The 59,381-nt window shown below is 32.7% G+C and overlaps 2 protein-coding genes across 2 annotated transcripts; one reads left to right on the forward strand and one right to left on the reverse strand.

Moving 5' to 3' along the window:
* Nucleotides 1–2,187: 2,187 nt before the first annotated feature.
* Nucleotides 2,188–32,021, reverse strand: LOC139521934 (alpha-aminoadipic semialdehyde dehydrogenase-like). Its single transcript, XM_071315695.1, has 19 exons — nt 31,800–32,021; nt 27,955–28,008; nt 27,186–27,251; nt 26,512–26,592; nt 23,914–24,037; nt 23,501–23,633; nt 21,666–21,710; nt 20,670–20,747; nt 19,881–19,938; nt 18,543–18,582; nt 17,921–17,962; nt 17,281–17,375; nt 15,318–15,402; nt 13,665–13,771; nt 7,283–7,399; nt 5,928–6,025; nt 5,360–5,433; nt 3,413–3,488; nt 2,188–2,747 (listed from the first exon to the last, which is right to left on the reverse strand). Exons 1-19 carry the CDS (start codon nt 31,986–31,988, stop codon nt 2,693–2,695), a joined length of 1,617 nt encoding a protein of 538 aa, XP_071171796.1. The 5' UTR covers nt 31,989–32,021; the 3' UTR covers nt 2,188–2,692.
* A 2,095-nt stretch (nt 32,022–34,116) lies between these two features.
* LOC139520122 (uncharacterized) lies at nt 34,117–37,912 on the forward strand. Its single transcript, XM_071312586.1, has 2 exons — nt 34,117–34,362; nt 35,221–37,912. Exon 2 carries the CDS (start codon nt 35,223–35,225, stop codon nt 36,810–36,812), a length of 1,590 nt encoding a protein of 529 aa, XP_071168687.1. The 5' UTR covers nt 34,117–34,362; nt 35,221–35,222; the 3' UTR covers nt 36,813–37,912.
* The last annotated feature ends 21,469 nt before the right edge of the window (nt 37,913–59,381 follow it).

Here is a 59,381-nt window from a genome sequence, read left to right on the forward strand (position 1 = left end):
GTTCAACTTCCCTGTATTGATTAAATATTTGACAATACTAAAAAATCTTTCAATACATGATTTCAATTATATAGCAAGTAAGAAGGAAATGTAAGTCCAAATACCAGTTTTTGTGAATCTAATATCCCGGTATCCCCCTTTACTGACTTGTAGTACAAAAACTCCGTAAGTGTTCCACAGAACCTGGTGTCTTGCCTACTTTTGCTGTTAATCACAGGCTCAACAAAAATGAGGAAAAAAATCAATAAAAATATTCCTCTCGATACTATCTTTTGATTTTAAGAAGATTCTGTCCAAGTTTGTTAAAAAGCCAGGATAGTTAATGAATCCAATAAATGTTTTAAAAACTTTAACTGCAGACTATATGTAATGTTAACTCGATTAAAAACTTAACCCATTTATAAGTAAACAAGAATGTGTCCATAGTACACGAATGCCCCACTCGCATCATTTTACATGTTTAGTGGACCGAGAAATTGGGGTCAATACTTTAATTTGGCATTAAAGTTAGAAAGATCATATCATAGGGAACATCTTCCTATATCTATGTGTACTAAGTTTCAAGTTGATTGGACTTCAACTTCATCAAAAACTACCTTGACCAAAAACTTTAACCTGATGCGTGACGAACGGACGCACAGACGAACGAACAAACAGACGGACAGACCAGAAAACATAATGCCCCTCTACTATCGTAGGTGGGGCATAAAGACAGATAAACAGGTACAAAATTTGAACAAAATTTCCTTCTAGATACTAGCTTTTTATCATAAACAGGCTTCTGTCCAAGTTTGGTACAAATCCATTATAGTATAAGAAAGTTATTAAAATTTTAATAACTTTAACCTCAGAGTGAATGTATTGTTTCCCAGCAGAGAAACTAAGTCCATTTATAAGTAAAATACAGAAAAAATGGAATTTTATTTTTACAATATCTTCTCTTTTTTTCTTATCCCAGGCATAGATTACCTTAGATGTATTTGGCACAACTTTTTGGAATTTTGAATCCTCAATGCTCTTCAACTTTGTACTTGTTTGGCTTTATAAATATTTTAATATGAGCGTCACTGATGAGTCTTCTGTAGATGAAACGCGCATCTGGCGTACTAAATTATAATCCTGGTACCTTTGATAACTATATACTTCTGGATACTATCTTATGATCATAAACAAGCTTCTGTCCCAGTTCGGTACAAATCCAGGATAGTTTTAAGAAAGTTATTAAAATTTAAAAAACTTTTACCACGGAATGAATATTTGTGGATGCTGCCGTTGCCACCGACTGAATGTAGAAAACCTATGTCTCGCTTTTTTCAACTAAAGTCGAAGGCTCAACAAAAATGATAAGTCCAAATACCTGGTATTTTTGGAATATTTCAAAAATTTCAAATTCCTGACATACATTTCTTGTATGTGTGCAAACAACCCACTTAATACAAAAGCTGTAGTTTAAAAACTGTTGGTGAATATAGCTGGATAAACCATGATCTCATTATGCAGCTGGTACCAACAACTTACTATGTCCAAATATCTGGCATTTTAAGAATATTTTGAAAAAGAAGTAAAATCCTGTGCCCATTCATACCTTTATGATGTGTAGAAACGTCTTACAAAATAATAAAGCTGTAGCTCAAAATTTGTAGAAGGAGATATAATAGCCAGACATATCATGCAACTACATGTATATCCAGACAGACGAACAGATAGACTGACAGGGGTAAATCAATATGCCCTTCAAGATTTTGTCATGGGGGCATAATCAATGTTTAAAAGTGTTACTCTACATAATAACAAACAACTAAGGAAATCAGTTTTTTTAAATAATTTAACAAACCTATAAAATTGAGAATGGAAATTGGGAATGTGTAAAAGAGACAACCCGACAATAGAACAGACAACAACAGAAGGTCACCAATAGGTCTTCAATGCAGCAGGATATTGGCTCACCTGGAGGCTTTCTTCAGCTGGCCCCTAAACAAATATATATACTAGTTCAGTGATAATGGATATCATACTAAACTCCAAATTATACACAAGAAACTAAAATTAAAAATAATACAAGAAACTAAAATTAAAAATTAAACACTAACAAAGGCCAGAGGCTCCTGGCTTGGGACAAGTGCAAAAATGTGGCGGGTTTAAACATGTTTATGAGATATACCTTCGTTGTAGCAAGACAAGTAGACAATATTTTGATTCGTTTTATTTCAAAATACTCCAAATATTTTTTGGCTGTCTTTACAATGTTGTATAATTATTTAGCAAAGACACATGAAAAAAACATGAAAATTCAGCATCAATAAGTCAACTGCAGTGGAGATTATTCAAAATATTATGCATTAAATATTTAAATATTTCAGAAAAACGTTGATAACTTATCAAAAGCTATACAAATTATAATATACAGATATCAAAACTTTTATATTTAAGAACAGATCAGTCCTTTATTCAGTACATGTATCAAATCACATGTGTATATGTCGTACTAATGAGAACAAAATGAGTACAAATGTTGATATTTTTCATACTTAGTGTGATTACTAGAACAATATATTTTCCCCTGCTATCACCAGCACCATTAACATTCTCTTAAATAACCTTTCATTTCTCTCTAACAATTTATAACAAACATAGAGTTCTTCACACGTTATATATATATATATCTGTTGTCAAATATCTGGCAAAGCTAACTTCACTCAAACTTGATACCCTGAGCTAATGGCAATTCTTTACTGTAGTTTATTGTGCTGTAAATATAAACATGTAAACATTACAACAACAGACTAACCAAATTTATAAATTTTACATTTGGAATAATTTAATTAATTACAAAATAAAATACTTTTCAAACTTTCTACTTTATAAAGAAAATGTTTTTTTTTTTTTTTAATTTTTGTTGTAGACCCATTGGTGACCTTCAGCTGTTTTCTGCTCTTTAGTAGGGTTGTTGTCTCTTTGACACATTCCCCATTTCCATTCTCAATGTTATTCTTCTATGATTATCAACTTTTTCGGATTTTCTTGTTATCCTGATAATTTGAGTTTTGTTCCCAAAACATTCACATAAGTGTACCAAATACTGTGCACTTAAACAATGACATATGTATGAATACTCAACATGGTTGGTAAGCACTGAACAATTTATTTTACAGGAAACATGCTTTCTTCATGTTCTTAAAGACATAATAATGTGAATATAATTGTTGAAAGCTGTACTGTAAATACCTAAATTTGCTATCCTTCAACATCATTTGGTGTTTGGTGGAGAGTTATCCCGCTGGCAACCATAATATGTCTTATTTTCATATGATCCACAGTACAAATTATGAAATCCTATTCAAACTTTATCAAAAATTTCAATCAAAATATAACTTCAAATTAATGTATCTTCTTCTCTACATTAGATACATACCATGTAGACCTTCTCATATACTGTTTCCAAGCATCACTGCCAGATTCCCTGCCCCCTCCTGTATGTTTTTCTCCACCTATAAAAAAAAAGGTAATTTATCATGTGTATTATTTTGATTTATTACATTGGTTGCAATGAAATACATTGATTTCCCAGTTAAAAAAAAACACGATAATTTCACATCACTCTCTGATGTCATACACTAATAGGGGTTGTGTCATACAACAATTGGGGTTGTTAAGACGTCATTAACGGCTGATCAAAACAAATTGTGAAACGAAGAAAAAAGATACAGTTTCTTACATGTTTTACATTAATTTCTTTAAAAAAAGCCATTTGCCAATGTAATAAAAAGAATACATAATTAAAGAATTCAAATATCGAAAAAATATTCAACTTGTGACCAAACAACACTGATAATTAACTCATGTTACACACATTCGTGAATTAATGTATTGTTCTGTCACTTGTTAAATATTTTTCTCTATTTGAATTCTTTGATTAGTTATTCTATTTTAAAATTAAACATTGTTTGCTAAGGTATTTATTCTGCAACAATGTTTTCAATATCCTGTAATGAACTACAAAAGGAGTTCAATTTGTCCAATAAAAGAAATTATTTTCAATGGACACAATCACAGAGTTTCAAGTTGAAATTTTCCCAGAAAGTCCTTGCATATAAAGCATGTGATAAGAAACTCTTTTTCTGAAGTTTCAAGGATAAAAAGGGGTGCAACTATGCAGTGGTGCGTTAAATACATACCAAGAGACGGTAAGCAGTGTTTTATTTACTGTTTATGGAAATAAAGATATAGGTAATCAATGATCATTTGTGACAATCAACTTTTCTGGTAACCTCTATTATACCAATTGACCAAACAGATGATGACTTTTTCATCTACATCTGCATATTGCGTCAGGATCAGGGTTTAAAAAAAAAGAAACAATCTACCAAATATTCATCAATCCTATTTCAATCTCCTTAAAGGAGAAGGGGCTATAAGGGGCAAAATTGGCCCCACTTCAGATCCTATTGATATTTCTTTCAATTGATAGTTATGATATTGAGCTTATAAAACACCAACAATTTTATAGTTATCTCTTGCCGTTTTCTTGATTTGACGTCATAAAAATGGGATGCCGACTAAGCTAAAATATCAGCTTTTTACATAGATTGTTGATATGCAAGTAGGATCAATGCAAAATATTTATGTTTAAAGGTGATTAATTGTATTTGAACACATTGTCTATCAACTGACAATGAATCATCTGAAGTGTGTGGAATGTCAGAATACATAAGTCTTTGATATACTTCTTATGAATGCAATTAAGCATTGATTTGAAGTTGATCATAGTTCGTTTTTCTTAAATCAAATGTTGATTTTTAAGAAATAAAAGTTTAAACAAAGATAGATTTAAGAACATTCTGTGTAGAAGTGTGTATATATTTAACAAATGAAACTGTGAGCTACTCCTCACTGATGATTCCAGCACAAGTGTTTGATAAACAGGAACTTGTTGATTGATTAATCTGAAAACGCTTCACACAGTATAGCTGACTTATATAAAACCCGAAACCTAATTTCTGAAATCCTTGTATTGTAGTTCTTGAGAAAAATGTGAAAAAATTTTCAACTTGGCTATCATGTGTAAATTGATACAAGTGTTTTGTAAATAGGAAGTTTTTGAATGATGAATTTGAAAAAGCATCACTCAGTATAGATGACTCGTATAAACCCTGAAACTAAAATTTTAGAAATCCTTGCAATGTAATTCCTGAGAAAGAAGTGAAGAAAATATTCATGGGACGTAAGAAGGGACTGAAGGACTAACGGACAGACAGAGGTAAAACAGTACACCTCCACTTTTTTAAAGCAGGGGTAAAATTAAAGCAGGGTATAATAAAAAAAAAAATCTATATCTGTTTTCTTGAAGAGCAATACTTACCAAATGCCCCACCTATCTCTGCTCCACTGGTAGGAATGTTCACATTAACAATACCACAGTCTGAACCTTTAGGACTGAAAAATAACAAGTAACTGATGAAAGACTGAACACTTAATACATGACATTAAATACTCAGGTTAATTGAACAGTTGACTGGAATTAGTTTGACTGACATGCAGAAATGTAACATTTATACCTATTTTTTTTATCCAAAACACTTCACAGTAAAAAATAAAACATTAAAATTAAGATTGTTATGTTTCCAAATGTTTTTTGTAATAAGTAATCCTGACTCATCACAAGATAACATTTAAATAACCTTTGATTGATATATCATTGTCTTCCTGAAACTTTTTTCCTAATACTGAACCCACCCAAAGTTTTGTTACCAATAACAGAACAGGCCAAGAACATAACACTGTCTCCAAATTTGTTATGTGAGGTATAATAAAATACTTTCTATTGTGGAAAATACTGCTTTTCTTCTCTTTTGTTTTGTGGGAAAATGTTGTAAGTACATTTTCACCTTAAATTTTTTCAATACATAAAATATGTAAAAGTTTCTTACCCAATCCATTTAAATATATTACTGATATCTTTTGTAAATAGACTGCTGGTCAAACCTTGTTTCACTTCGTTGTTAAATTTAATTGCCTCATCCACATTCTGAAAAAAAATATTTTAGAAATTGAAGCAAAGCATTTTTTTATCCTTTTTTTGCTTTCACAATCAGCAAAACGTGTTGTTTACTTTTTAAAGAAGGGTTAAGAATATACTTTATCAATCAAAACAAATTCACAACTTTCATTTACCATGAAAATCTACAGCTTAATACATTGCATAGGTACATGTATCATTATAACTTTAAAGACTGTAGATACCCCTCAACATATTTTGGTTACTTTTGTCTTGTCATTTCTATCTCATAGACATATACCTCTTATTTCCTTTTATTAATAGGGTTTATTCAAATAGTTTATATTGCAGAACAATGTAATCATGTTGAATCTATGATTAAGATTTGAACTGATTTTCTTTTTAATTCTGTTTATTTTGTGGTAGGTTTTTTTAACATAACAATTGTCGCTGGGCTTTAAAAATGTTGTATATGACTTGTTTGTCGAAAATAACTTTTTCACATAAATCATCTTGGCAGAAGGCAAAATAGCATACAGTTAGACCAATCAAAACATTTGAAATAAGATATGTGACAAAATTGCCAATCTTAATTGCTTGTAAAGTTTTTGTATGTAAACTTGAAAAGTGTTGAATGATGGCTTTGGGAATCAAATACATGTACATATCTTTTATTGTCTTTGTTTCTGTTGAAATACGTTTAGTTTTTATGTAATCCACAAACGCCATAGTTTTTATTTCAATGCATCATACAAAAATGTTCAAATTCACGTACAACATTTTGGAAGCATGCTTTTCAACCAAATTTTCAAAGCCTGTTAGTGAGATTTTTTTAACTAAAATTTTGTTATTTATATGTGTTTTACTCATTGTTGAATGCAGTATAGTGAACTATAGTTGTTACTTTAACTTCTATGTTATATGGCTCATTTGCTATTATAAAATCATCGTAAATTGATGAGACTGTCATTAAAGTGAGAGGGTTAGCGCTGTAGAACCAGGTTTAATCCACCATTTTCTACATTTGAAAATGCCTGTACCAAGTCAGGAATATGACAGTTTTTGTCCATTCGTTTTTGATGCGTTTTGTTATTTGATTTTGCCATGTGATTATGGACTTTCCCAATTGATCTTCCTCTAAGTTCAGTATTTTTGTGATTTTACTTTTTGCTATCATACAATATCTTATTTCTATAAAGTGTGAGACAGACTTTGATTTCCAAATGACAGTACAGATAGTACCCAGAATAACTCATTAAACTAGTGTGAAGAATGGATACTACTTACTTTACATTTAATTGCATAAACAATTGGAGCAAATGTTTCTTTCAGAACTACTGGTGCATCATGGGCTAGGCCAGTTACTATTGTTGGTTCAACAAAATGTCCCTCTCTTTCAATTTTCTGCAATAAAATAGTGTATGTATTTAGTGAATGCATTCAAACAATACAATAGTATGTAAGAAAAAAAGATTGAAATAACATTTCCAGTTACACATATATCAATATGCAATAGAAGTCTTTGTTTTGTCTTTAGCACCTTACAGAGACTACCTGGATAATAGTTATACTGATTGCTGCTAATTATAAAAGTAGAGGGTTTCACTGAGCTGCTTTTAAAAAAAAAAACCTCCTGTAAGATTTTAAACTTGAATACCAAGATTTTTTGGAAAATATGCTACAAAAGTATGACCTGTCTTAGAATCAAATGAAATAAATAACTAAGATATATGTGTTCAATTGTACATGTATTACCCTGTCTGTGGAGTGACAGAGAGAAATATAATATTCTGAAAAATGAATGTTAACCAAAATGAAACACAGGATCCATTTGAAAATTATATAAACTAATAACTAGCTGATTATCGAAGGCATAACAAAATATACAACTTCTGTGGTCTTGGGGTAGCTTGTTAACTTCAAGCGGGGAGGTCATGGGTTCTAGTTACCTTCGCCAAGTCAAACCAAAGAGTTTAAAATCAGTATTAAGGAGCAAGAGCTAAGATTGTTCAGCTTAGAGTCAGAATAATAAGTCTGGGTAGGCTAACATTTCTTCTCGCAGACTGTTACGCTTTTAACTAACATACTAAAAATCTGGATGTTTTTTGTTTTTTGAATCTATCAGATTTATTTATCTTCTATATGAAATTAAAAATCATAAAAATAACCACTAATGGTAACCATATGTTCAATTTTTAGCTGGGGTAATCATGTTTCATGATTGGAAGGGACAAAAAGATAAACTTAAATAATGTTAAATACTTTAAGGATTATTTAGGCCAAGTTTTATTGAAATTGATTCAGTGGTTTCATAGACAAAGTTTACAACCATACAAACGATTGTAAGTAATTGTTCATTTTATCCATAGTGCTGGTTGAGCATTATAATGCTTTATTCAAATAATTTCATGAAAATCATCCCGTTTTAACTAACTTAAAGACTTTGTAAAAAACAGTCATTTTGTAAATATACCATCCAATGGATTAGGATGGATTATTCCCCTTTGAATCAGTCAATACATATTTATGCAATTTTGCAAAAAACCAGATAGTTTATTTGGAAATAATTCAACTTACTAAAACAAAATGCATTAATAAACTGAATGTATGATTGTCCAAATAAAATCAACTGCTTTCAGCAATTGACAGCTATCATTTTGTTATATTTGAACCAGTTGTAAACAAAACTATTAAAGTTATTCTAAATTATTCTTCCCCTCCCTCTCACACGTAAGAGTTATCTCTTCACTTCGTAACAGTAAGAGATAAGTTTTTGTAGATCCAGCTTCTTGACTATGGCTAGCTATTATCATCTAGCTGGAATAATTTTAAAATAATTAAAAAGTAAAACACAATCAATATGGTATATTCTGCTTTCCTGTATCTGACAGTTACATAGCTTTTATTATTTAAATACAAAATGCTGAAGAAAATGACACACCAAGATTTATAAAAGAATGGCCCCAAATGATAGCAAGTTATTTTACAATGTTCTAATAGATTGCAAAAAGATATTAGAACTTTCTTGAAACATTCATAATCAGTTTGTTGGCTCTAGCAAGCAGGTGTCAATTTCCAATAAGAACTAAAAACCCATATCAAAGTTTCTAGGAACTTTTCCTACTAAGATTGGTTCTACTGGTGTCAAAGAGACAACAATCTGACCAAGTAGCAGAGAGGAGCCCAAGGGCACCAATGGGTCCTCAATGCATCAAGCTAATCCAGTACCCAGAGGTGGTGTTCAGCTGGCACCTTAACAATAATATGTTTTTTCAGCAAAGTGCACACCACACTAAACTCAGAAACATACAAACGAACCAAAATTTAAAAAATCATTAAGACTTATAAAGGCTACAGGTTCCTGACTTAGGACCACTGCCAAAAAATCGACAAGTTAATATTAAAAAGAAGATGTGGTATGATTGCCAATGAGACAACTCTCCCCAAGAGACCAAAATGACACAGAAATTAACAACTATAGGTCACTATATGGCCTTCAACAATGAGCAAAGCCAATACCACATAGTAAAACATGTTTTGTGAGATCTCATCTATGCATCTATCCAATGTGGAATAAACAAACATATAGCAAAACACACAGTACATTAACATACAATAAAATGTGCTGTTACAACTGCTATATGTATCCAAATCATATTTTTTTTAACAAAAATTTAGGTATTTAAGATTTGCCTTTTGATGATTTTCAGACAAAGTCAAGATGGTTTTTCACTGGTTCTATGTGCTTTCTTTACAAATGTTTCCCTATTTTGTAAGAATTCAATTAGAAATATGTCAGAAATTAAGAGTGAAATGTACTTATTTCTTTGATTTTCAGTTGTTTCAATCAGACTAAAAAAGTTGTATGCAAAATTTTACCAAAATCTGTGGCAATAGCCCATTTTCTGTTCCATGACCTTAGCATCAATCAGAATGGAAAGGAACAATAAAATGCTGAACAGAAATTTACTCCTTACAATAAAGGGCTACAATGGGCAATACATGTAGATTGTGGTAAATATTTTAAAGATTATACTGCATCAATTGTTTCATTTGTCTCTGGTTGAACAGATGTAATTGTTAAATTATTTTCAATTATTTGAATGAACATTTTTTGTTATTGTGTTCACCGAATTTGCAAGTTTGCATCCATAAATGCTGTTTTCCTCGAAAGGAAGGGTTTCTTAACCACTAATGGTTATGCCTTAAAAGTGCTGGTGGCCTTAAGGGCATACAATAGAGTTACAGGGGAGGTAATGACGTTGCTAACGTAAAATGTTATTTTCGCGACGTCAAACTGTGACATACCGGGAAAAGATGCATTTTTCGACTGATTTTTATCATTCAAACTGATTCAATTTTGAAACGAGTGCATGGACCCCTATTTTTGAAAAAACAACATTTTGTTTCATTTTGCAGGGAGATTATGTGAACCAAATCTTATAAAACTGTAAATAGTGCATTTTTTTTAATGTTGATAAGTATACAGCAAAAAATTACGTTTTTTTCATAATTCATGACCATTTGATAAATATGAGTTATTTCTGAATAAAAAATACATATTAAAGTTTTTAGGATACTTATAAAATACAGAAATTACAAATTATTTAATAAAAAAACAATTTGTGGTTATCTTTTAAAACAAAAAAGTTATGGATTTCTTTCGAAAGAGAAAATACGGCCACAAATCCGAATTTTGAGCAAATATACAAAATTTCGACCTCATTTAACTTAAAAAGTAGCACATGAAGGTACATTTTTTATAACATATTTGATTTTATCAGGCAAAAAATAGCCTATATGGATATTTTCATCAAAATGTAAATACGAGATCAAAACTGTATCGTATGCCCTTAAGCAGCACCAAAACCTCCTTTAATAACTAGTGCCAACATTTGCATTTTATACCTAGCTGAGCCCTAGGGAATAATGGCAATAAGCTCATATTGTATCTTGGACGGAAAGAGTAAAAAGTGATGAATTCAAGTTATTCTTAGAAATTACTATCATTATACTTAATTTGGTTAGAGTCTATGTAATTAGGGAATAAATAACTAAGAAAACAGTCAATTATAAAATTATAAACCAACAATTTTAAACAAATAAAAAATAATGGATTATCTACCTTAAAATGATGACATACATTTATCTTTAATTTTGCTAAAAATTAAAAGCACATCTAAAAACGATTTTATCAATATCAACAAAATCCATTAGTCAACTTAACAGCTGATTATTTGTACAAAAGCAACTGCTTTAAAAAACTAACAGGTATTATTTTGTTTAAATTGTACCCATAAAATATAAATCTGTATAAGATGATATAAATTATTGCATACCCCAAGCTTGACATTTAAAGCCTATCTTTCTCTAATGAAAAAGATAAATAGTTTATGAAAATTGCAGCTAGAACACTTTAGTTGTATATAAATTTGAATAATATCACCTTCACAAATACATTTACTTAGTTATACAACCTGTTCTAAAGGATGAATAGGTGTTAAGATTTATTTCTTTACATGTAATAAACAGATGGAGGTGAAATTGATAACCAGATGCTCCGCAGGGCGTAGCTTTATACGACCGCAGAGGTTGAACCCTGAACGGTTAGGGCAAGTATGGACACAACATTCAAGCTGGATTCAGCTCTAAATTTGGATTGTGATTAAATAGTTGACACAGCATAGGTTTCTGACACAGAATGAATGTGTTCTAATGAACTTAAAATTTTTGTTTCTCTTAGAGCAATTCACTATGCTGTTGAATATTAATCCTCTCAAAAAAATGTTTGAAGAAATTTTCTTTTTTATTTATGAAATTTCAAATGAGAAAAATTGAACCCATTTTTTTTAATCACATCCCCCTTTCCCTTATTCCAAAACTAATCTCAATTAAAATTTCTAATGGAGTTTGCAACAATAACTACTCATTTAAATACATCATAAAATATTAAGATGTAAAAAAACTGCTTGTTATCACTGAATGGTAAAGATTATTTTAATTTATCAGTTGGTAGTAAAAAGTGAATATACATTGTATATTGTATATAACAAAGATTTAAGTTGATTCTGGACAAAGAAAGATAACTCCAATTAAAAAAAAATCTTGCTATTGCACAATATTTTGCAATTAGATATTTCTTGCTTACTATTCTGGACAAAGAAAGATAACTCTAATTAAAAAAAAATTTGATATTTCACAATATTGTGCAATTAGATATTTCTTGCCATTGCGCAATACTGTGCAATTGAAAAGACATGCTATTGCACAATACTTAATATAATAATTTTAGATCCTGATTTGGACCAACTTGAAAACTGGGCCCATAATAAAAAATCTAAGTACATTTTTGGATTCAGCATATCAAAGAACTTCAAGATTTCAATTTTTGTTAAAATCAGACTAAGTTTAATTTTGGACCCTTTGGACTTTAGTGTAGACCAATTTGAAAACAGGACCAAAAATGAAGAATCTACATACACAGTTAGATTTGGTATATCAAAGAACCCCATTTATTCAATTTTTGATGAAATCAAACAAAGTTTAATTTTGGACCCCGATTTGGACCAACTTGAAAACTGGGCCAATAATCAAGAATCTAAGTACATTTTTAGATTCAGCATATCAAAGAACCTAACTGATTCATTTTTTGTCAAAATCAAACTAAGTTTAATTTTGGACCCTTTGGACCTTAATGTAGACCAATTTGAAAACTGGACCAAAAGTTAAGAATCTACATACACAGTCATGACAGTTAGATTCAGCATATCAAAGAACCCCAATTATTCAATTTTGATGAAATCAAACAAAAGTTTAATTTTGGACCCTTTGGGCCCCTTATTATGTTGGGACCAAAACTCCCAAAATCAAACCCAACCTTTCTTTTATGGTCATAAACCTTGTGTTTAAATTTCATAGATTTCTATTTACTTATACTAACGTTATGGTGCGAAAACCAAGAAAAATGCTTATTTGGGTCCCTTTTTGGCCCCTAATTCCTAAACTGTTGGGACCTAAACTCCCAAAATCAATACCAACCTTCCTTTTGTAGTCATTAACATTGTGTTTAAATTTCATTGATTTCTATTCACTTAAACTAATGTTATTGTGCGAAAACCAAGAATAATGCTTATTTGGGCCCTTTTTTGGCCCCTAATTCCTAAACTGTTGAGACCAAAACTCCCAAAATCAATCCCAACCGTTCTTTTGTGGTCATAAACCTTGTGTCAAAATTTCATAGATTTCTATTAACTTAAACTAAAGTTATAGTGCGAAAACCAAGAAAATGCTTATTTGGGCCCTTTTTGGCCCCTAATTCCTAAAATGTTGGGACCAAAACTCCCAAAATCAATACCAACCTTCCTTTTGCGGTCATAAACCTTGTGTTAAAATTTCATAGATTTCCATTCACTTTTACTAAAGTTAGAGTGCGAAAACTAAAAGTATTCGGACGCCGGACGACGACGACGACGCCGACGCCAACGTGATAGCAATATACGACGAAAATTTTTTCAAAATTTGCGGTCGTATAAAAATCATATGTTCTTGATTCTTAATATTTTAGCAACCGACATTCTCTATTTTTTATATGTTTTTTTGTATTCACAGAATCATAAAATAAAGGATCATGGAAGCAGCATGTACCACAGAATTAAAAAGACATTGTTACCTTGCCTCCACATTCAATCTTTCCACCTTGTGCTTTAGCTTCCTCTACTGACTGGAGAAACAGATCTACACCTTGTTGACTATGCATTGGACCATAAAGAGTACCAGCTGAAAATTACATAAAAACCTTTATATAATTATCATTATCAAAGAAAAGCAACAATAAAGTTAATATTCTTTTATGAATTGCAAAAAATTCATTTGCAATGTCAAAGCCTAACCTAAGTAATTCTGGGAAGTGTACTAATATACAATCTGGCAATAAATTAAGAACTTACAGAAAATTTAAAATTATTTTTATGTTTGAACCATATTTAAAAATGAATTAAAAAAAAGACAGGCAAATAATTAGAAGACTTAGAACTGGCTGTCATGATCTTGAAATCGGAAGAGTGGGGTATATTGGAATTAAAGCTGAAGACAGAAAGTGTAAGCTATGTAAGAAGGCAGTTGAAGAAGAACTACATTTTCTTTTAAAATGTCCTGTTCTAAAAGATACTAGATCTCAATATATGTCGCTACATTGAAGACCTGTTGGTGACCCTCTGCTGTTGTTTTTTATTTGGTCGGGTTGTTGTTTCTTTGACACATTCCCCATTTCCATTCTCAATTTTATCTAATTTAAATTATAAATTCAAAAAATTTTCAAGATTATCCGATGAAATGAAATTTGTTTGGATTCTTTCATCTGAAGATTTGTTTGTTACTTCAAACTTATCTAATTTATTGCATTCCCTTTTTCAAAATGAAAATCATAGAAAATATCATTGTTGTTTGAAAAAAAAAATAGAAGAAGAAAAATATATATAGATCTATAGGTAATAAAATCCATCAGGAGTTGTCTCCCATAGACCTAGAACTATAAAGATTATGTAATTTCTCCAGGTCACAGTGGCACCCATAATAACTATGTTTTGTCAATAACTTGGTTTATAATCAGGTTAATTAGAGTGAATGTGTATTCATGTTTATATTTTTAGTCTAAATGTACTTTAATTATTCTAATCATTTTATTCATTTTCTGTGTTTTATTTTGTAATTCATTTGATTGTATAGCTCAAATTTTGGGCATGATTGGTTAATAAAATAACTTATCGTATCTAAATACTGTGTAATCAATTGATTTTTCTTCAATAATTCATCTAAAAGAATCCTCATTTCTATAATTCTTAGAAGATTTCTACTTTTGACTTGTTGATTTTTCATAATCTCAGTTCGTCACTGATCAAAATTCAATTATGATGTTAAATGTTCTTTATACTGTTCTCTAAAATCCTATTGTGAAGTCTTGAAAAAGTCCACCATGTTTGATGATGTCACATATAAAGAACACATCTTCTTGCAGACTGTTATAACAGTTTTTCTATTTATTGTTTAAAATCATTAGTGAAACAGGTTCTGACACCGAACCTTTTCAATACAATATCTCACAACTCTTCAGAGTTAAATTATTATTTTCAAAAAAGCTTGGCAAATTAGATTTTATTGAGATGCATTCTAAGTAATTCACTTAGTTAATGCTATCATAATGTATGGAGACAAAGCAGAATTATTAGATTTTACTCATAGATTATCGACAGATTTTCTTTTGTGAAACAAAGTTGTTTGATGTTGATTATACTTGCACTTGTCTTTGCCGATAGTCTTTACTTACGCTCTAAAGGATCACCAATTTTAATCTGAGCATATGCTTTCTTCAGTCTCTCTACAACCTCATCATGGACTTTCTCGTGGAGGATCTAGCAACAAATATGTAAACCAACTTAAAAGGTGAAATTAAATTTGTAATCCTCACAATAACACAATATGGTGTATTTGCATTTATGAGATTTATATCTTTGTTACTTTTTTGTAAAAAGTCAATACAAAAACAAACATATGTATAATTAGGTCTTTCCACTTTTCCGTGGAAAGACCTATTGGATTTCTTCTGATTATTATTATTATTATTTTTTTTTTTCTTCCGCCAACTTTTTGTTCCTTCGCAATTTTTTTGTTTACCAAGATGTCGCTTAGACATATGGTATATGATATCGAACAGTTATTACGCTTTTGTAACTGACACCGCGTAACCAAAATCTTTTCAATGTAAGAGTTATCTCCCCGAACACTGTTTTTCTTGTGATCGCTTAATATTCGCAACCGTATACGAAACCGACAAATTTATTTTACCAAATTGCTCGTTACATCCTCAGGATAATTTGATTTATTTTGATTGAAGCTATCCGGAGACTCCATATGAGAGTTATTTCCCCTTTTATATTTGATATAAGTGATATGCATTTTGAACTGGAAAACCATAAGTCTTAGAGGCCTAAGGTCTTTTGATTTGAGGTCCTTGGTCCAAAAAAATGAAAATGAGGTCAAGGTCAAAGGTCAAGGTCATGATTAAATTATTGATTTTGGCTTGTGATCTCTTATTTTCAGAAATCTTATAAGATATCGACAAAATATTTTCACATAATTGATAGTCGCGACATGTAGTTACACATAAATTTTAGTCGAAAGGGTACGTAAACATTTGCTGCGAGTTTTTCCCCCTTTTATATCTAATATCAGTCGTATGGTAATATAACTCATTAACAATATAGAGTAAAGACCTAGAGTCTTTTGATTTGAGGTCCTTGGTTCATGACCTTGAAATTGAGCTCAAGGTCATATGTTAATTTAACGTTCTAGATTTTGACCTTTGCTTTTACCTCATATGTATTCATGTTAAAGCTATTAGACTTTTTGCATTAGGTTGCAAGAAGTATGACGTTGAAAAAGCTAACCGGAAGTGACCTTTTGTAAACCGGAAGTAGCTAATTTTTGTAATAAATTATTGTAAAACTATGTAAAACCATATATTTTTGGAATCAGCGTCAAGTAAACTATAAGACAGTACCGAAAGTAACATATTTTGAACCGGAAGTAAAAAATTATCTCCCTTATTTATATCTTATTGTAAAGAAACCTTATATTTTTGGAATCAGCGTACAAAAAGTTGTCATTTGACGCCGAAATTGACATTTAAATCCAAATTTTAATATTTTCATATAAAAAAAATCATTACTAGTGGAAAGACCATCAATGGTTCTCTGAACAATTGGTTTTTAATTATGAATTGTAGTTATTCCCCTTTGCCCATATGTTATATGTACCGTCTTGTCATGTGAATATTTATCATTTGTTATTATATGTTCATGATGTTGTAGGGTCTAAATATTGTGTATTAAAAGAAAAGAACCCTAGATCTTCAATTGCATTGTATTTGCCAGAAAATACCCTGTTACAAATTTTTTATAAAGCTTTGTCAACAATGATGTTTAACCAAGCCCATCTTTAAAACTACTTGCTGCAAATTGCTGGTCAAATTTTTAATTTCAGCATTTGCAGTGAACATCTGATTACATGCAGTGGGGTGGATTCAAAGCTGTTGTATGCCATTGCTTAGTAAATTTTTGAACCAGTGCAAATTTTTCATATCATGAGAATTTTTACTTACTTCCACCAATATATTATCAACTCTGAATCACGTGAAAATCACTTGCAGAATAGAAGTAAAATTCAAAGATGTTGCAAACTTTCCAGACATTACATTAGAATCAAGTCGTCAATATAGACTAGTATCTTACCAAACGTCTAGTTGTGGTACATCTCTGTCCAGCTGTGCCAGCGCAAGCAAATACTGCAGCTCTCACAAGCATGTCTATATCAGCATCATCATTTACTGAAATAGAAGATAAACGTTATTTCTTGTGCACAAACACTACCTGCCTTAGCATACTGAAATATAATTTGCTTACCGTGCAAGCTCAGTTAGCTGTGATATTGAATATTTGATACCTGGTCTGTTTTTTATTTTATTTTTTTCAATGGCTCAATACTTTTTTAAGTTTAGAAGTTAGATCTCCAACCTAAGGCAATTTATTGTTATGCTCTCCATATTTAGGGTGCAATTTGAACCCACAACTTAACTTTGTAATTTAAATCAAGGCAAAAATGGCAATTTTGGAGGAGTGAGCCCCCTTTCAACTGTCTGGCCCAATCACAAAGGGTCTAGTTCTTTCGAAAACTCAATAATAATATAATATTTAAAGTAACTAATAAATATGTTAATCATCTAAGTATGCTTTGGCGACATAAACTTCTGGTTACAAAATACTTTTAGATGTCTATTTATACAATCTGTGTTCTTAAGTAGCGGTTTCATAGACGATTACTCAACAATATCGTGTACTTTATCTACATCACAGGTAGTGAACAATTTCTTACCTATTAAAGCATTATTTCCTCCAAGTTCTAACAAAAATTTACCTAAAAAGTAAATAGTATAAGATAAATCAAACATAGTAAAATATTTAATTAACATTATTTCCATACCATGTACTAGAGAAGGATTGTATATATCAAAGACTTAAATATTTCAAATTAAATGATCAAGTATTTATAAAAAATCTATCTGCAATAACCTAAAATGAAGTGTTATTGAGGACACAGACATCCTAACTTTTCTATATTTTCTTCAGGTACAGGTAATCAAAATTTAAAATAACCAAAGGTTCATTATGGTGGAACAGTTGTGTAAACAGTATTTCATTTATAAACAAATAAATAAATATGCACATCAATACAAAACATTGATTGGAAAACAAGTAACAAGTCAGTTATACAAATTCCTCTCCTATTTTTTGTTGAACAGTATATGTCAGAATATCATCCATGATATTTGCTTTTGAAAGATTGGATGCGAGTATGAAAACTAATGACCGACTGAAAATAAATAATATTAAGGAATGAGTAGTACTTCATCATCAAAATAAAAAAGTTTGACCAAAGACTAAAGAACTGATTTTTTTTTTTTTTAGCTGAGTACAAAAATTAGCAAATCAATTACCAAATCTTTCTTGAACCATCATGGAAACTTTATGTCCAACCTGAAAAAAATAAATAGTAAAAACTAATTAACTTTTCATATTTATGTTGTGTTGTATTTTTAACTTATACATTCAGAATAATCAGATATTGTCTTATATATGAATATCATGAACAAAGAAATTATATGAATTTTTAAGTTAGACACTAATGACATAATATATGCAATATCTGTATGTTTTCTGGAGTACAAATTTAAGAATGTATAATTCTTTTGAAATTGAAAGGATCTGATATTCTTCAGGATAAAAACAAGATGTATTGTAAATGTATGCTCAGATCAGATACCCCTACTATATAAATTCAGTAAACAGGAAAGAAAAAGAATACATATTAAATGTGTAAGCTGATATCAAATTTTCTATTACCAAAAAAAAGTAAAAGCAACTTGATGTTCTTGCAGACATAAAGTTCAGTTTGAGTATAACTCAAGAGAGCCGTGGTGTAGTGGTTAGTGCATCAGACTTCTAACACCAAGGTTCCTGGTTCGATTCCCGTTTGGGATGAAAATTTCAGGAACTCAATTTTCGGCTCTCCCTTGACACCATCTGCGAGTATGGTCTTGAGGAAACGATGATAGTCCGTCGGAAGGGGACGATAAATGGCTGACCCGTGTTAAGAGAGAGCCATATCTCTTGCACGTTAAAGACACCCTTGTAGATTTCGAAAAAGAGTAGGCTAATGCCGCTACAAGGCAGCAATCGCACCCGCAAAGTGGAAAGGGATTAATATAAGTTGCAAAACTTGTTTCCCAATCCACTATAAATAAATATGTTTAAACTATAAAACTACTTACAGACCCAGCTAGAAACAATAGACTTTTTTTATAGGTCCTGGTAATCAATAAAAGTTAGGTTATTTTCAATCTTTCAAGAACGATAACTCCTGAACGGTGAAAGGGAAAATAGTCAATATCAATTCTGACCTCCATTTTGTCATCAGTAACAACATATTAAAATTCGAAGAGCTTTGGTGGAACTGTTTATGAGTTAAAGCACAGACACCACTAGAAATACATTTTTCAAAAATGATTACTTTGAACAGTCAAAGTGAAAATAGTCAATATTGGACTTGACCTCCATTTTGTCATCAGAAACAACATATCAAAATTTGAAAAGTTTTTGTTTTAGATCCTTGTAATCAAAGACACTGTTTGGCAGCCTCTAGCCCACTCTACATCCCCAAATCAATAATTGAATTTTCCTTCAAATCAGGTTTAAAAGCATAAATTCACAAAAATACATTGAATTAGAAGTTTGAAGTCAACAAATAAAAACTGAGTTTTAATGAACAAACTTACAGGTGTACTGCCAGTAAATGATAGAAGATTTACTCTTTCATCTTTGGCCATCAATGTTCTAAAAATATATGTTACAATCAATATTAGGTGATCAATCATTAGATTAAAGCATAAAGCATAAAATAGCATGGAAACTATCACTTTTGTGTGTGTTTTACTTTACATCTCCCCCCCCCCCTTAAAAAAAATCAAATATTATTCAGAATATGGTATTCACAATTTCACATCATCAGTGTAATATATATTAGCTATATATTTTATATTATATTTCTAAAATATTTTAGAATATCTTATTTGCATACTGTTTATAATATCCTGTGCATTTTTTTTCAATTTACTGGTGAAAAAATTTTTGAAACATTCATAAGCCATATTGTCTCATTACATCTTATTTATACACTTGTTAAGAATTAAAAAATATCTTCTTCATACATTGGTTATAACATTTTACTTCAACTTTGATATTCATCTAATTGTGTTTACAATGTTAAATAGTATTTTCCATAACTTCTATTTTCATCAAATTTTCAGTTTCTGTGTGTTTAGTTACCAGTTAATAAATGTCAAACTAAGAGCTTATCTTATACAGTGAAACCTGACTAAACTGAATCCTGCATAAACCGAAAACCTGTATAAACCAAACATGTTCTTAAGCACCTTCATATCAAATTGTATGCATTGTGAACCTGATAATACCGAACATCAGCCAAAGCCGAACACAATCTTAAGTCCTGAATAGGTTCAGTTTAAACAGGTATAACTGTATAATAAATATTAAATCATTTTTACCCAATATCAGCACCTCCTTGAACCAATGAACAGATGGCACCTGGAAGATTGTTTGCTTTCAAGACAGCTTCTAAAATTCTGAAAAGAAATAGATGAGGTATAAAAATAAAAGACATAAACGATTTACACAATGCTAACTTAAGAGTAAATAACGATTTAATGTTTGATCCCTCCATTAATAATTATTTGAGATCACTGCTTATTCATTCTTTTCTTGCTTTTGGAAAAATAAGCTTCAAACTCCTTACTACTATTAAAAAACAAAAAACAGTTTTCTGATGATGGGGGGTAAAGAACGCTGAAACGTGTTGATCCTTTGAAGTGTCAGTGTCATTACTACTTTTTATCTAATACTTTATAGAGGCTGCATTGACTTATCAAACAAACATTGAATCAAACAGCAACAAATACTTCAAAATGTTATTTTTAGTTGAGGGCGATTTATTTTTGTGATTTTCTACTTTTCTTGATGTATTTATATTAGGGAAGATTAATTTTACATACCATAATTGCGACAAATTATGTTCCCTTTTTTTCTCTTAAAAGTCATTCCAATTGATACTTAATAGTGTCTTTGTATGTTGTGATGTTACTCTATTGTTTCAGATAAGGAAGAAGGTTTGGTACCATTAAAACTTTTAATTTTTGCACCTGTCCTATGTCAGGAATCTGATGTTCAATAGTTATATTTGTTGATGTCGTTCATAAGTGTTTCTCGTTTCTTGTGTTTAATATAGATAAGACCATTGATTTCCCCGTTTTAATGGTTTTACACTAGTATTTTTTGGGCCCTTTATAGCTGGCTGTTCGGTATGAGACAAGGCTCCGTGTTGAAGACCGTACCTTTACATATATTGGTTTACTTTTATAATTTGTGACTTGGATGGAGAGTTCTCTCATTGGCACTCATACCACATCCACCTATATCTATAAAAAAATAATTGTTTGCAGGATTAGTTGGTTAACAGTTGAATGGCTTTTATATTTTTGACTTACTTTGTAATTGCAACACTGACAAGTGGGGTTGTGGGTGCTCCTTTCCTGAAATATATAAAATGATTATAGAAAACTTTAATTAAATTATAACTATACTACTTGAAAATATGTCACCATTGGGATAGCTTTTAAAAAAAAAAGCAAAAGCTAACCCTAACACGATGAGTATCCTAATAGAATTTTTTAATGAATTCAAAATGTAGTGAAATGAACTCTGATAGCATAAAAAACGTTGTTATGTCTCAAAATAGCATCAAAACTTTAAACTTAGGCCACAATTAAAAATATTTCAGTTTGCCCAAACCCGACCCATGATGACTGGGTGTGGGTAGGTAGGTAGGCAAATTCTTTTTTTTTTTTTTTTTTTATCAGAATTTGCATGAAAATATTGAAAGATTTTAAAACAGTATATCTTTTTTTTCTCTGTCAAACCTTTGTAGAGACAGCCAAAAGCCATGAATTTAAAACCTTTATAAATAAATTAGTTTACTATATGATTTGTATCCTGAGATGTTTATAACCCTGACAGTTGCTAACTGTGTGAAAGGGCTGTTGGATTTGTGAAGTGATTTTCAACAGTTCCATCAACACGATGTTTGTGTAAAAAAAATATCAGCTGATTATGTAATGATTAAATTTGTTTGCAGTTTTTAAATCCTATTTCTATTAAAATAGATTAAATGTCCTAAAATATTTATATGAATTATTATCTACCATCCTTAGTTTGTATCTTTTTTATGCTTTGAAAAAAAATTATATTTTACATTATCACACAATTAAACTAATTTGGCTATAAATAGATCAAACATGTTCTGTAGAATCTCCAAACTAAAAATGTATTTGTTATAATTTTATTTCTTTAAATAATCAAGTTTAAATTTTTGAAAATAATCATTATTGATCAAATATAATTGCATAAAGTTAACGTTTTCTGAAGACTTTATTTTTAGGTCATGGTTCTAGAGGCTTCCTCACAAATTGTATAAAAATCCAATATGGCGTCCATAACAATGTTTTTACTTTTGCACATGTGAAAAAATATTTCTGACAAAAGTCAGATTTCTCTTGTCAAAAGGAATTTATATTTATATTGCAATAAATTATTCAGAAGGAGTTACATTCAGTTTAGATTATATTTCTGATTCTGTGAGCAATTATAGTTTTATCAAATTCTCCCAAACTGCAACGTACTGACTGTCTAATGAGACTTGTAAATTTGAACTATTTGAATAAAAGGGCATCTAATTTACATGATAAAGGAAGATTATAATTAAAGACAACAATTTATCAAGAAATAATTCCTTTTTATTCAGTAAAAACAAAATCTTCTTGCAAGATTGTAAATTCGCAACTTCCAGATCCATTTCCTGTCAGAATAACATTAAAAATATTCGATTGCACATGGTTTCGAACAAATCTACCTGAATATTCTTATCAGATATTCGATAACACGATGAAATTAACATTAAGCATATAGCTAAGGGTTTGGTAGTACAAACAACTACAGCGTAAAAAAACTGTGCCACTTCACATGTTTTACTTCTTTACGTTCGTTAAATCAGAAGATAAAAACAGAGAACATCGAATATCGATTAACTGCGTCTTTTATACGCTTTCTTTTAATCTTATTCACAGTTACTTTCAAACGCAAAGACGACAAACATTAAGTTTTGTACGATGACGGAGCGGACCCAATATAAATCCGAAAAAAAAAATTCTTCCAAAAAACGTCAAAAAAAGAATTTGAGTCGGCGGGTTTATTTTGGGTCGGTCGTGTTTGGGCAAACATACAATCTTTTTATTTTGGCCTTAAATATTTCAAATAATTGGGTTACCATAAACAACAATTTCCACAGATCAATGATATTGATGAATTCCACCCATACACTGCTACAGGGAAGTTAAAAGCTGTTATAATACCCACAATTCCCAGCGGATTCCACTGTTCTATCAGCATATGTCCAGGTCCTAAAATGAGACAGAAAAATTGTAAACAATATTTTATTGAATAAAAGACTAAATATGATTGAGCAGATAATTATTTCCAACAACACAATGGACAATGAAAACTGCTATAAAATCATGTACACAAATGTAAATTGTTTCCGTTATTTTTACTGACACTTGGTTTAGGCAAGATTTTATCTCTTTTTTTTATCATTGGTGTATTTGTTTCTTGGAATTAAGTTTTGGAATTATCTTTTGTTCATGTATGAAATTGCAGAATAATATATTATAAAATACTAACGCTCTGATGGAAAGACATTTCCTGAAAACATTCTGGACAGTCCTACAGCATAGTCAGCAATATCAATATACTCTTGTACTTCACCCTCGCCCTCAGCTAAAATTTTACCCATTTCTAAAGACTCCTACAAGAAAAGCAAATTTGAAGTACCAGTTCAATAGTATATCATGGCATGATGACACCTGCAATGGAGACATTCTACCTGACTCTTAATTAAAATTCTACCAAATTTTGGCACTCCTACCAAATTTTTTACTAAAAAAATAATAATTATTTTAGAAGTTAAATATATCATCCCAATTTACTCTCCATCAATACTCATAATACTTGATTTTTAACTATGGAAAGTGAGTTATGTAATACTAAGAACAATGATAATAGTTATTGTTATGTGTTTACTTTTCTACATTGGCTAGAGGTATAGGGGGAGGGTTGAGATCTCATAAACATCTTTAACCCTGCCGCAATTTTGCACCTGTCCCAAGTCAGGAGCCTCTGGCCTTTGTTAGTCTTGAGATTTTTAATTTTAGTTTCTTGAGTATAATTCGGAGTTTAGTATGACGTCCATTGTCACTGTACTAGTATACATATTTTTTAAGGGGCCAGCTGAAGGACGCCTACGGGTGCGGGAGTTTCTCGCTACATTGAAGACCCATTGGTGGCCTTCAGCTGTTGTCTGCTCTATGGTCGGGTTGTTGTCGCTTTGACACATTCCCCATTTCCTTTCTCAATTTTATCAAAGGTACCATGATTATAATTAAAAACGCCAGACGCGCGTTTCGTCTATATAAGACTCATCAGTGACGATCAGATCAAAATAGTTTAAAACCCAAACAAGTACAAAGTTGCAGAGCATTGAGGACCCAAAATTCCAAAAAAGTTGTGCCAAATACGGCTAAGGTAATCTTTTGTTGGTATAAGAAAATCCTTAATTTTTTAGAAAAAGTTTTGTAACAGGAAATTTATAATAATGACCATATAATTGATATACATGTCAACACTGAAGTGATGACTACTGGGCTGGTGATACCATGGGGGATATACAACCAACAGCATTGGCATCGACCCAGTGATGTATCAATACCTCTTCATAACTGTTCAACTTAATACTATTTTGTTTTGTATTTTATTTAAATCAATTTTACGAATAATCTAGATTTGAGTATTGAGGTAAGAAATTGTGGTTGTAGTTGCTTCTTGGTTTGAGTTCTTTTCCCTTGTGTTTGTGCGTTTAGAAATGTCTTGCTTATTTATTAACTTCAATCTTCTGTGTTGAATTCAGCCTTAAACATGAAAAAGACTCAGGGTCCTCTCTATGTATTTCTTGCCTCATGATGTGAGATAGATAGATATCTTTATTTTAAAATACAACTTGGTACATATACATGAAATACAATATATTACAATTTTAAACATAAGCATTCAATTAACATGTATATTTATACCAACCAGCCTTTAGAGCCTTATGATGCACTGTCATTTATGTACGAAAAACTATATGAATAAATTTCAAATCCATTAATCCTTATTATATCAGAGGCTTAATTCTTATTAGATACAATGTAGTTTCAATATATCAGTTGTGTTTAATAATAAAATGAGAAAATAAGGATGAAAGCAACTTAATAATTTTTGGTTTGATAATGTAAGGGTTGTACATGGAAAATTTTGAAGATAAGAGTTGTCTCTCTTTGTACGTATCCACATTATGTTAAGGAAAAAAAATAGAAATTGAAATAAAAGGTAATAGAGAATTTATCACCTAGAATTGACTAAATTCTGACAGATGATCTTTATAATAGTAATTTATCCCATTTGCTGTGAAAGCAAAATAGTATGTAAACACTATGGCTAATATTTGAAAATGTAAACAGGTACATGTAAATGCATATAAGTAAAAAAATATCACAATAAGTACATATTAAACAAGCATGTTTAACAATGAACTAACCAGACCCTACTTAGTACAATGCAGCTCTTATTAAAATATATATTTAATGACTCGAGTTTGTATAAATGTGTAGTTTGTCTTTTCATCTTGGTGTTACTTTGGGTTATCTCCTTTTATCAAAATTGAAAATTTGACATTTACTTCTTATTTGGATGTATTTTGTTTGCTTTTTCTTATTTTTTAAAGGAAGCTTTATTAGCGTATCAAGTGGTTCTATTGGGTTAAAGTGAATTTGTATCATTGTGTATATCATCGTCTCATGTATGCCTGTTCCAGTGATTATACATGTATATTCCACAAAGTGAGTATTTGTAAGATTATTTTGTCCATCATAAGATTTAGACTATTTGTATTATTTTGATGTTTATTTCAATGTACATGCCTTTTTGTTGAATTTCTGTTGCATTTCTTTTTAACCCAAATCTCCTTTAATTCATATATGTTCTTGTATATCTATATACAAAACAGGTCATTGATGCTTTTTAAATAACAAGGAACAGAAGTATCAGCATAAGAATTGTCAAGGTGATTTAAAAAATCTTTCTTTTCATTTCACCTTTCTACACCAAACATTATGACTTTTTAAAATATTCCTGAATCTCAAGTTGATTTGTTCATTCTGACAAACATAATTAAGAATGACTTACCAATTTTCCCAAGATGGTCTTCTTTTCCCTCAATGCCTCGCCCATTTGTCTAACAATTTCTCCTCTTTGTGGAGCTGGCACCTATCAAAATAAAGTGACTTATGTAACTATGTCCTCTAAACCAAACCAAATTAATGTTTAATACCAAAACCTACTATAACTATAAAGGTAAACATAGTGTCATACAATTTCTACCCAGCTTTTCAAACCAGATTGATGCATTAAAACTACATATCATATCTGGCATTTTGGTGATCAAAATATCGAGCAGGATTAATTTACTCAGACTCAGAAAACAATCAATCATGATATTGGATTTGGTATTTTGATCTCAAACTTTGTACATGGAGTATATACTCATGACAGCCAAGATTTTATTTTTTCATTTATATTTGAAAATATGAAGAAGAATATTTTTTTTAAATTATTTTGATAAAATAATACTCTTAGACTTATACCTACTTCAATTGGAAAGCGACAGTTTTGGTCTCAAAATCTATACATTTTTTTCTATCATACAATTAAACTATTTCATTGTCAAGTCCTGTAATTTCTGTCAAATATAGCGCACTAGTTACACTAGTTACAGTTCCGTAAAATTCTAAAGTTGTACAAGTTAAATACTAACCAGTACAGACATTTATATATAAACATGATAAAAACCTATACTGTACCTCTGCCCAGACTTCCCATGCTTCCTTTGTTGCTGCAATGGCTTTCTCATAGTCAGCTGGACTGCCCTGAAATGCAATTACAATACTGGTAATTAGGAATTCAATCAATTAAAAAAGTCTAATTATCAAAATATTAAATGATGGAACTCTAAAATATTAAATGATATTAATTAAAAAAACATGTTAACCCCTTTTTTTGTTTTTGAGCAATACACTATGCTGTTGCCTATTGACCCCCCCCTAAAAAAAAATCATTGTACCCCCCTTCCCCCACCCCTTTTTTTTTGGCAAAAAGCCCAAACCCTGACATTTCTTTTTACATATTTGACAAGTAGTGTAAGTGAGGTAAATCAAAACATAGACAACATTGTTTTTCAAATGTAATTGAATTACCTCTCTTACACTGCTTTTAAATTGTCTTTATTGTTCATTAACCAGAAAAAAAATAGTTTTTCCCCCTTTTTTTGCCCAGAATTTCTAATTTGTTTGAGCCATAACCCTTTAAGTCAATCCTTTTGTGGTGTGAAAACTTGTATAATTTCAGAGAGATTCATACACTTAAACACAAGTTATTGTCAGGAAAATGCAAAATAAATTTTGGAAAAAAATTAACGTGATTCATCTAAATCAGTCGATGTTTTTATCATCTAAAAGAAAGTGTATATCTTATCGTCATACACCAAAAACTACTGTTAACATCATTTGGCAAGAATTTTTACCATTATTCGTCATGAAGGTACCCTCATTACAACCCTCATTAATATCTTACCTGTACAACTGTAGCTATTGGCTTTTTGTTTGTAGGGCAATAAGATGTGGCTATCTGAAAAAAAATTGAAATAATTAGGTAATCAACAAGAATATGTTAAGAAGCTAGGACTGGTTCCCTATTAGGAGTTTTACAAACACATGATATTCATTTCCACCTTATTACTAAATCTTTACCCTTGACACATTGGTTGGGAATTTTCATGTTTTTTCTTGTTGCCAGGGGTTAAAAAATCCACTAGCCCGACGCCCGGGACTAGATCATTTGCGCCTCGGGCAATCAAAACGTTAACCCAATATGCCCAACGGACTAGTAACAAAACATTATTGGCGTTTCCAAAATAGATAGTGGAAAATCCCTTCATCCCTATCCTATCTTAGCCAATCAGTTTTAATTACGTCATCCGGGATTCAAAGCATTTGAACTGGTTTGTACAGGTCTAGGGTTGCGTTCAATTTCGTAGCTGCTACTAAGCTTAAGGACTAAGATTTATGACTATTGAACGTGTAGCTAGCCTAGCTGCTACATAGATATTGATAGCAGCTAGGCTAGCTATTTGTTCAGTAGACAAAAAATCTATGTAGCACTACGTAGCCGCTACGATATTGAACGCAACCCTGTTGTACAGTTACATGTTTTAAAAATAAAACAAATAACTGAGGGTAGCCAGGTATCATCTACTGATCGCAATATCTCACACTTTCTAAATCGATTTCTCAAAACAGGGGGTATTGTACATTGCTTCTGTCGAGATTTTCAAGTAACGGTACCGGTTATTGTGTATTGGTCTTGTCGGACAACTATTGAGCACGAAACAATACAACAAAATATTTCAAAATATATTAGAACGGGCACCCCAGGAACTTCGTCAGTTTCAAAGCAAAAAATCGGTAGATGAAGGGGGGTACTATTGAGGCTGAAAATTCATCCAGAAAAATGTAAAATACGATCGGGAAAAGCGGAAAAGAACATATCTAGTGACATGGACAGAAAGATTCCCCTGGGCAAGGTCGGCTGTGGTGACAGGATGAAATTTCCAAGACCATGTTCTGCGAATATTGCCAGTGTTTTCCCGAGCACGCCAATAAAAGGTCTCCCTTGTATGTGTGGACAACAAATATAATTATTAAACCACTTGTTTCACACGATTAAACCAATAAACATGTTTTCTCTGCCAGAAAATAAACTAGTTTAAAACGGTGTATAATGTCCCCTTCAAAACATGACACCCACCATGTATTATGCAGCAAACTCTGATTTGAAAGGCATACATGGGCTAGCAGGTCAATTTTGATGGGCTAGCAGTTCTTCGAACAGGGCTAGTAAAATCCTGCTGCCAATAAGTCCTGGGCTAGTTATCTGTTACAATATTTTTTAACCCCTGGTTGCAAAACACCATAAGTGCATTACACAATTTTGTGGAAAACTAATACATCATCATAACCAAAATTTGTAAGGGTTCCACATAACCCTGTCTCGCCTACTTTCACTGTTAATCGCAGTCTCAATAAAAATGAGGAAAAAAAATAATAAAAATATTCCTCTCAATATTTTCTTTTGATTGTAGGAAGCTTCTGTCCAAGTTTTGTACAAACTACTACTAAGCATGGAAGTATTATATTGACAGGAACTCCAACGAAAAATTAGCACATTCGCACCCCACTGATATCTTTAGGAAAATAAAAGGTTCCGACTCAGTATGTCAAGTATGTGATAACTCCTTTGTGGGGTATCTGCGATGCCGCCCTCGCGTGTGTAGTTTACAGAAACTGATCTTATCACGTGATCTGTTATCGAGGGTCTAATCTACCTACCAATGTAAATAAACACGGAAACTCCCGTGGCTAATTGCGAATCGCTACATGAATAACGACACCTGTTTCTATTCAATAATTAAAGACTACAGCTGAAACAATCTTAAAAATCGGTCCATATTTAACAGAATGACAAAAGAAAAATAACTGTATTTGGAAAGAAGATAAGATTATTTTTTGTTTTGTCTAATATGTTTTTATCACTAGAACTAGGAAATCGGGAAATATCGGATTATGCAGATTACATGACTCTGAAGTAGAGTGTTTGCAGAAAATAATTTGATGTCCGTGTAGTGTGCCTGATGGCGCCTGATAACTCAAATTTTTAGTTAAAGATTGTAAATTTTAATCGAGTGAAACACAAATATTAATAGTTTCTCGATCGTAAAATGTAACTTAACATATTTATAGAAATTGTTTTAAGCACTAAGAGGTGGATAATTATACGCCCGTGATTGTCTCTAGTATGTAACAAGTTAAAACACAGATTACATGTACACCTTCTTTTTTTTTAAATTCAACCTGGTCCGAGATTGCTCTGGTGTCTGACGGATTTGCTTTGGGAAATTTATAAAATTTTCTTTTTGTTGAAATGAATGAAACATTTGACACCGGACTTTCAGTAAACAATTCAACAAGTGATTTGTTAGCAGTAAACCTCAATTATACATGCAGATTACAACTATTTGTTTCCTTACACAAGACATTTATTATAATTCAATATAAAAATAAGAAGATATGATTGCCAATAAGGCTACTCTCCACCAGAGATCAAATGAAACAGAAGTTTTCAACTATAGGTCACCTTGCAGCCTTAAACATATTTTAGCAAATCCATTTCATATATGAAAAAAATTCTATTGGCCTGATTATGGACAAAACAAATAACAGAGAAACAAATAAGCAAATTTAAAGAATAAATAGATATTTGCGATTGAAAATTATGTCTATTCAAACGATTATGTTTTTTTTTCTGTTTTTTTTTTTGGGGGGGGGGGGGGGATCATATGGCATCTGTTTGAAATTAATCAGTAAGTTGTCAGTAATGATTTTGTTTCACATTGGTAGCGCAAAAGGGGGATGGTTAATTTTTTACTACAACTGAATCAAATGAAGAATAGCATTACTTTTTTTTCAGTAAACTGATATGGCGGAACTGTGGTGGAAAAATTTTGTTTTGCAGTCGGGTCCTTCACACGAAATCATCTTTTCTATTGAACATGTTTCAGATTTACAAAAGCAATAAAACTCTTCAATTTCTTCTCCGATAATTTTTTCAAATTCTTCATCATCAAAATCGTGCATGTCCATATTGATTAGTGAAATATTTGTAAATGTTGATAGTTTATTAACATAGAAAACCTAAAAACTATAAATTGTCAACTGTCAAATATTGGCATGGTCGTTAAATGTCATATCCTTGACAATTATGTATAACATCCGGTTACTTCGGTTAATTCCGTAATTACGAGTATCCCGAAAACATCGTTGAACCCATGCATCGATACAGCTAATTGAAAGATGTCAAATTAATTAACAAATACTTAACGATTTTGCGGCATCGCACTATAAACGTTTGAAGTCGGTTTGTTGGAGCTCCTGTCAATATAATACTTCCATGTACTAAGTTACTACTAACAAAAAGATAAAATTGCTGTGACAGTACCCTTGTACACCCTCAACACTCTGGTAAGGTTTTTTTCTTTTTGAAAAAAATATAAGTGCATTAAATAATTTTGTGGAAAACTAATACATCATCATAACCAAAAATGTTACTCCTAACAAAAGACAAAATTGTTCAGATAATTTCTGCTAAATCAGCTGTTACGTATTGAGTGACCTTGAATCCACCAATGAAATCGGTTGATACGATACACACCTACGACTATGTTTTGTGGTACCTGCTTGCATTTTAATAAACAGTATGGGTATGCTAAATGTTGCAACAATTCCCTTAATTATATGTGTTGTACTTAACATGAGAAATCAATATTTTTATAAAGTAAAAATTCTTGATCAAAATCTGCATACCTCGCCTGATCCTACCCATTTTCCATAAAATACGCCATTATTTTGAGCTGACAGTCCTAAATCTTTAAGCCACGAATACTTTGGATCTTCTATCAATAAACTTGACATGGTTCTGTGTAATCTAAGAGATAACAATCGACTCTTTGTGAGAAAGTGACCGGCTCTGCAGTACACTGTGGATGTCGCCATTAGGGTAATTTGGACGGATCCATTTAAAGGGATGACCTAAAATAAAAACACACAAATGTTGAATAATATCTGTGAAAATAGTTAAAAAGGGAATTTTTATGATTTTACGTCGTTTGCAAATTTATAATCATGGTCTGTGTGAAATTTTGTTTCTGAATGTCTTGAAGAAAAATATTAAATCGTTCCGTATACCCTACAACAGAATGGAGGTGACGGGGAGACTTCATTGGAAAGATTTGGCGCACTAAACAATCGAGTTCTCCAAAAACAAATACTAGATATGTACTATCAGAAGTCCATTACTAGACCAGTAATGGACTTCTGGCACTATCCAAAATATAATTATTCAATTTCCCAATATATCTAATTATATTCACACGAATCTTTAACTGCTATTACAAATTCAGTATTTAATGGTCCGCGCTTTTATAGTCAGGTATAGTGTCACTATACAAATCCTTGCTTAAGTATGAAAAGAAGTTGATATTTTCAATTTTAAGGATTCAGTGGCGGACAGGGATGGGTCCAGGTAAGGGTGTAATGGGCGTACGACTTTTCAAAATAAAAAAAAAACAAGAATGTGTCCCCAGTACACAGATGCCCCACTCGCACTATCATTTTCTATGTTCAGTGGACCGTGAAATTTGGGTCAGAACTCTAATTTGGCTTTAAAATTAGAAAGATCATATCATAAGGAACAGGTATACTAAGTTCCAGGTTGATTGGACTTCAACTTCATCAAAAACTACCTCGACCAAAAACTTTAACCTGAAGCGGGACAGACGAACGAACAAACAGACGGACGGACGGACGAACGGACGCACATACAAGAAAACATAATGCCCCTCTACTATCGTAGGTGGGGCATAAGAATATCGTCATCTGCCGTTATATTTTATTGAATATGGCAATTCATCACAACAAGGACGTAACTAGTGAATTCGTCATATTCATTAATTAAACACATACTCTGATTTCTTTTTATACTGATCCCCCCATTCGATGGGTTACTTGGACAACATTTTTAAATAACCAAAACGGTAAGTAAATATGTACATGAAAATTAATGGTTGTTTCGTGTGACTAAGGCTTCCCCAATGGCCATTATACATCTACCGGTGGATACTCCCTACATATATAATACCGGGGCGAGTATGTTCCGACAAACGGGATTACATTGCTGAATTGTCTGAAATGGGGTTATGTTTTTTCCACCTTGCAATAGACAGGGACTTTCTTAGTATGAAAGCATTGGGAAGGGTCATATTTGACTATCTAGAAAGGGTTTTTATAAATACAATGTTACACTATTGTTTCAGATAAGGGTGAATGTTTGGTACCATTTAAACGTTTAAACCCAAATAGTGCGTTCGGATTGAAATTGCGTTATTTTATGATTTTAAAACAGCAACCATTCTACTATACAAACAAAATCCACCAACATGAATATATCTAGAGTGGGGTGCTCATTTTCGCCATATCTTTCCATGTTTTCTACAGTTTATGTTCAGGTCTATATGTTTTTGAAGTATACTGATATTTCTATATGAAGATAACTTCAAATGCAAAACAATCCTAAGCTTGAAAACATGTTTGTTTGAAAATAATCATCTGTAAAGTTAGATTAAAAGGTGTTTGAAATTTCCTGAAGTTTTGTCAATGGTGGACACATATTCGCCGTTTTTACACATCTATTTAAAACCAAATAACTGCAGCTTTATATAATATTTATCAAATAAATTTCATTATAGATGAACAGCAGACATTTCAAAGGTGTAAAAAACAGAAATTTAGGCCAATCAGTCAAAAAAATGCTAAGAAAAAAATCTATGAAAATCCTGTTTTTCATTCAGGAAATTGACCAAAAATCGTTGTCCGTTTTTCGATCTTTTGCAGTAAGTGCCGTAATTTTGTTTAAGTTTTAAAAATAATCATAATTGTTATAAAATTATAATTTATTGGCATATTTCTTCCATTTCAGCCATCCTTTGAAGTGTTTACACCTCAAAATCATAAAACGGCGAAATTGTGTCCCCGGCGAATATGGGCCCCCCACTCTACAGAAAGGCCTTGTCTTGCTTTACTTATTTTTACTTATTTCTTTTAATTTTCGTACCATAAATTTATCATATCGATCACTCAAAATGCACTTTGACGTTAAAAATCGCTTGTCCGGCGTAACATTTTTAGATTGAATAAAATGCATTTTTCTGTTTCGTTGAAACTTGCCTATAAAATCAGCGAAAATTGGTGCATCAACCTCCTACTAGATTTATTTTCTGACGTCATACCCGTTTTTTTGGCGTTGGCTGAAATTTGAAGCAAGCGTTTAACGAAATATTCAGCAGAGAAACCTGTCTTTTTATGTTATAAGGTAAGTTAACGAAATTTTGAATACCAATATTTTCACTATAATATAATAAAGTCATATAAAAACTATACTCAATAGAAAGTTCAGAAAATAAATAAGCACTTTCAAAGTTTCAAATGTAAAAAAACCTATTTCATGAAGCAGAATTTTAATATATCGCATGTCTAGCCACTATGTCCAAACGTCATTTGTTTCAATTCCTTATTCGAAATATGTGATATAAATTTAAAAAAGTGCACTTAAAATGTAATGTTATCATATTTAAAAGATAAAGACTATAAGTTCATAACAATGGTCAAATGAATCGGGTATTTACACAAACATCATGACTTTTCAACTTTTTTTAGAAAGCATTTCCTATGTCTAGCCATTATGTCCAAGGGCGTCATTTCGACGTTTCTGCACAGTGGCGTCTTTTATACGAATACACACTATTCCGTCTAGGCAGTTAAAATCATGCCAAGGAATATTCATTCAAAATTAGGTCTTACTCAAATTACAAAAAAAATATACAAAAAAACAAACGAAAAACACACACACGCTCCCTTTACAGACACGGATAGGAATATTTCCAATGTAGACAAAAGCTATTTCACGCAAATCTAAAAGCAAACGATTTTTGCACCTGATTATTATAGTCTCACCAAATAATTAAATACAAATAAAAAAAATATTTTTCCTCTTATGAACTGCGGTCAAAATGCTTTCCTGTATACCAAATAAAATGCCCCCCCCCCCCCCCCCCAAAAAAAAACCAAGTCAAATATCCGGCCTTTAAAAAAAAGTTCCCTTAACTTGAAGAATCGGTCATCATACAATTTTATACATTCAGTAACTCATTTATTTTCATTATTTTTTCAGTCATGGTTAAAGTTTGCAAAATTTCAAATGCAGAAAAGGCTAAATTTTACAGAGAACAAAAGAAATATCGTAGAAAATCACACAAATTAAAATGCTACCATAGGAATTCTGAAAAGTATAATAAGAATAAGACAGCCAAACGCAATACCAAAGTCCAAAACTCTCCTTCTATCCAAGCTGTCTATAAACGCAGACAAAGGGCAAACCTAAAGCAGAAAAGAGAAAAACAGCGAACATACAAAGAAATGTACCGAAACAGATTACTGAATACCGGTTCAGACGAGCATAGCCAAACTGAAAGTACGGTGCTAATGTGTAAAATGAAAAAGTCAAGAGCAATACATAAATTAAGAAATGCCCTGCCAAAAACTCCTGATGACCGAGTAGTCGTATTAAACCATTATATGTCTTCTAAGTCACCGACTGCCCAGAAAATCACTTCTCTAAAGAGAAAAATTAGCTGCGTGTCAGAACAAATTGTGAGTAACATAAAAACTTTTATACAAGAAAAGAAGCATAAAAGAAGTACGGAATCTTTAACTGTTATGAATATTTTATCAGCCTCTGTCAGTGGTGAAAATATTTCAAGTAACAAGAAGAAAAGTAAAGCTGCAAGAAAGCTTGGTTTGCAAGCTCGTAGATTGTCAGGAGGTGAAAGAATTCGTACAAGTGTTTTAAAATCCGAAAAATCGTGCTTTGAACTTACAAAACGACGCACTAGAACAGATGCTACATCTGATAATACAAAAAAGTTGGCGTATGAATTTTGGACCTCACCGGAGAATTCCAGGACAACTGGAAACAAAAGTGATATCAAACGCACGAAAATAGCTCCTAAAGAATATGTTTCCCATTCTATACAAATTTTAGAAAAAACACAAACAGAGATTTATTTAGCATTTAAGAATAAATACCCAGAAATTACGATGTGTCAAAGACTTTTCGAAAGTTACAAGCCATTTTTTGTATCTCCGGTTCGCCCTAAAGACAGAAATACTTGCTGTTGCCGCATGCATGTAGAGGTTAAGATAGTGTTCAAAAAATGTATGGAGCTTCGAAAAACAATTCTCAAACTTCATGCAGAGTACGACAAAGAAAAATTTGCAGTTTTTGAAAATATTTATGAGATTTCAAATAAAACACTGTGCAATACAGTGACGCATGACTGTCTTACGCGTAATTGTCAAAACTGTGGTGTTTCAAAGTTAATGTTTTTAAATGAAGAATTGGAAAAATCCTCCAATGCTAAAGATGTAAACTGGGAGAAATATGAGTACCTGAAAAGCAATGTTAAAGGCGGGAAAACAATAAGTAAAATTCAACTTGTGAAACAAGTCACAAAGCCCGGCTCACTTTTTGAATATTTCATCAAACTCTTGGAAAATTTTCCAGCGCATCAAATGAGGGCTAATTGGCAAAACTCCCAATACAAAAATATAAATCAAAATCTTCCACTTGGACACGCCGTATGTTTACACGATTACTCTGAAAATTATAGGTGTTCCGATCGCACAGAACTTCAGTCGTCATATTTCCAAAAAACAGAGGTATCGATACATGTAACTATTTTGACACGACATGCAATTTTATAACTAGATGGTGTCGACAGTACAGTTAACTCTCCAGTTATTGTGTCTGAGCAGTTTTTTGTCATTAGTCTGGACTATCAACACGACAGACATTTCACATTTCACTGTCAAAAATTAATCTCAGACTACCTCAAATCAATTTCTGCCGACATTACAGTCATGCACGAATTTACTGATGGCTGTTCAAGTCAGTACAAAAGTAGAAACTGTATGGGGGACGTAAGCTTTGTTGCGGAGTCCGAATTAGGATATTCAAAACTAATTAGGAATTTCTTTGAAACATCTCATGCAAAAGGTCCACAGGATGCAGCCGGGGGATTCCTAAAGCATCAAGCGGATTATGCTGTCCTGCGCGGAAAAACACATATACAAAATGCAAAAGATTTTTTTACATTTGCGGAAAAAAATCTTCAACAGCCAAAAAGTAAAAAAAGTTGTTACAAACGTCGTGTTTTCCGGTATGTGGAATCTATTCCGAGGGACAATGCTAAAAACTTCAAACCTATCGCAAAAAATAGACAAATACATCAAATATTAACAGAGAACGGTGTTGGTGAACTTACAACCAGAGACTTGTCTTGTTACGAATGTGAAAAATGCATCATTGGTGATGTCAAAGACTGACTGTGAAAATGTTTCTTATATTGGACAGTTCCGAAAAACGACAATGATATGTTCAAATCCAATTAACGATGATTGTACGGAAGATAACAGTTCCGACTCTGATACATGTAGACTAAGTGCTGACCTCATTTCCAAAAAATCTGTTATAGCAGTGCTCGCAGATGATCCAGATTATGAGTACTACTTGATGAAAGTTACAGTTGAGCCATTTAAAATAGAAAAAGAAACTACAGATTCGTGGGGATGCACTTTTCAATCAGGGGCAACTGTTATCAAAGGACTATATTACAATCGTGTTCGGAAAAAGCCATTTTTATATAAGTTAGTGCCTAGGAAAATTGCAATTTGTCACACTGTTGCTGTTCTACACTTATGCAGTGAAGTTGATGCGGGTAATATGATATCCATCCCCGAAGAACTACATTTAGACATCATTGAATCCATTTCCACAGAGCAATAAAATAAAATACATGTAAATGGATTTTTTTTTCTGTTACCAGTAGATAATAATATTTATATAAGATGTTACTCGATAACAGATGTTTGGATAAGACTAGAAGTTACAAAAATAAAAACACCGCTATAGATTAGAATCCGAGGTGCAACGGTCTAAGTTATTATCAGACCGATTTTTTTGAAATAAATACCATAAGATGTAAAAATGTTTAAAGTGTTTTTGTTTATTTGGTAAAAATATTATTCAGGCTAGTTTTCATTTTGAGATGAAATCAACACAAAGATTTTTATTTGGAAAGATTGCTATATGCATTATAACCAAAATAAGATAGTAAAAATTTGCATTTGTTTCACCACATTAAAAAAATAAGAACGGTACTTGCGAAAGCAATACCCTAAAAAATTATAAAACTTGAAACAGTTCGTCTTTTTATGGTATTTATTTGGTCAAAATCGGTCGAGAAGGTACTCCGCAATAGTTTCTGAAAAATTGATGCGCAAATCACTTTTAATAAGAAAACGTCAACGTACATAACGTCAAAATTGCCAATTATACATGTTACGTCTTGCGACGCAATACCGTGCGTAAAGTAAGTGCAATTGTTTGCACCTGTCCTAAGTCAGGAATCTAATTTTCAGTAGTTGTCGTTTGATGATGTGGTTCATAAGTTTTTCTCGTTTCTCGTTTTATATATAGTTTAGACCGTTGGTTTTCCCGTTTGAATGGTTTAACACTAGCTATTTTTGGGGCCCTTTGTATCTTGTTGTTCGGTGTGATCCAAGGCTCCATGTTGAAGACTTTATTTTGACCTATAATGGTTTACTTTTATAGATTGTGATTTGGATGGAGAGTTGTATCATTGGCACTCGTACCACATATTTTTTTTATATCTACTACATTGAAAACAACGTTTAAACCTATGATGTGTTGGATAAAAACCGCACTTTTTATGCGTTGCCTGCAAAACAAATTTCTTTGTTAAGGGGTCGAAATACAGCACAAGCAACATTTTCCAAAAGACCAAAACAGTGAAAAGGTGTATTTTTAACAAAACGGGTACTAGTATATATATATATATATATATAAAAAATTCAGAAAAAGCTATCGTTAAAGATTTCTTTTTCATTTTTCATGCCCATTTCATATACCCTTTTAACTGTTTAACTGAATTTACAATTTCTTATAAATATTTGATATCCACATTTTAATCCATTATACATGATTTGGATGATCCGAAGGCAGACTATTTTCACCAATTTGTCTATCATGGAGTCTGTTATAATACTTCATAATTTAATGCTAAATTGTTGAAATCCAGGAGCTTCTAACCTTCCGCATGGCCCCTATACCAGGGCAACCGGAATTACGCCTCCCGGTCATAAAATCCTGGCCTCGAACTATTGAAATGTAAAGTAACGCCTTTTACCCTAGAATTTGGAATTTCTCGTTATTGTTCTTCTGCTGGTTAGATCGATCAAATCATTTTAACATACCATAGACAATTAATGGAGAGAATTCGGCAAACAAAATATCAAACCCTGACACTTTAACCATAAAATTTACATGCTTCAAGTCAGGAACCGTGACATTAGTGCATTTCACAATTATTTTATGTTTTTTACCCAAAAAAGTTCAAATATTTTTTCGCCCCGCTCTACTCGGCAAAAGATTGTACTCTACGTTCCCTCTTTCAAATATCCCGGAAACGCCACTGACATACATCACAGTCATGAGGTTTACCGGCAGAATGTGTTCTCATGTGAATCTGTAAACAAGAAAGCCGACTAAACCCTTTACCACAGTCACCAACATGTATATGGTTTATCACCTGTATGGGTTCTCATGTGAATTTGTAATAGTCCAAGCCGACTAAACCCTTTACCACAGTCACCAACATTTATATGGTTTATCACCTGTACGGGTTCTCATGTGAATCTGTAAACAAGAAAGCCGACTATTACCACAGTAACCAACAGTTATATGGTTTATCACCTGTATGGGTTCTCATGTGAATCTGTAATAGTCCAAGCCGACTAAACCCTTTACCACAGTCACCAACATTTATATGGTTTATCACCTGTATGGGTTCTCATGTGAATCTGTAATAGTCCAAGCCGACTAAACCCTTTACCACAGTCACCAACATTTATATGGTTTATCACCTGTATGGGTTCTCATGTGAATCTGTAATAGTCCAAGCCGACTAAACCCTTTACCACAGTCACCAACAGTTATATGGTTTATCACCTGTATGGGTTCTCATGTGAATCTGTAATAGTCCAAGCCTACTAAATCCGTTACCACATACATTACAGATTACTTTTTGTCGGTTGAATGTGTTTTATTATGATTCAGTAAATTACTTTTTTGACTTAACTCTTCACTACATTCACCACAGTCATACAGTTTATCGCCTGTATGGGTTCTCATGTGTATCTGTTAATTATTCTTTTTAATAAACCCTTTACCACATAAATCAGTCATGAGTTTTATCACCTGTATGGGTTCTCATGTGTATCTGTAAATTTAATATGACGTGCTACTTTCGCAATTATGAATAAACCCATGCTCTCAATCCAATAATTTTTTTTTGCACATGCGTATATTGACTTCTGCAGAATAATGAATTTAATCAAATTGGCATTTAATATATTTCATTAAAAACCACTTCCAAACTCTTAAATGATGCACATGTTGTTACTAATTTATTTATTATGACTGTAAAATGTGTTGCATTCCAAAATTGACATATTTGACATAGATACGACAACCGTTCATGCTGGCTGTTCAAACTCCTCCCTCCGAAAAATCACGATGCCAGCCGTTTGCTTCATTACAAACAAAAAAAGGGAGGTTCATGGAAGAGCCTACACAATCGCTTTACCCTTATACACATCGGACATAGAAATTACCGTAATTTCCCTTATCAGAATAGAAATGATTGATGAAAGCTATACTTTATTGTAGTTTTAACATGGTTAGGCATTATGGTCGTGTAATTTTAGCCCTCACTATAGCAAGGGCAAAAATAATCACGAATATAATATTACCTACCCATGTTAAAACTACAATAAAGTATAGCTTGCATCAGTTATTTCTTAAATTACTCTTTTGAATAAACTGGCCCTTTACCACATAAATCACAGTTTATCACCTGTATGTATTCTCGTGTGTCTTTGTAAACCAGCAAGCCGACTAAACCGTTTACATGAAATTTATTACCTGTGTGTGTTCTCATGTGATTCTGTAACTTATCTTTAAATAAATCCTTTACAACATACATCACAGTCGTAAGGGTTATCACCTGTATGTATTCTCATGTGTCTTTGTAAACCAGAAAGCCGACTAAACCGTTTACCACATACATCACAGTCATGAGGTTTATCACCTGTATGTATTCTCATGTGTCTTTGTAAACCAGAAAGCCGACAAAACCGTTTACCACATACATCACAGTCATGAGGTTTATCACCTGTATGTATTCTCATGTGTCTTTGTAAACCAGAAAGCCGTTTAAACCGTTTACCACATACATCACAGTCATGAGGTTTATCACCTGTATGTATTCTCATGTGTCTTTGTAAACCAGAAAGCCGACTAAACCGTTTACAACAAACATAACAGTTATGCGGTGTATTACCTGTATGTGTTCTCATGTGAATCTGTAATAGTCCAAGCCTATTAAATACATTACAACAGACATCACAGTAAAAATGTCTAAAAATGACCCGTTTTCCTTCGATTTTCTTACTCTAAGAAACATCAGAATTGTTTGAACCTGGAAGCAATTTTTATGCAAAAACATGCTGAGATTGTTGTTCGGGGTGAGCTTAGGCTCCGTCTTGAAGGCCGTTCTTGACCTTTAATTATTATTTAATTAAATACATTGTGACCGCGGATTTTTTCTCAAATATGGCTAAAAATCACCCATTTTCCTTCGATTTCTTGGCTTTCTTAAAGACACATCAGTATTGCTAGATCCTGAAAGCAATTTTTATGCAAACAATTATTATCTGTATTTAGAGATATTTTTGTTAGAAATCAAACTGGTAAGTTAAAAAAAAACATAGAACGCAAGATATTTTTTTTTTATCGAGGACCTTGAATTTCAATATTGTTGAAAGCTGAACAAACATGTATACAACTACAACAACTACAACTAAGGACTTTCTATACTAGTATATACTTACATGTAGTATATAAAGTCCCTGCTACAACGAATGGGAGTGTTTAAATACTAAAGCATTGACCAAAATGTTCTCGTACGATCGGGAGACGTTAAAAAAAATGACCCAACAGCTGATTCAGCCGGTAACGAATTTTCGATATCATAAAAGATTCACAATACAAAGGGAACTTCCTCTGCTTAATTGAGCCCCTAAATAAATGTAAATAGTTAAGTTTTATTCACAATTGTCGCTAGCAAATTTTTATATGTGTTCTCGTACGAATACTGAATAACAGACGGACGGCCACACGAAAACCCAAATACTGAATCTTTCGATCAAAAATTCGGAAAATGACAGATATATCACGTATCATAATAACATTGTTAAAACTGTAAACTTGTGTTGTTTATAATATAAATTCAAGTTCTTAGTGAACACATTGTCAATTTTCATTTTATTACTTCCCAAAAAAAATTTGGTGTAGAAAATTCAGGGCAGTTGCCTCCCCTGCCTCATAGGTATTTACGGTACTGTATAAGTTTGTTTTCGGTTGAATGTGTTTTATTGTGATCCCATAAATAAATTATTTGACTAAACTCTTTACTACATTAATCACAGTCATACGGTTTATCACCTGTATGTGTTCTCATGGTGTATCTGTAAGTTACTCTTTTGAATAAACCCTTTACCACATAAATCAATCGTAAGGTTTATCACCTGTATGGGTTATCATGTATCTGTATATTACTCTTTTAGATAAACCCTTTACCACATACATCACTGTCCTACGGGTTATCACCTGTATGCATTCTTGTGTGTCTTTGTAAACCAGCAAGCCGACTAAACCCTTTACCACATAAATCACAGTTTGTCACCTGTATGCATTCTTGTGTGTCTTTGTAAACCAGAAAGCCGACTAAACCGTTTACATGAAATTTATCACCTGTGTGTGTTCTCATGTGATTCTGTAATTTATTATATGCTAAGTAGTAAATACAGATAAATTGTATGTGTAATACAATCATTGGCAAGCGTGCTGTATCAGCCACCCGTGATGATATCGATATCAGCACGGTTGCAAAAGCTTTTTCACACCTTTATAATACGTATGACGTCACGTCATCGATTGCAATCACTGTTCAAAGTCTTTATCAAATCCCTAATCTGTATGACGTCATGTCAAACCTATAATCTGTATGACGTCATGTCACATAAAAAACACTTACTTGAGGTATATGTATATAATATCAGATTATTACATGCGGCTCTTGGGCTGATATTGAACCTAGGGCTGATAATACATGCGATATGAAAAATGACATGTTATGATCTTTTTATCAACAGTAGAGAAAAATAACAGATTCATATATTGATCCTTCTACGTGGTTCCCGAAAAGAAGTTGAAAGAGTAAAAGGTTCACGGACGTCGGACCCCACATTTGATACACGCAATATGAAATCTTTCTCTCATATGCTTCAACAGAGAAAAAAACACATTTTAATATTGACGAGTCCACAAAAAATAATTCAACAATATACATAATGAACATTGTTTGGAAAAGTCAACTTTTTTAAAGTAACTTTCTAAATTATGTTTCAGAAAAACTTAAAAACTGCATTTATTTAATATTTTTTTTTTTTTAATTTAATTTAATCATTTTACACAATATACTTTTCACTATTCAAATAATTGTTTTGTACACTACTTTGTAATGTTTTTCACTGAAAACGTAGCATTGAGGTGTATTTTCCGGAATTTGCCGAGTATCACCGGAATGCCATGTGATAACGTTACGGAAAGGCATGTGATAACAATCGAAGCATGTGATAAACTTTTCATATCAGCCCGCTAAGCACCAATTCGAAAAATATGGAAAATACTTTAACTTAATGCTATCATCATACGGTAAAAATCATATGTTATTTAGTCTAAGTATATGATAATAAAGTGTATATGATATGGCTTTTTCAATATCACACACCGTATCAACCCTCAACCAATATAATCCCTCGAGCAGAGCTCTTGGGATTATATTGATGTCTCGGTTTGATACGGATGCGATATTGAAAAAGCCATATGATATTCTCTATTTATCTTGCTCAATAAACCGTTTACCACATACATCACAGTAATGAGGTTTGTCACCTGTATGTGTTCTCATGTGACTTTTTCCGTTATTAGTAATAATATCTTTAGGTTGCAGTCTTGTAATTGACTGCTCCATAGGCTTACATGCAAAACAGCTGATCTTTGGGGGAAAAAAAATGCTACATAGATTTTTTTTCATGCTCATATCATGTATGTACTAATGTGAAATTATGGTTTAATCGGGAAAAAAAGTGGGTCATGCCACGAAGAATAAAAAGTAAACCTGAAATCAAAACATTTTTTTTCTCTTTTCTGTTTGCTGTTTTTACTAGGCCGTATCACTTCCAGTAAACATGATATCCTTCCACTTTCCTGGATTGATACCCCCCAAAAGATGTTAGAAAGTCTATATATATATATATATATGTTTCAATTCAGCATAAACCTATAATCAAACACAAAAAAAATGAGTTCAGAAAAAAAATTTGAAAAAATGCACTATTTTGTTTCCCTCCATGTTTTGAACTGGGGTTGTAATACAAGACTGGTAACTATAACAATAATGACATGTCCTAAAAAAAAAATCATTTACTTATTTTCATTAAGTAGCCATATTTGAACATAAAAAAAAATCTCATTCTGGTCTATCTTTATGAATGTTTTCTTATTATTTGGATACTGTGAAGCTAGAAGAGTATTCTTATCTATTATTTTTATTTTTTCCTTCTGTTTAATTGAAGCACATTCAATAGTTTACCCCTCCCCCTTTTTTCAATGAAATCTACCCAAGTGGTCCTCTTGTTTGAAGTCAAAATTGAAAAACTACCCAAAAATTTTCCATATTGAAGAATTTGCTACAATACAACTATCTGAACACAAGAATATACCTTTATCGTGATTCGTCATAGCTTTCAAATAAATATTGTTACCGTCAGTTTTGGAAAAAAATTAACGTCATTCGTCAAAATCATTCGATTTTGTACACTGCAATTTTCTTTTTGTCCGTTTTTGCTTTTTGTCTAATAACTTTTACTTTATGTCCGACACTTTTGCTTTTTGTCCGATAATTTTGCTTTTTGTCCGATACTTACGTTATTTGATCTGCAGATATCGATGACAACTTTTACTATACGTGTATATAATGTCATGTAGTGCTCTCACAGGAGAGTGTAAAACTGTTGTAACATCAATGCGTGAGTCCTAAATTTAACAAATTCAAGCAATGAATGAGCTGAAATAACCATATCATTCTTGAACCAGATGCTCCACAGGGCGTAGCTTGATACGAACGCAGGGGTTAAACCCTGAACAGTTGGGGCAAGTATGGACACAACATTCAAGCTTGATACAGCTCTGAATTTGGATTGTGATTAAATAGTCGACACAGAATAGGGTTCTGGCACAGAATGAATGTTGTCTAAGCTATTAAAAAATTTAAATTGGACATTTACCTATCATGGTCCAATATCCCAAATCTACATACTGTGTATTTAGATTCCAAAATTAAAGTTAGTTTGATTTTAACAAAAAATGAATTCTTGGCGTTCTTTGATATGCTTAATCTAAACTTGCACTTAGATTTTTGATTATGGGCCCAGTTTTCAAATTGGTCCTAATCGGGGTCCAAAATTAAACTTTGTTTGATTTTAACAAAAAATTAATTTATGGGGTTCTTTGATATGCTGAATCTAACTATTTGTTTAGATTTTTGATACTTGAGCCCCTTTATCAAATTGATCCACATTGATTTCTAAAGGGTCTAAAATTGAACTTTATTTGATTTCATCAAAAATTGAATTCTTGTTTTTTTTTTATATATGCTGAATCTAACCATGTATTTTGATTTTTTTTCCTTCAGAATTTAACACTATAAGGTATGAGGGGAATTTGAATCCAGAATTATTTTTTTTGTCATCTGCTTGGCCAGAATGTTTTTTTCTCATCAAAATGGGGATATGATTTTTTTTTTTTTTTTAAAAGAAATAATCTTTATCCAAAAAAATCACTTCTGGAGAACAATGTCTCTCTGGACGTTATAATAGAAATAGTAAATCTGTCAAATATATGTTATTCATGTTTTTCTATGTTACACACGTATTCATATCATATTTCAAATGTCATATTTATCATTATATCACAGTGATGCTTGACACATGATAAATTCTAAATCAAGCACACCTTTTTGTCTGCATGCTTTCTAGTTACCGCCAAAAAATCCCTGCTTACCTGTAATATATATCCATACCTGTATATTTGTATTCAGGCGTTGGATGTGTTGCGCCATTATATATAATATTACAGAAATGTAAGTTAGTAAATAGATAGTTTATTATAGTGTCACAATCTAATATACATCATCATATATAATGTATAAATCTTTAAAAACATCATGGAAAAATGCAGCAGTTTCCAAAAGATGATTATCCCCATCTTGATTTACTGAGAAGATACAAGCCTATGAAAACTTGGATTTTTTTTAGCAGTTATGAAATGATTACTCAAATGAGGGATTGTTACTCATTTGGGGAATAGTTCCCAATTTGGCGGGTTGTCCCTAACCTGTTTATTAGACCAGACTTGGTGAAATTTGCCGTGTATTTAATTTTTATGAGACAATTCTTTTTTATTGATAAAGATATATTTCGCTCGTATTTACTGTAATATAGGTATTGATTATGTCAAAGTTATCTGATTCTCGCTACGGTGGAGTCGAAAAAATGTCACTCAGTCATTTTCAAATTCAAATTACAGCAACACATTTGCTAAGGCTAATGATGACAAGCATGACGCATTCAAAGCATTGAGCAAGAAAGTATTGACTTCTATTCAAAAATTCCACCCAACAGAAAGTAACACTCTTTTACACTCTCGCGAACAAAAAGTTCCACAGCAATATCATTTACCTACGAACATGTTTAACCCCACACGCCCTAGCCCATTCATTGCATTACTGAATAGTGATCCCCAGTCAGTAAGCTCTAGATAATATAGATTAAAAGTTTAAGGTACGGACCATTTGATTGGAGGGGGCAGTCTGAGATAGTTAATAGAACAAATTCTGATCCTGATTTTTGCATTAACAGATTAAGGTTTGTTACCCCTTCTGTGCCTGTGAATTATGAACTTTTCAAATGCAATTATTTAGTATCAAAAGCTAAGATAATGAATAATAAAGATTGTGTACATATACCGAGGGGAAACTTCATGCAAAGAATAATTATTTATAGTCACATTGCGTTTAAACGAAAAAGGGAATTTGATGAAAATAAAATAAAGAATTTTGTATAAAATCCACAGACTTTAATACAGATATTTTTGTTATAAAATTTTAAACATAGTTCACTCACTTGTTTTTCTATGATCAGCTAGCGTTTATTGTTTACAAAAAGACCTAAACAACCTTTAAATTCCAAAACACCTCGTGCTGAGTCTGTAAATTCGAGCGCACCCTAGAAGGTGTACTTGGATTGGTCCATATTTTTATTTTATTCCAACCAATATATAAATTTATAAACTTGTTTTCATGCAATAATAAGCCCTTATCTATCAAGTACAAAATGTCCATATGTTTAGCATCGAAGCACAAGGGTACATTATCCTTAAAAGTTCTGGCCGTATCTGGATTAAAAAAAATAATCTTGTTCACTTATTTACTATTAGAAAAAACATTGTTCAACAGAATTATCTAGCATTATATGGAAATTATAAATAAAAACTGGGCGTAATTTTATATATATTTTTTTTGTGGGGGAAAGGGGTGGTGCATATGAATCGCATATTTGACCAGAATGCCTGTTTCGCCAACTGATATACTCAATATTTTTTTTCAAGGCCCGACTGCAACCTACCTGCTGGGTGTGGCCTATATGTGTCCATGGGTCGATCGTTATTCACTTTCCGACTCATTAGTAGCCTTTGGTTGATTTGGAACCACTCACTTCCCTTTTTGGCAGTGAAACGTTCAATTTGAATAAAAATTGCATTTTCGTCTTTCTTCGTGTCGGTCGTATTGTAAATTTCATTGAATAACCGTATATCTTGTTGACAACAAGAAATCTGTGAGGTTATGCTATCTAACTATACAACAATTAACGAGAATTTTCCATTTCTATTAATCACTGATAACCACATCAAATATATTAGTACATAGCTTTGGATCCATTTTATAATAGACAATTAACGTAGAGAATACGGCACCAAAAATGTCCAACCCCTGCTCTTTAGAATGCATTTTACACTAATTTTTATGTGTTTTAGTCAAAAGGTTCATCGCCTCGCTCTGACTGGCGAAATTTAATATTACGACCCCCCCCTTTTTTTTCCAAAATCCTGGATACGCCCCTGATCATATTAGATCTCTAGGCCTTATAAAAGACTTTAATCCTTTTCAAAATAAAAATATATACATGTAGGACTCTAAAGTGCGATGGTCTACGCGATGGTTGTTTGCTTTTTAAGTGAAATCAGATAACAGGCTATAAATTCCAATGGTGTAACGTGGATGTGGTACAGGCAATGGTTTTCTTTGATTGTTAAGTTCCTAGTACATTTATGTTTGTTTCATTTATATATCAAGTCGTAGTCTTTTTCGTTTGAATTGTTTTACACTGGTCATTATATAACCCTATATATCTTGTTATGCGGCATGGACCATGTCTTTACGTTGACGGCGACCGTATGATTATTAGTTGCATACATGTATGTGATTTGGGGTTAGATGGTATATTTCATTTTTGCCGTTGAATTCTTTTTTTTTATAAATCAGGTTGCTATTTTTTCAATGTTTTGAATTGTTTTACGTGTTTTTTTTAGGCCCATTGATCATTATAAAATAACCATAACATGCTGTATAAAACAATGCCGCGTCTGCGTTAAAAATCATAAGTTGCATACATCAATGACATAAGGTCGTGAATATTATGATGATGATCTGTTCGTTAGGTCGCTGTCTAGTTGACTTATATTCATTATGATTATCAAACAGAAATAATAAACAATACTGTATAGTATTATTTTGTTTATATAAATTAATTCAATCAGGAAGTAAAAAAGACGACTTTTTTTGGCATCCTGGCTGTTTTGATTTAAGTTCTTTTTACATTTTTTTCAAATTAAGTTAACCTCTTCCAGCAACGACCAAAAAATGTCCCTGATTGTGATCATTTGTTTCTCTCGTCTTTCTTTTCTTGTGTAAAAGAATCCTTGATCTTGACAAACATTCTCGTCATATCAAATGCTGTCTAATACGGAAGTCGACAAGGGTCATGTTATAATAACGACAACCTTAGAGTTTAACTTTTCACTTTTTGAGTCCATAGGAAATTCAATTGTCCTCTCAGATAAACTCTTTAACTCATCTATAGTTGTGCAGATACCTATTGTCCCGGTGCTTTGCTTGTGCGCCAATTGGCATTTCATTTGCGCCAAAAAAATCTTTCATTTGCGCCACAAACCATATTTCATTTGCGCCAATATTACAGGTAAGTACAGGTAAATATACAGGTAGATACAGGTAAACATAGAATTTTCAAAAAGGCTTTTAATAATAAAGACAGTTTTAGACATATTCCTCATAAATCAATACATTACTTGCTAAAACCTTAATAAAATCATTCTACATGTACTTTCTGCTGGTTTACTCCATGGTTGTGCTTGTTTAAAGTTTCTATAATTGTATTGATGTCAGTATCAATCGTAATCATGGCCTTACAAGTTTGTTTGATACACATGAAGGATTTGGCTCCACTTTTTAAAACATTTGATATATAACCTTTATGTCAAATATTACAGACTTATTTCCTCTTTTTGTATCTGAACTGACAATGTCCATCTTGACACCTCAAACTTGACTTGTGAACACAACCCAACTATAATATTAGTGACTCTCAGTTTTGTATTAGAAAAACTAGGGGGGATTATGTACAAACAACAAGCAAATCGTAATTAGCAAGGAGTATATAACTTTTCCGTTATATATTCACCCGTCTTACCTGCAAAATGGCACAAAGGAAGTTTTTTTTGTGTGGCGCAAATGAAGGGTTTGATTTCTTAAAAATTGGCGCAAATGCAATGCGCCCCTATATTGTCCATGTCAATAAAGGACAATCAAAACAATACAAACCAGTTTTTACCTGAGAGAGCATCTCAAAGTTGTACCTCAACTTAAAAAATGCCCATCAAATTCCGAAAGAGATTTTATCTTTCTGAAACACAAAATGCATTTAACTTAAATATTATGGGCATAATCGTACTTAAGTCCCACGTGGGATTAAACATTTTTCAATCGCCTCGAATCTAATCGTTTTTATGTTTTTAATTAAATTATAATATCATTTGTTTATTGAAATAAAGACGACCGGAATGTTTTTATTTAGTATAATTATAAGTATATTTATACAAATATTAGAAAAAAAAGTAAAAATATATATATTATGATAAACAAGTGTGGACACAGATGAGTGTGGATAGTATGTTTGAATGTTTGACAGTGTCTTATGACAAAAGGAGTTCTATGTTTTTCCTACACAGCTACTTTTGCATAGGTACTGTTTCTGTACTAAAAAATGCAGTACTAGAAACTTACTTTTAATATTTAGTACTATTTCTTTACTTTAAAACTATTGTAATATTTAGGTATTTGTATTTTACAGTACTTGATATTATGAGAAAAAAGTGTTGTATATCAATTCTGTTTTAGTCCCACCCTATATGTTAAAACACTAAACTTTTCATAGGGGTGGGACTAAAACAGGATTAATATATATGTGTCTTACATACTAAACAGGAGTAATATAAAGTGGTTTTTATATATATTAATCCTGTTTTAGTCCCACCCTACATGTTAAAATACTAAATTTTTCATATGGTTGGACTAAAACAGGAGTAAAATAAAGGGGTTTTTATATATATTAATCCTGTTTTAGTCCCACCCTACATGTTAAAACACTAAATTTTTCATATGGTTGGACTAAAACAGGAGTAAAATAAAGGTTTTTTTTATATATATTAATCCTGTTTTAGTCCCACCCTATATGTATGTGTGTCTTATATATTAAAACATCTTCAAACCAGGATAATTACTATCGTATATGTTTAATTATTGATTTCCAAACACATTTATATGAAATAATATACTTATATAATATATACAAAACACATTAAAATTGCATTCTAAAGGTTTTTTTAGTATTCTTATGCAGCTCCACCTATTAAACATAAGTAGTGATCGAATCAGGACCTTTAGTATCCTTACACGGCTCCACCTATTAAACATAAGTAAAGATCGAATCAGGACCTTTAGCATCTTAATACAGCTCCACCTATTAAGCATAAGTAGTGATCGAATCAGGACCTTTAGTATCCTAATACAGCTCCACTTATTAAACATAAGTAGGGATCGAATCAGGACCTTTAGTATCCTTACACAGTCCCACCGTTAGAGCACAAGTAGGAATTGAGTAATGACTCCTGCTACAGTTTCACCTATCAAACACCAGTAGGGATTGAATCAAAACTACATACGGAATAAAGCAAGTTAATGTGCCCTTTTCTTCTTTCATGATTAAAAATAACAAAATCTACTTAATTAGTAGTTAAGTTTTTTTTTATACTATATTGTTATTCGAAATACGTATAGAATTAGCAAGTGTTGGTACCGTTGCATAAGAAACAACTATCAACCACTGTCCAGAGACTAAATATTCCTTAAATATACGAAACTTAATTGAAATTTCAAAAGGCAGGATAATATTTAAGTCATGATTTAAATCAAATGTGTTTAATAGGAGGGACTGTATGAGGATAACATAAGTCCTGATTCGATCCCTACTAGTGTTTCAGAGGTGGGACTTTAGAAGTGTATTCAAAGTACTACCATAGATCCTGATTCGATTGCTACTTATGTTTAATAGATGTGTGATCGTAAGAGGATACCATAGATTATGATTCATTTATATTGTCCTTCAAGGTCATTTTTTAAAGACTGTTGAATTGTGTATACATGCCAATCAAGACCAAAGTTCAAGGTCATTTTTCTGTCTTTTTTAAATATTGTGTTCAACTGTCCTTCAAGGTCAAAGTTTAAGGTATTTTATTTTAAATGTTCATACGTAGGTTCTTTAAGGTCAAAGTTGAAGGTCATTTTTAAAATCTTTTTTAAATTGTGCAAACATAGTTGTGAAAAAAATATTAAGTCTCTTGCTTTAATGAAAATGAAAAATCTTGCTTCAATAGTGCAGATAATAAATAAACTGTCCTCTTACTTTACAAAAATAAATAACCGATCCAAAACAAATCCTCTTGCCTCTTGCACACGGAGGCGTCCTTCGGCTGGCCCCTTAACAAATATATACTAGTTCAGTGATAATGGACGCCATACTAAACTCCAGATTGTACACAAGAAACTAAAAGTTATAATAATACAAGACTAACAAAGGCCAGAGGCTCCTGACTTGGGACAGGCGCAAAAATGCGGCGGAGTTAAACATGTTTGTGAGATCTCAACCACCCCCCTATACCTCTAGCCAATGCAGAAAAGTAAACGCATAACAATACGCACATTAAAATTCAATTCAAGAGAAGTCCGCGAGTCTGATGTCAGAAGATGTAACCAAAGAAAATAAACAAAATGACAATAATACATAAATAACAACAGACTACTAGCAGTTAACTGACATGCCAGCTCCAGACTTCAATTAAACTGATTGAAAATTATGTCTTCATCATATGAATATCAGGCACAATCCTCCCCGTGAGGGGTTTAGTATCATACCATCATAACATATATGAGAAGAACATAACCCCTGTCATGCCAACAACTGGTTTATTAATAATAAATGTGTTTAGTTCCGATGCAAAGACCCTATAAGTGAATCAATATTAACGCCAAAATATGCAATCTTTAATGACCTGACAACAGTATCGTAACTATATCCATGGGCGTCAAGTTGGTTACCTATTCCCTATTCCCTATTCGTTACCTATTCCCTATTCCCTATTCGTTGCCTATTCGTTACCTATTCCCTATTCCCTATTCGTTACCTATTCGTTACCTATTCCCTATTCCCTATTCGTTGCCTATTCGTTACCTATTCCCTATTCCCTATTCGTTACCTATTCGTTACCTATTCCCTATTCCCTATTCGTTACCTATTCGTTACTTATTTGATTTTTAATATCCTTCCCCCTTTTTAATTATGGCATGGAATAGTTTAATATGGCTGCCGTTACCATGGAAACGGCACAATTGTGAAAAAAATGAGCTTTTGGTTTTTGGTGAACTGTTTGGATATGCTTCAACTCAGAATCATCATATTTTAAAACAATGTAGGTGCCCACTATATACAGGTGTTGGATGATTTTGGCGATCATTGGAACTACTATGTTGCCATGGAAACTACACCAAAATTTTCAAAATTCTCAAAATGCTCAAAACTTCATGAAACTTCACAGTAATGATGAGCAACATTGGAGTTGGAATTTCCAAAATAGGTCTTGTTACCATGGAAACAATGCAAAAAGGTCAAAAATTTCAAAAATAAGAATTTTCCGCAAACTGGATGAAACTTTACAGGAATGGTAACTGGCATAGGCAGAGTTGGATTTTGAAGTTAGAATTTTCAAAATGGCCGCCGTAACCATGGAAACAGCAAAAATATCAAAAATTCAAAATGTTCAAACTTAATGAAACTTTGCAAAAATGTTACTAGACATCTGTAGATGCTCTCTTTGACTTTGGAATTGTCAAAATGGCTGTCGCTCACCTGGTAATAGGGGGAAGGGGTGCCTTCCGTTATTGCTAGCAATTACAAATCTAGTTGTTAATAGTCTTACATATGGTAATAGTTCTGAATTGGTTGAGGTAAAATGATCTTTTTATGACCTATTTATATGTGTTTGTGCTCAACCGATCCTTTTACTTCATGTTCGATACGCATTTGTTCCTTACTTGTTTTTTTATACGTTCTACCTTTTAACTGCTTTATGTCCGTATGTTTGAAGATGGATCTTGGTTCGACGGGATGAAATCACCGTGTTAGCGCTTGCGTAAAAACGAAGATGTGGTATGATTACCAATGAGACAACACTCCACATTAGACCAAAATGACACAGAAATTATCAACTATAGTTCACTGTACGGCCTTCAACAATGAGCATAGCCCAAACCGTGTAGTCACCTATAAAAGGCCCAGACATGACAACCTCATACAATTCAAACAACAAAACTGACGGCCGTATTTCATATACAAAAAAATAAACGGAAATATGTAACACAAAAACAAACGATAACTACTTAATTTCAGGCTCTTGTCTAGGGACAGGCACATACTTACATAATGTGGTAGAGTTAAACATGTAAGCAGGGTGTACATCGTTTCGGAGCATGCTATTACCTTGTTTAATTCGTTCCATCACTCGCTTATAATTCGCTTATAATACGTGTATCTTACGTTGCACCTTTTAAAACATGATTTTCAATTGTTTTGTTGTCTCTGGTGGAAGATTTGGGCTCTTAGAGGTGATATAACTCTATAAGTGCATTTGTATCCGTTCCAGCGGTCGGATAATACCCTGTTAAATATTCGTTACTAATTCGCTTTTAAAAAGTTTGTTGTACGTTGCACCTTTTAGAAAAGGATTTCCAATTGTGTTCATATCTCTGGTGGTAATAATGTGTTCTTATAGATGAAATACCCCTATAAGCGCATATGTACTCGTTCCAGCGATCGGTTAATACCCTGTTACCTATTCGTTACCTATTCGTTACCTATTCACTTATAGTACGTTTGTTGTACGTTGCACCTTTTCGAAAAGGATTTTCAATTAAATTCATATCTCTGATGGTAACAATGTGTTCTTAGAGATGAAATGACCCCATTAGAGCGCATGTACCCGTTCCAGCGCTCGGTAAATAACCTGTTACCTATTCGTTACCTATTCGCTTTTAATGCGCGGGGTATACGGTGCACCTTGAAATAAATCGTTTTTTAATTGTGTTCATGTCTGGTGGTAAGAATGTGTTCTTAGAGATGAAATTACCCTATTAGCGCGCATGTACCCGTTCCAGCGCTCGGTTAATACCCTGTTACCTATTCGTTACCTATTCGTTACCTATTCGCTTATAATATATTTTTTTATACGTTTCACCTGTTAGAAAAGGATTTTCAATTATGTCCAGGTCTCAGACGGTAACAATGTGTTCTTAGAGATGAAATGACCCCATTAGAGCGCATTCACCCGTTCCTGCGCTCGGTAAATAACCTGTTACCTATTCGTTATCTATTCTCTTTTAATGCGCGGGGTATACGCTGCAACTTGAAATAAATCGTGTTTTAATGGTGTTCATGTCTGGTGGTAACAATGTGTTCTTAGAGATAAAATGACCCCATTAGAGCGCATGTACCCGTTCCAGCGCTCGGTAAATAACCTGTTACCTATTCGTTACTTATTCGCTTTTAATGCGCGGGGTATACGGTGCACCTTGAAATAAATCGTTTTTTAATTGTGTTCAGGTCTCTGGTGGTAAGAATGTGTTCTTAGAGATGAAATGACCCTATTAGCGCGCATGTACCCGTTCCAGCGCTCGGTTAATACCCTGTTACCTATTCGTTACCTATTCGTTACCTATTCGCTTATAATACATTTTTTTATACGTTTCACCTGTTAGAAAAGGATTTTCAATTATGTCCATGTCTCAGGTGGTAACAATGTGTTCTTAGAGATGAAATGACCCCATTAGAGCGCATGTACCCGTTCCAGCGCTCGGTAAATAACCTGTTACCTATTCGTTACCTATTCGCTTTTAATGCGCGGGGTATACGCTGCACCTTGAAATAAATCGTGTTTTAATTGTGTTCATGTCTGGTAGTAACAATGTGTTCTTAGAGATGAAATGACCCCATTAGAGCGCATGTACCCGTTCCAGCGCTCGGTAAATAACCTGTTACCTATTCGTTACTTATTCGCTTTTAATGCGCGGGGTATACGGTGCACCTTGAAATAAATCGTTTTTTAATTGTGTTCAGGTCTCTGGTGGTAAGAATGTGTTCTTAGAGATGAAATGACCCTATTAGCGCGCATGTACCCGTTCCAGCGCTCGGTTAATACCCTGTTATCCATTCGTTACATATTCGTTACCTATTCGCTTATAATACATTTTTTATACGTTTCACCTGTTAGAAAAGGATTTTCAATTATGTCCATGTCTCAGGTGGTAACAATGTGTTCTTAGAGATGAAATTACCCTATTAGCGCTCATGTACCCGTTCCAGTGCTCGGTAAATAATCTTGTTACCTATTCGTTACTTATTCGCTTTTAATGCGCGGGGTATACGGTGCACCTTGAAATAAATCGTTTTTAATTGTGTTCAGGTCTCTGGTGGTAAGAATGTGTTCTTAGAGATGAAATTACCCTATTAGCGCGCATGTACCCGTTCCAGCGCTCGGTTAATACCCTGTTACCTATTCGTTACCTATTCGCTTATAATACATTTTTTTATACGTTGCACCTGTTAGAAAAGGATTTTTAATTCAGTTCATATCTCTGGTGGTAATAATGTGTTCTTTTAGATGAAATACCCCTATTAGCGCATATGTACTCGTTCCAGCGCTCAGTTAATACCCTGCTTCTTATTCGTTCCTTATTTGCTCCTGAATGCACGAGGTATACGTTGCACCTTGAAATAAATCGTTTTTAATTGTGTTCATGTCTCTGGTGGAACGGGTACATGAGCGCTAATAGGGTAATTTCATCTCTAAGAACACATTGTTACCACCTGAGACATGAACACAATTAAAACACGATTTATTTCAAGTTGCAGCGTATACCCCGCGCATTAAAAGCGAATAGGTAACGAATAGGTAACGAATGGGTAACAGGGTATTAACCGAGCGCTGGAACGGGTACTTGCGCGCTAATAGGATCATTTAATCTCTAAGAACACATTCTTACCACCAGAGACCTGAACACAATTAAAAAACGATTTATTTCAAGGTGCACCGTATACCCCGCTCATTAAAAGCGAATAGATAACGAATAGGTAACAGGTTATTTACCGAGCGCTGGAACGGGTACATGCGCTCTAATGGGTTCATTTCATCTCTAAGAACACATTTTTACCACCAGAGACCTGAACACAATTAAAAAACGATTTATTTCAAGGTGCACCGTATACCCCGCGCATTAAAAGCGAATAGGTAACGAATAGGTAACAGGTTATTTACCGAGCGCTGGAACGGGTACATGCGCTCTAATGGGGTCATTTCATCTCTAAGAACACATTGTTACCACCAGACATGAACACAATTAAAACAGGATTTATTTCAAGTTGCAGCGTATACCCCGCGCATTAAAAGCGAATAGGTAACGAATAGGTAACCGGTTTTTTACCGAGCGCAGGAACGGGTACATGCGCTCTAATGGGGTCATTTCATCTCTAAGAACACATTGTTACCGTCTGAGACCTGGACATAATTGAAAATCCTTTTCTAACAGGGGAAACGTATAAAAAAATGTATTATAAGCGAATAGGTAACGAATAGGTAACAGGGTATTAACCGAGCGCTGGAACGGGTACATGCGCGCTAATAGGGTAATTTCATCTCTAAGAACACATTGTTACCACCTGAGACATGGACATAATTGAAAATCCTTTTCTAACAGGTGAAACGTATAAAAAAATGTATTATAAGCGAATAGGTAACGAATAGGTAACGAATAGGTAACAGGTTATTTACCGAGCGCTGGAACGGGTACATGCGCTCTAATGGGGTCATTTCATCTCTAAGAACACATTTTTACCACCAGAGACCTGAACACAATTAAAAAACGATTTATTTCAAGGTGCACCGTATACCCCGCTCATTAAAAGCGAATAGGTAACGAATAGGTAACAGGTTATTTACCGAGCGCTGGAACGGGTACATGCGCTCTAATGGGGTCATTTCATCTCTAAGAACACATTGTTACCACCAGACATGAACACAATTAAAACAGGATTTATTTCAAGTTGCAGCGTATACCCCGCGCATTAAAAGCGAATAGGTAACGAATAGGTAACCGGTTTTTTACCGAGCGCAGGAACGGGTACATGCGCTCTAATGGGGTCATTTCATCTCTAAGAACACATTGTTACCGTCTGAGACCTGGACATAATTGAAAATCCTTTTCTAACAGGGGAAACGTATAAAAAAATGTATTATAAGCGAATAGGTAACGAATAGGTAACAGGGTATTAACCGAGCGCTGGAACGGGTACATGCGCGCTAATAGGGTAATTTCATCTCTAAGAACACATTGTTACCACCTGAGACATGGACATAATTGAAAATCCTTTTCTAACAGGTGAAACGTATAAAAAAATGTATTATAAGCGAATAGGTAACGAATAGGTAACGAATAGGTAACAGGTTATTTACCGAGCGCTGGAACGGGTACATGCGCTCTAATGGGGTCATTTCATCTCTAAGAACACATTTTTACCACCAGAGACCTGAACACAATTAAAAAAATATTTATTTCAAGGTGCATCGTATACCCCGCTCATTAAAAGCGAATAGGTAACGAATAGGTAACAGGTTATTTACCGAGCGCTGGAACGGGTACATGCGCTCTAATTGGGTCATTTCATCTCTAAGAACACATTGTTACCACCAGACATGAACACAATTAAAACAGGATTTATTTCAAGTTGCAGCGTATACCCCGCGCATTAAAAGCGAATAGGTAACGAATAGGTAACAGGTTATTTACCGAGCGCTGGAACGGGTACATGCGCTCTAATGGGGTCATTTCATCTCTAAGAACACATTGTTACCACCTGAGACATGGACATAATTGAAAATCCTTTTCTAACAGGTGAAACGTATAAAAAAATGTATTATAAGCGAATAGGTAACGAATAGGTAACGAATAGGTAACAGGGTATTAACCGAGCGCTGGAACGGGTACATGCGCGCTAATGGGTCATTTCATCTCTAAGAACACATTCTTACCACCAGAGACCTGAACACAATTAAAAAACGATTTATTTCAAGGTGCACCGTATACCCCGCGCATTAAAAGCGAATAGGTAACGAATAGGTAACAGGTTATTTACCGAGCGCTGGAACGGGTACATGCGCTCTAATGGGGTCATTTCATCTCTAAGAACACATTGTTACCACCTGAGACATGAACACAATTAAAACACGATTTATTTCAAGTTGCAGCGTATACCCCGCGCATTAAAAGCGAA

This window comes from Mytilus edulis, chromosome 4 (genome assembly GCF_963676685.1).
Source record: "Mytilus edulis chromosome 4, xbMytEdul2.2, whole genome shotgun sequence".
Taxonomy (NCBI): domain Eukaryota; kingdom Metazoa; phylum Mollusca; class Bivalvia; order Mytilida; family Mytilidae; genus Mytilus; species Mytilus edulis.

Coding starts and splice junctions, on each gene's coding strand:
- LOC139521934 (XM_071315695.1), bottom strand. CDS start 31,988: ATGGCGACATCCACAGTGTACTGCAGAGCCGGTCACTTTCTCACAAAG. Junction 24,038..26,511: donor AGACCATCTTGGGAAAATTG/GTAAGTCATTCT, acceptor CTTTTCTTGTAG/GAGTCTTTAGAAATGGGTAA. Junction 21,711..23,500: donor TGTGGAAATTGTTGTTTATG/GTAACCCAATTA, acceptor TATATATTTCAG/GAAAGGAGCACCCACAACCC.
- LOC139520122 (XM_071312586.1), top strand. CDS start 35,223: ATGGTTAAAGTTTGCAAAATTTCAAATGCAGAAAAGGCTAAATTTTAC.